The sequence below is a fragment of the Nothoprocta perdicaria genome, unplaced genomic scaffold, assembly GCF_003342845.1.
Source record: "Nothoprocta perdicaria isolate Ctin4 unplaced genomic scaffold, notPer1 scaffold_265, whole genome shotgun sequence".
Classification (NCBI taxonomy): Eukaryota; Metazoa; Chordata; class Aves; order Tinamiformes; family Tinamidae; genus Nothoprocta; species Nothoprocta perdicaria.
The window spans coordinates 1-72,089 of NW_020455494.1; the positions used below are offsets into that span (position 1 = coordinate 1).

Sequence of the window (72,089 nt, forward strand, 5' to 3'; positions counted from 1 at the left end):
GTCTTCCTGGGCATGGTGGAGATGGGCTTTTCTGACCAGTAAAGTCAGTGAGGATTGCTGTGCTTGAAGCACTTCTCAACATTTTCCATCCTCTTGGGTGTTGGAATCCTGTGTCTCTTGGAAAATCTGCATCTAAAGGGTGGTATAGGGAATCTGGACAAGTCAGAGGTGAAATTGTAGCTCCCAAACCTCAGCCTGGCCAAATGTCCACCACTAGCAGTCACTGAGCAAAGGGAAAACTGTGCTCTTGTTGATGACTTATGGGGCACTGGTTCATCACAGCACCCAACAAAGCTAAAGCTCAGGTATCCAGACACAGACAGCTCAGTACTCTCTGGGGCAAACCCAGAGCATGGAGCCTCTACTTGAACTTGGTGCTCACCTCGTGAGGGGACAAAACAGCTGAACAAAAACCTGAGCGGCTGCTTGTTGTAGGGACCTCTCCATCAGATACTGGTTCATTAAGAAGAGATGAATCTCTTTTTAAAGATATATTTTATATGTATAGTGCCTGATGTGTGCTTTGTAATAATAAAGATATATAGACTGATCAACACACACATGCACACACATGCACTTAGCTTTACGTAAAGAGAGAAAGAAAGCTCTTCCAGCACTTTAAATCACGAAGGTTTTGGATCTGAAATGATCTTAAAATTCAGATTAAACACTAAAACACAGGAAGGAAACAGAAAGGAAAATTTTTTAAAATCAGAAAAGAAATGGTAAAAATGGCAGACAGGCATCATCAGGTAGAAACTGGAAGATATCTCTCCAGTTTCCAACTGGAGTCCAGCTCTTAGTTGGACCAGCTCTTATAGGTCAAGAATGAATGATCTGAAATCCCATTTCACTTCTGAGCACTTGCAGTTTCTGTCAGCTCAGAATAAATCTGAAACTACCCTGGGTACAGGCAAGAACTTATCTTTCCAAGCTGGGTCAGACCTCAACCAGCTCACGGTATTTGCAATTGCCAAGCACTGTGTAGTTTGTAATTCTCCCCAGATCCTGGTATTTCTGCTGAAAAACTGTGACTGACCCTGCTCTGTGTCTCTTCTGTCCTTGGCTTCAGCCATCTCCATGGCAGCCAGGAGGTGGAATTATGCTTATGTTTCTGGAGTTGCAATTTTCCCAACTTAATTAAAGCTAAATTTTGACTACAAGTGACTACATCTTTGCAGTGGTGCTTTTTTAAGGCTGCAAATCCAGGAAATTATCCCAGCTGCTTTGCATTAACATGGGTTTCACAAGGCGGATGGCAGCAATAGGGAATCTCTAGGCTAGGAGGGGGAAAAAAAGCAATATTACCCACTCGTGTACAGAACAAGTACTCTATTGTTTTCAAATGCAATCATTACTCTCTCCAGTAGATTTTATGGGTGCAAATTACCCCACAGGAAGAAGTCCTGGAAAGAAGAACCGCAAGAATGGTGAGGTATTTCCTCCTTAGAAAACAAGCAAAATCCCAGCTCTGCTTTGATAAACAGACAAAAATCAAAAGAGGCTATCCTGAGGCCTCTTCTTGATGATGTCAGCAACACAAAACTGAAGCACCGACAAAATTATAACAAGCTTTACCATGGCCATCCTGTGCTACCAGAATATAATGCACAGAAAGAAACAAGTGAAGTTTGCAAAGCTTCCAATGCAGGAAAGGGCAGTGGGAGCCTCATTCAGCTGCCGGGAACAGAAGAGACTCAAATGAAAACCAACTCCTACCATGTCTGGACAGTTCTCAACACGGCTGATACAATAACTATTTTAGTCATTGGCCATGACTAGCTGTAGGTCAGAGAGGTCAAGATATAACCTCCTTGCAATGCTTTCATTTCTTCCTGGTAGTAAGTGTTGTATTGAGTCACATCTGAAGTATTTTCATCTGACCCAGAGCTTTCTTCAGGATGTTTTTTATGAAATAGCCTCAGTCAGATGAGATTGTCAAATGTTGTTGCGCTTTTGCAGCACATTCACGTGTTCCCTTTTGGCCACAAGCCAAAATTTTTGCTGGATGTGAGTTCAGGCAGTCACAGGATTCTGCAGCATTTTGTGCTTTTGCCCTTTCTTTGAAACAACTTCCTTGCAAGGTTATCTTTGCTCGGGAAATCATGCTGCAGGTATCATCTGCACCTGAATATCCCACATACTTCAATCTCATACACAACACTGTGCTTTTTGCTCTGTCAGTTCTGCCTTACTGTACTAGAAGACTGAAGTAGGACAAGGCTGGGAACTGTTTCAAGATGAAAGACCTCAAAGGAGAAGGCTTACCGGCTGCTTCCTTTCTCGGGCAAACACTGTTGTGCTTTCCTTTCTTGGCTATTCCTTTACTAGAGCTTTTTATGCTATTTGGAAGCTAAAATGAGTCAATGCTGGCAGAAAACTGTCATTTCAGCCAGGGGAGGTGAGGACCAACCATGGTCTTTTGTCAGTTTACACTATCTAGCCTTTCAGAAAAGAAAAAAGAAATATACTGCTTTCTGCTTCAAGAGACCTATTTTGCTTTCCACACATGCATTCACTGGGCTTTGGCTCTTTCCTGGCAATTGACTTTTGCTGCACAATGTTGTCCACCAAACACCTGCTTGTTGCAAGCTCAGCATCACCAAACAACATCCTGGGGTGGCCGGTGGGACTGCAGCCTCGTGCTGTGCTGATAACCTCTTCCCTCCACTGGCATTTTCATCCCGTCTCCATATTCCGGAATACCGCATGGCAGGGTGCCCGTTTGCTGAGGCTGGGCTCAGCAGGGCTGGGCAGCGCTGGGCTTTGGCTTCCCCATACCGCCCATACTCCATGTTGCCCATACCCTCTGTCCCAAACGTCATACTCCACACCTCATACCCTATCCCCCGTAGGGCATGGGGGCCCATGACCCCCCAGTCGCACCATGGTGCAGAGAACGGTGGTTTCCTCTGCAGGGGCCTGGTGACAACTCTCGGCCAAGCCTGCCCACAGAGAGCAATGGGAACTGTAATCATGGCCATCATTGCTCCTTGCTTGGAGTCGTGCAAGAGGAGCAGCAATTGATCCTCAAGCCTATCGCTGGCTCGCTATTCCCACACCGCTGGCCAACGTGCACAGCCTGCCCTGCCTTTCCTAAACCCCTGTGCAGCTCCCATCATTCACAGAGGCCTAGTTTATAATTGAAGGGCCAAAGCGACACACCTTAAAGGATGACTGTTTGCCTCGGACTGCTGAAGCCTGCCTCTCACCATTAGGTCACCAACGCTCCGGATCATCACCACCTCGCTGGGAACACCTTCCCCCTCCACGTTATCTGATTTCGTTCTCGCCCAGCCAAGCTCAACTCTTTAACCACCGAGCGCAGGACGGGGTTGCGCTCTTGGCTAAGCAGTGGAAGGGCTGGTGTTGAACACCCAAGCATGGAGCAGCAGCCTGGGCTGCCACCAGGCAGCAAGCCTGACCAGCGGGGACAGACAGGGATGTGGTGAGTTCAAAAGCAAGGTTTTCATGTCCCTTACCCCAGGCGTGAGTGGAGAGCAGCACAAAGTGTGCAGGCCTCTCTATTCACAACGTTTATTTCCAGTGAAAGAAAATTCATCTTCTCCTACAGCAATGACCAGAGGTTACTACATTAGTCATGTCAGTTTTAAAGGTGGAAGATGATACTAGATTTGAAATCAGCAGTATTTGCACTTTCCCCCTTTCTTTCACATGAGGAATCCAGCTCTGGGACGTCTAGATAAATAATGAAGCTCTCCAAGAACAGGACATGCCATCTTTTTCTCCTGCTTTGAACAAGCTCAGGACTGCAATCACAGTTTGCCTTTACTTGTGCAACATCTGGCAACCTTCAGAAAGAATACTGTGTTTGAACAATAGGTCTTTGTGGCAAGTGGGAATGTAAATACCTGCAGTCAGCAGACAGGCAAGCACTCACACTACAAACCATTTCGTTTACTTTTATAGAAATTTTATGTATTTAATAGAAAGTATGTTAGAAGAGATTTATAAAGAGCACACTTTCTGTTTTTTTTTTTTCTTTTTTTCTTATGTATACACACAGGCATGTGCACTTACAAAACACTTAAGAGTTTTCTTGAAGTTGCATAGCAGACATGCTCACTGAAAGCTGGACTAACTCTGCTGCACTGCTGAGCCCACGGCTTGAACTGATCTGGGCTCTGGCTGCTGCTGTCCCCTTCTCCCACCAGTCCTTCACTGAGCTCTTTGCTAGGGCAGCAAAAAATAAAATAAATTAAAATAAAATAAAAGCTCCCAAACTCATCCTAACTACCTGCTTTAAAAACAGGGTTAAGGTTTAGCATGCTGAAATAGTTTTATAAAGGCTTGAATAGTCACCACAGTCAGGTCGAAGGAGGGTATTTGGCAACTGTCTCTTCCTCAAAGACTCAGCACCAATCCTCAGAGCCATCAGGTATTTACGTTTCTACCATTAAGAGCCCATTTCTGCACGGCAGCAGCTCCACGGTCTCCTCAGGCTGGGGAAGTCCTCCCTTGCACCTCAGCCCTGCGAGGTCTTGCAGACAACTTGTTAGTGCAACTAGTTAGTGCTCATGCTGCAGCGTTCAGGGCAAACCTTACACAAAAGAGGGAGGGATTTTTAGCTGCCTCTGCTGCTAAATCACGTTCAGAAAAGAGCTGGAAGTTTTGACTTTTTAAATATAACAGTTCAGTGGCTCAAAAGCTCACTCTTCATGTGGTAGGCCTCATTTTAGGTATCTTGCAGCCCAAGGAGATCAGATCTATTTTATCCCATGTTACCCTGAGGGAAAAAAAATGCATTTCCTCTCATCTGAAACTGCGCCAGGAAAAAAAATTGTAACTTTGACCTAACAGATTTGGAGTCTGGCCTTGAGGCCAAAGAATGGAGGATTTTGTGTGTAAGCTAAACCAAACTAAAACCAAAGAGTTTAACATCTGAGAGACCATGACAGGTGATAGATACACAGAATCACTTTGTAACAGTTTTCAAAACACTGGAATATCAAGGAAAAAGCATGAGAGAGTTGACACCCACACAACAGCTGATCTCTGCCTGCACCTTGCCCTGACCGCTCTGAGGCATTGCCAAAGGCATGTCCAGCAGCATCAGCTGATGGATGCTCTTTAACTTCCCCGGCAAGAACGGCTTTCCCGTTGTGTATTGGTCAGATTTGCAGCAGACTCTGTTGAAGTCAATCTTTCCTGGTAAAACGTCTCCGTGTTTGGGGCTCTAGGAGCAGTGTCATTGTGGGGGAAGGAGGAGGCTGCCTCTCATACACACAGCTGAGTGCTGCTATTCTCCCTGTCCGGGTTACACAGCAAGTTGTATTAAATTGCTAAAACCGAGTAAACAAGCAAATCATCAAGCATGGAGGGCACTCCTTTTAGGTCACCGTTGCATTTTCACGAGCCTACAGGGGCAAAAGGCCACTGCAGGCACATCCACTGCTGTGCTTCAGTGAGCCACGGGCCGTTCCCACATGCGAGTCTTCCAGAAGGTTGGGACAGGAGTGCAAAGATGGGGAGAGCAGTCCCTGCATGAGGTATGTCTAGGAGGACTTGCTGGAGGCCAACGCTCATTGACTCATTCCTGCTGAGCAGGACATAGTCCATGGCTGGGCTTGGCACTGACACAAAGCAGGGCAAGACCTAGGGACACAAGAGAGCAAGACGTAGAGGAGACAGAAAGAGTAACTTCATGACAGCAGGAAAGGGACAAGCAAAAAGACTGGTAGGCAAGGGGAAAGCCAAGAAAAAGGGAGAGTTGATGCATCATATTTTGATTTCCTCTCCCAGGGAAGACTACCACTTTCAAAAACACAATGGCACCAGCAGAGTATGTGCCATGAGGCACACAGGGATATTCAATATCAAGGATATTGAAATACTATTTATTTCACTTTTCTTCCAGTTATTTCAGGAGTCCATGAGTATGCTATAATGAATGAGTATACTGCTCGATAGCAATAGATTGCTCTCAAGGTGGCAATGCACAGACTTCTGAACTAATCATAGGGAAGAGTATTAGAAATGCCAAATTTTACTTCTGATGCTCATTTCAGCTTTGGCATTAAATAGAATGAAACCATCTCTTCAGCCATCACCTACTGCATACAGAAGCAATTTGTTTTACAGTCAAAGGACAAAAACACCATGTGGTTGTGTTTCAGCCACCCACTAAGACTGCCTCTTCTAAAGCACCATTGACTGTCAAACATAGTTCAGTTCTAGCAGTCAGCACACCACTGTCATGAGATCACTGTATCAGTCTATATTGGGGCAAGGTATACTTTATATTTAGGGATCAAAGACCACAATTTACATAACTCTGTTTAGCTATGGTCATAGTTACAGTAGAGATGATGCCTAAAACTGTGAACACATTAGGATTTTGTTTTTCTATCACGCTAAAATAATAAACTTTACATTCCACACAACCAGGGTTAACCAGTGGTACCAAAGGACAATATTGTCTCTAGCATTTGCCTGTTGTCTCTTTTCTGCCTCACATATTGCCTCATACATTGTGCGTCTTGCATAAGAGCCCCCAAGCCACCAAACAGCAAAGGCCCACATCACATGGAAACCAACTAGGAGCAACTCAAAGAGCAAAGGTCATCACCTCACAGAACTCATCTTTTGGCTTCAGATACTCCCAAATTTGGGGAAAGGCCAGATCTACCTTGCAGCTGCAGCCGTCTTCCCACGTTCAGCCCGTGGTGATGAACCTGCCTTATCCTAGAAGGCATTTGCAGAGTTAACATGAAACTGAAAGCTTAAAGAGCTGGGGAGCTAAACTGAGGCTACTGAATGGTCTGTACCAGGAGACAACGGCTGCTAGGCCTCATGTCCTGCTACTCAGCTGCAGGACAAGCAGTTCCCCTGCCAGCTTGTTTGCCTCCTTTAGCAGGTAGGAAACACCAGCCACACACCAGTTCTGAAACTGGTCCTGCTGAAAGCCCTGTGTAATTCAGGAGAAACAGGCTGCTCAGCTATATCCTAAACACTGAAGTACCTTACAGTGGTCTCAGTGTTTCTTTAATCTAGAGGCACTAAAAACACTCCTAAAAGAAGTTTCAGATCACTTATATACTTTATTTTTGCCCAGCAAGCTTCAGCCTAGAGTTGCCTGTGCTGTTTCACTCCAGAAGATTAAAGTCATGGTGGAGAACAACGCTGAATTCTTCAGTTCCCTCTCTCTCATCTCCTCTTTGCCCATCCCTCCATATCTCCGTCTATGGAAATTCCTTTTACAAAGATCTCCAGGGACGAAGTGGTCCCAAGGGGGAACAGTAAACCCCAGGGAAATGGAACAGAAAGGAGCCAAGCGACAAAAGCGTGTGCCTTGCTCTGCTCAGATTTGGGGAAGCTGCCTGTGAAGGAAGCGTAACCTCCATGTTCCCCCTCAGGGAAGGTTACTGACCTTAGCCAAAAGACAGGAAGAACAAATCTGCTTAAGCAAATGAGTGAAGAGGCCTGAGAAACTGTTACACTACCACATTATGTTGAAGTTTCCCTCTGTCAGCTGAGAAATGAAACTGAGTACGACATGAAGTCCACCAGGTTTTAGGTACTATTATGAAAAAAAAAAAAAAAAAAAAAAAAAAAAAAAAAAAAAAAAAAAAMATTTATTACTAGCTTTTTATATTAGAAAATTGCTATTGACCTATCTGGTTCCTGCACAGAAGAAAATAGGTCTGCCATATTCAAACCTTTAGCAGGTTTTTATTTTGTACTTGCATACCTATATATATATTTATATAAATTATTTATATATAAATTATTATTTATCTATATATATTTATATATAGATAAAATACAGAAACTTTTCCTAAAAGTTACACTGACAAAATCCCCAAGGTCTTTATAGATTCCACAGGGTTGAGAGTAACTTTTGAATATGTTTGAATACGTTGAACATGTTACCATAATTTAAATATGTAATGTAAAGGTCTTTTGTTGTTTCTGTTGCTATCAAGACCAACTTATCATTGTGTCCAAATTATCGTATGTAAAAGAAGACCTTTCTGGGCAACAGGCAGGCCTTAAAAGAAAAAACACTCCGCATACTTAAAGGCCAAGAGGATTCAAAGACCAGCAAATCTTAAAATTAAATCTGAGTCACTGCAATCCTGTCAGCAGACCCGAGTTTAATAAAGGCCCAGAGGACGTAAAACTCAAATCGAGAACAGTAACTCATTTCACGTTGAAGTCTAGTGAAAAAAATTCTTTTGACAGCTCCCATTTCATGCTTCCAATGAAATTTACTGACTTCCTGCACAACTGTAAGAACAATCCTGACTTCTGCCATACACCCACAAGTTRGCTGGATATAAAATACCCACAAAATCCTATTAATTCCAGTTGGCACAAGGCTAAGGCTCATCCTTCCTGTCAACAGGGAGAAGTTAGGAGGAGGGGTGGAGAGTAGCAAAACAAAACATAAATCAGAACAATAACCCACAAACCTCAATTTCAAGTTGTTTGACTTGCACCTCTCCTATATTTACCATCTATAATCACACCCATAGTGCAATGAAAAATATGGGCAGTTGATGGAGGTCAAAAGAAGAAACCAAACACTCATGAGAAGCAGCTGTCTACAAATCCATCTGAAACCAAAATCTGCACAACTTGTGGGCAATCACATATAATTAACAGCTGACTCTTGACCGCATGAGAATTTAGGAATTAAAGGATTCAAAAAAAAGTTCGAGAATGTTAATTTTTTTTTTTAACAAGAGTAAACTAAGTAAAACTAATAATTTTGACCTCAGCTAAGTGGTGAGAAAATCATTACAAACATTTGTATTCACTGAAGAGGTTACAATTTGAGATGCTTTTCTATGCCACAACTGTGCAGTCTATATTCAGAACTTATAAAGCTCTCATCTAAAATTACTTTTGAAAATGAAACACTTGAAGTAACCCTGCATGAGTTTATAGCTAGCTGCTGACAAGCCTCAGGATTTGATACAGATTGGCTTGCTTGCAGTTCAAGTTGCACTTGAAGGAAGTACTTGGACGTGTTTTAGAATCAAGCACTTGTAGTAATTTAGCAAACAGCAACTTTCTGCATAGAGGAGGTAGCCAGAGTCTTCACATAAATATGGCAGTGGCTGAAGTACTGCTTTAAGTGCTGCCTTAAGACTTCTGCTTCCTTACCAATGAGGGCTCAAACCTTTGGGACTAGACACATAAGCAGGAATAGTAAAATGTGGGAATTTAAAGAACTATCGTTTCTCCTTGGTTAACCAACTATGGGCTATGGAAGTTTTTGTGGTGTAGCAGATTTTAAAATGCTCGAGATCCACAAAACAAACAACCATGGATTTTTTTTTAATATATCCCAAATTAGTCATCTGAGCTACAGCACAGTTCCAAAACAAGAGTAGAAATCAGACACCTTCAAAATCAATACGAAATTAGCTTTAAGCTGAGAACTTTCCCCATCACCACCTGCCAAGTTCACCTGTCTGCTGTCATGGGGAAGTTTTGTCATGGACTTTTCTTTAAATGTTGAGAAAGCACCTTACTTAAACTTGTATCATCACTCAGACTCATTTGCTGTCCTATGATAACCAGTTTTATTGACCTCAGGCCTTCTCAGAAATAAATGCCAGACTGAGTTTGATACTATGGCCACTCAGTAATTTACCATTTCCTTTCCAAGTGTGTGGTGGGGTTTTTTTTGTGTGGGTTTTTGTTTTCTTTTTTTTTTTTTTTTTTTTTTTTTTTTTTTTACTATAATACTTCAGCTCTATTCAGTCAACAGAAATTAATGAAGATTACCCAGAATTCCATGTGAAACCTTAGTTTCCTTTAACATCAACATCTGGATTTAGTCACAGCTCTTGTGGAGTAAGACTAACTTGAGAATTCCTGGAACTCAGACTACCCTGAAGTTAGATGACTGGAAAGTAATTAGGGGTTAAATCTAAAAGAGGCCTTAAAAATAAATAAAACTACTTTCAAAATGATGTATCAAAGCCCATGGTTAGAAGCACAGACCATTTAAGTTTGCTTACMCATACACAAAAAAAACTAAATGTTTTATGAGGAAGATAAGTACTTCCACAATATTAATATAGACTGATTAATTATAATAGACAGGGAACCACTGAGATTTTGGTACACTGAAGTGTATTTTGTTTTGTTTTTTTAAAGTTTACTTCAAAGTGAGAATTAGGCACATATATGTAATTTCAGGGGGAAAAAAAATCCAAAGTAGATTGTCCAAGTCTGAAGAACCCAAAGGCACATCAATTTATTGCAATTAAGCATTAAAAGTTAATTCTTTCAAAACTGTCATACACACTTAGATCCCAAATCTCTTGTTACACTCATTGCACAACAGGCAGGAAAACAAGAAAAAGGATATATATTCCAAACATTGATTGTATTCAAAGTTTATTTTTAAACAAAAAACAAGACAATGATTTTAAATAAATGTGGTGTATTTGACATATCTGTAGATCATACAATCTTTTAAAAATCAGCCATTTTTAAACTTCTAGGAATTCTGTTGCAGCACCTTCTACAACATTTTACAGTTTGATTTCTACTTCATAATCAACTGAACAGTACCAAAATCAAGCTATTTGCTTATATGATGCTTCAGTTTCTTTGTCAAAGATGACTCTACCAATGCAAAAAGTACTCATTAACACAACAATTATTCTTATCTATGCTTTTTGTAAATGAAGTCTTTTCAGCCTTTTTTGGTTTTGTTTCACTGCCTGCGTAGAAATCAGCATAAAGCTAAATTGCAAGCTAAGCTTCACTTCAGCAGAGCAATGAATGGCATCAAACTTCATGAAACAAATGAAATTACAAACACTGTCAGCAAAAATTCAACTATGTAAAACCAATATTGAAAATAAAGTGTTTTAGTGGGTCACAACTAGACTAGCTTTCAATGTGCAACCTTCCTCAGGACTTTCTTCCTGATTCACATGAAAAGAATGCAGCATGCATCAAAAGCCTTTGTTCACATAGAAATCCCCATTAAAGATAATTTTAATGATATCATAAGGCAAAAAAATTAAGTTGGATGAAGTAATTTGGCCCAGAGTCTTACGACATGTACATACACACTTATGTGTAGCATATGACAKTTAAGGAATTGGCTCAGTAAGTTATAAGTGTCCATGTTTATAAACACACATCATTATTGCTAATATGCTACACATTATGCTTTGACATAGAAGTGCTGTCCACCTTTCAAAGCTGCCCTGTTGACACTGTCAGCCTTGCAGTTAGCAGCTCATGTTCATGGTGACAATATACTATTCCATTATGAAGAAAAGGAAAGCAGCATAAATACAATTATGAAAACAAAAGGCTTATGCAACATCCCTCTCTCACTTTTTTTTTAAATTACAAAAAGTTTAAACAAAACAAGTCCAGTTCACCACAAGTTAAGAGGGCTCACAAACAGGTTGGAAAGCAAACTACAAGGAGCAGAGAGAGGAAGGAAAACACGGCATGCATTATAATCTAGACCTTTTAGTCATACCACTGGAATACAAAGATCCAATTTAAAGGCTAGACTAAACAGTAGAAGGCAAAAAGCCAAGAGTAGACTTAGTTTGATATTTAAATTAAGATTGCAATTTTAATCAGTAACAGCAAACTCATCTGGCCCTTTAATATATTCACAATATCTATCACAATTGAATACTTGTTAGTGACTAGTATAGGTATATATGTTCACTTAAAAAAGTTATTAAATACCTGCATCATGAAATTACATTCTTAAGACATTGTGTAAGAAAATAGCTCATGTGTGAAATGTTTCTGAAATGTATTTCTGCTCCCCTCCCACCCCCTACTGTGCCCCACACAAACACTCTCACACACACCCCCTATCAAAGCACTCGCTCACAGGAAAAACAAAAACACCCCTTAAAAACAAGGATGGGAATAGTGAAGGAGACCAGCTAGACTAATTACAGCACAGTGCTTAACAAGGTTCAGACAGAACCAGATTGGAGTTGGCCAAAAGTTGCCTTCAACAACATATGTCTAACCAATAATTCCTTCCAATTCTTCCTATCAAACTCAGTCCACTTTTGGTTCATTGCAATGACACAAAAATATTTCATATATACATATAAACACAACTCCAGCTTTAGTTTAGCTTTTATTTTTGCAAAGTCTATTTACCTTTCTATTCATTTTGTTCTGCAGCAACAGAACCTGTAAGAGGTAGGCATAAAGCATTCAAAAGCTTCTTTCCCAAAGTCCTGTCATGAGCTCTATCTTGTGGGACATTAAAAAAAATCTTTTTTTTTTTTTTATTTGTTTGAATCTGTGGTTTTACAACGTGCTGCCTTGTACAATCCAGACAGGCAGCTATTTGACCCCTGGATCTCCTAGACTAGCACATCATAGAGTAAGAAGCTGTTCAAATCCAGAAGGATATTGTTTTTGGTTTGCTGCAGAGCATCCATAGAGAAAATGGATGCTAGGACCAGTTCTCTCTGTTTCCTTTTGTACATAGGAGTAAGGTACCATTTGGCCAAGACTACAGATGTATTTTTCACAGATGCAAGTGCCATGCAAAAATAAATTAAAGAACAGATACCAAAACATACAAGTAATAAAACTACTGAAGGTAGATTTTTCTTAAAAGCATTTATATAAACAATTTATAATACTTTTCCTTCCCATCCCCATCTCCTTTTGACATTCACAGTTACAAAGCTGTGGCTATACATCAAGGATTTCTTCTGCAGTGCCTCCACAACGTAATCTGTAGCGGCCGGTCCTCCAGCTAATAGTGGGGTCCCACAAAGCAGATAAGAAGATATAAATCGTCATGGATTCTCTGATGAACCAAGCTACTGCATAATCAAGTTTTGAAAAACATAAAGCACCGCCCTGGGAATATAAAAAATGAGCATTTAAACACTGCTTATTCACTTAAATTTAAAACATTTATATTACGCATAMGTGTTTCCTGAAGTATATCATACAGCGTTTTATAGGGCATTTTTTTTTTCCGTTTAAGCTAAAATCTCACAGAGTAGAAGAAAAGCAGTGCAGCAGAATAACCTGGAAGGTTTGAAACCTCATCAGTAAATTGAGTCTAGCGAGAAGAAAGGTAATGATATAATTTCCCCTTTGGTTGTTTTTGAAAGCTTGGAAAACAAACAAACCCACCAAAACTCTGCCTTCAAAGAGACCAGACTTTTGTCACAGACCTTGAAGTATCAGCATCTAGACAGGAGACTGGACTATTGCACATTTCTAGAGCAGTAAAAATCTAAGTAAACAAGACTTTGGCCTGTCATATAGGAAACAAAAAATAAATAAATAAGAAAAAACCCAAGCTTATAGCCTCTCTGTATTTTCTGCTTGATCGAGAAGTTTATGTCACATGCAGAGATGGAACTGAGGAGGTTTCACAAAAGCAAGCACACAGCTTATTCTAGTATCAGACTACTCTTCTGTGTACATATTGCATGTGGTGAAACACAGCTGTGTAGACTGCTCTTCAATGGCCTTATAGATTTAGGTCAAGAACTCATTGTTCTTTTTTTTTTTTTTTTCCTCCAATGAGTATCAAAGATTATTTTTCAGTCTGAAGTCTGAAAATCCGAAGAACTCCTACAACTTCAGAAGAACAAATTGATTTATGTGGTATTTTTCCATACTCAGTGTTAAGGCCTCACTTCTAGTTATAGGAAAACTCTAGTTTTAAGAGTAAACTAAAACTCTTCAGCAATTTCATTTTTTAACACCAAAATAGCCAAAAGAGGGAAAAAATATGTACTTTTATACAAACCTCAGGCCTCATAAGACACAAAAGATCATATGATAAAAATGAATAAGCTTTCCTCCTGACCCACTCAAAAAGAAAAAAAAAGGGGGGGAACAAGAAAAATAATATCTAAAGACTAAATCCCCCTAGAACTGCTATTCTTGTATTTTAAAAAGTTTTTTTTCCTCTCCTAGAAAGAGGAGAGAAAAGCATGTATCCAAACTTTACGTAGAAACATGTGCATATACAGAGCAAAACTATAACTGAGCACTTCTATCTCCCTTTTGTGTTACTCTCTTCAACTGAAGTCAGAAGGAATGAAGTGACACAAGGACCGAAGTGACACAGTTTGACCTCTTGTATTTTTAATATTGCCTAAAGTAGCATTTCATTACTGTAAGTATCATTACTTTTTGCTGAAGTAGCTAGTGCTGAAACATTAATAAAGCATATGGAACTTCAGAAGAAAGTGGTGCAACATACCTGAACACCTCTTAGTTGAATGTAGTCAAATATAAACCATGCCAAACAGTGACACATGAAAAATACCATTATATCCCATCTGAATACATGATGAGCTGCCCATCCAATAACTAGACTGGCAACAAAGCACTCCGAGATTGGCTCACAAATTATTGTGGCAGGCAACATATTAATTCGCAGCTTGGCCCACCTAAGGAGAAAAAAAGAAAGAAAAATCATCAGTTTTGACCATATTCTACTCTATATCCTGTTCCAAGACTTCATCAAGTGATGAGCCACTAAACTTTCCTTGAGAATATGTTAATATAGTTTCTCATTTAATTATATGTTCAAGTAAATTGTTGTAAAAAATGCTTTTAAACATGATGCACATAAAAGAAAATTAAAAACTAATACTTATTAACGCTAATAGTATACCAACTGTGCATACATCAGTCTTAAAATCCACTGCTTTATCTACCAAATAATAAGAAAGGTACATTCAAACRTTTATTGCAACTTTAGCCTTTCAGACATTAGATAAAAGTTAGCGTTGGACAAGTTTTTTTCTTATAACTATTGGCTTATCCACGTTGGATGTAGGTGATGGGAGGACAGGGGAGAAAGTAAAGATTAAAAATTACCTGATCATTCTAGACTGAAACTGAGAAATGGAATATGAACCAGAGTTCTGCATTGCAACCTGTGTGGCCATTGCAAATTTCCAGCCCCTGAAAAATGAATGTGCAAAGTAAGTATCCTCCACATAAGAGGTGCTTAGATGTCTGTACTGTAAATTATCTCATGATATTATTATACTAAGAAAATTTTTAAATCCTATACGCCATGCTATTACAATGGATTTAAAAAAGAGATTTGAAATATTTTATCAAGTCTTAGTTGGAAAATAGCAAACACTCAAATACCATTATATTTGCTCAGTTCTCAGAAATTTCTAAGGATATTGAAAATGATACAATCCTTGAGAATTAATTAAAGCATATTAGTAGACAGAACGTGACAGAAGTACTTCGCTGAACACCGAAAATATAACTGAATGTTTATGTATAGAATGCAATATATTGCAAACAAATACATTAATTAAAAGCATACTTAAAGAAATAAGCTCACTGCAGAGGCATCTTACCGATCAGCTATAGCTTTGGCCATGAAATAATCTTCAGCAATATACTGTGCAAATGCTATCAGTCCTCCAGCTTGGTCCAAGACATCTTTCCTCATTAAACAAGACATTCCTGTTACACATTTGAAGCCAGTTAAGTTGGCTGAAATATATGACCTTGGATGTGAAGTTCCAAAATAAACCTGTAAGTAAAGACAATAAATTGGTCTTTTGAAAATCTACAGATATTTATGCAAGTACTAACTATTCCACGTGCAGCTTTTTATAAATATTTCATCAAAAAGATTGGGTAAAAGAAAAAATACCCTAGATCTGGCCAAATTTGATGGCATACTTGGAAAATTTTCAAAATCAAACTGCTTTGTACTGGCTGTCCTGCTAATCTTGAATCTTTCCCCCACAGTTCAGCAACTCTTATAAGCACATATTCATTCTGGAAGGCAGCTTTTTAAAGGTTTCCCCTATGCCAACGTGGGAGAAAGTGAGCAATTTAGCTATTGCACTGAATTCAATTCATTTTACCACTAACGATAATATGGCTTCCTAACATTCAAAAGACCCAATAAATTATTTTTAGAAGGGTTCCTCCATTCAGACATTTTTCATGAAACAATTAAATGATCACAGAACACAATGAAGAACAAGAAGCACTCACAATTGCAAGTTTTGTTCTCTTTGAGAACAATGTACTGTTTAACAAAAAAAAAAGATAAAAGAGTCAATTTATTACAAATACATCATCTTACTCAAAATGGCCAGTTCTGTAGGGCATGTCTCACAGCTATTGCTACCCATACTCATAAGAAAAACATACACACTCAGAATTTTGCAGCAAGTGCTCGTATACGAGAATTTACAAGTTTCTGAACAGTTATTCGGTCAGTCTAAACGTTCCAATGACTGTACTTTTGTCAGTTAAGAGAAACAAACAGTCAGGAGACAATATTTTTTGTTATCCTCAGTTCTTCTCCTATAAAAATATATTTTGTAATCCTATGAAGTATCATCTAAAATTTTTTACATTTGTTAAACATGTGTTAAGAAGTCCGACTGAGATTTTATTTAACAAATTCATAAACTGACTGCATGTTGAATATGCAAATGAAATTACCACAGTTAAATTGCTATCTATTAATACTAAAAATATTAAGTCAGTCAGTCACTAGGATTTAATGTTCTTGGATGATAACTAAAATAGAAATGCTGTCTCTTTCCTTTTACATACAGTAGTTCAGTTAAGACTGTTTCGTGCAGCCAAAGATAAACTTTGAACAACGCTGAAGTCCCTTTTACAATATTTAGCAAGTTAATATAAGGCATTATATTTATCCTATAAAGTTTTATTTATAGGATATTACAGGATATTATAGATATAGGATATCCTATTATAGGATATAGGATAGAGCAATATTTATCCTATAAAGTGACAGTTGGGCTTGAGGGCTAGGGCGTTTCACTACCATTATTCTTACATGTGGTCTTTGCACTGCTTTTACTAAACTACTTATTCACTGAAGAAAAGGCATGCTAATCTTGAATCTTGAACTGGATTTTGAAGTAAAAGCTGTCACAGAAATACAGAAGCAGTAATTCTTTTTAACAAGTAACAGTATCAATTACTTTGTTGCATAGCTCCTTGCCTTCTTTTTTTTTTTCTTCATAAATTAATTCAGACTTTCTGCTTCACAAAGATCACACAAGAAGCCCTCTCTCTATGTAATGAAAGAATACTGAATTTCACTGCATTTCTACCTCTTGTATTTCTGCTTTTGACTCACATTAGCCAGCCTTAGGGCAAAAATGCCTTACTCATAGTGGTTTAGAATAAAAGATACTGCAATGAAATTACACTCCTTGARACATGAAAAACAAACACAAAAACTCTGCTCCTCCCTACTACAAAACACAGAATTGAATGACAGAGAAGAGGGAGGAAAAGGAGGACAGAAAAGATGAAGAGTGGCAAGATGTGCTATACAAATCATCTTGTTCTTGTTCAAGTGTTAAGAAATATGAAACAGCTCTACAGGAAAAGGTAATTTCATTAAAAAAAGGAGGTGGTTCATCTCACAACGAGCAGTATGTCTATGGAACTTTTTTTGCCATAAAGGGTTATAAAGGCTCAAATAAAAATACAAAATGGAAAAGTTGATGCAAGAAATCCACTCTAGATTAGTAAACATACACATCTACCTCTCAGATGAAAATGGCACAAAGCTCAGAGGGTGTTATGAGGAAAATAGCACACAAGCAGTGCCTCTGAGAAGAGCAGCATGTAYGCAATATTATAACACATGAAAAACCGCAAGCTAGGCTTTGGAATGTTTTTATGTTTCTACACAAAAGTCTGTTTTGACTTCAAGTAATAGCTTTTAGCTATTTTTCTTTAGCTTTTAATAAATGTTAAGACAAATCAATCATTTATGCCATATTTGTTATTGTTTCTATTATAATCATACATACTGAATCCACACTTAGAATGCTTTGGTACAATTTAGAAACCAGAGTACTTTAGAGTATTTAAAATTATCCTAGGCATTTACTTTCAGGCAACATCCTTGAAACTGAAACGTTTCTTCACAAAAAAGATGGAAAAAGCATCAGACGATTTTTAGTCAGAAACATATTGCAAAGGAAGTCCAGACAACATTACACTTACCTGTTCAAGAGTAGCAGCAAAACCTTGCCTATCTGCAACATATGGTAGCCCATGGACCAAGCCTACTTTTTCAGTCATCTGGTTGGCCATATCTGTCAGTGTGTCTGGTGTTACTATTTGAAAAATTAAAAAAATTAAAAGAGAGAGAGAGAATTCATTAATGTCAAATCGTGTTGTTGTGCCTTCTGTACAAAAGTACCAAGATTCATGTTCTATTCCTACTATCAGGGTGACATTTTATTGTACAATATGTTCAGGCAAAGTTAACTAAAATAATAATGATGATTAACAGGCAATTCACGGAATAATATGTACAATTTAACAATTGGAAACATTTCTTTTTAATTGAGCTTAATACCTTTAATTAAAGGTTAAAAAATTTAACTTGATGAGAATATTTTGCAAGATTTTGGCTCTCATTTTTATTTCAGCTCTTAGCCAAAACAATCAACAAAATTAATTGTCCACAGGCAGTAAGAAGGTAGTGAATTCTTACTTTAGAAGGAAATGTAACAAACAGCATATTACTGCATACACTCACCTCTGATTCCACTATCACAAATCCATATGAGATCGTATTTTGCAACTTCATATCCAGGCATCAGGTTGTTAATCTTGGGATTGATGCCAACCTTCTTACCTCCTAAAAATTAGAAGTATCACACATGCAGTTAATGTCTTTTTTAGAATGCAGACTCCTTATTCCACCTACTTAGTTTTATTAACTGAACAAGAGTTTACTTTTCAATTCTAAAAGTCCATCTACTATTAAGAATAGGATTTAAATACGAAGTATTCATTCACTTTTACATTTCATGTCTCATTACGATGATAAAAAGATTTTTTTAAAAAAAGTGTTTCCTCAAAACAGTGGAGTATCAAGGTTAACATAACTAAAAGAAGAGTGGAGCTATGAAGCTACCACACTCTGCACAGCAAAATTCTCTACATCTTTATGTTAAGACTACTGATAATGCATTTGACTATTGTACATYAGAGTGATTTTAGAATCAAATAGAAAGAAAAGGAGCAAGATAATAAAGATGACACAGTCGGCTGGTCCAGACGTTCATTCAGTTTATTTCAGGGCAGGGGGAGTGTTCCCATCACCTCCCTAAGGAAAATGGAATGTGAAGAAACAGCCCTATAGGCTGTAAATGGAAGAAAAAAGAATTGTTGTAGYAGATAAAGCTCAAATAAATTCAAGTCACTTCCTGCACACTTAGTTCACTGCAAAGACAGAATTCAACTTGCCATGTACCAGATTTAGAAGGAAAAAAAATACACTTTCTTGTGTATTATTGTTCTTCCTATTTTTTTAAACTGATCTCACAGATTCCAAATGCAATCTCATTTTCTTTATGCAACTCTTGYTTATTAATAAATAATTAAACTACAGCTGTGCATCCAAAGAACAAGATAGCTGTTTACTTTAAAATATTGCACATATAACTGAAGGATTCTCCAAGAATATCTTGTAAAAATTCCACCATAGAGTTAAACAACTTACCAATGAACAGTCTAGCATCCACATTTGGGTATTTGCCAAGAAGCTTTTTGCATACATCAATAGCTGGATCATCGTGATCTTGCACACAGAGTAGTACTTCATACTAGTAAGAGAAGGAAAAGAGTGCCATTAGCTTCTAAAAATGCCCCCAATAAATCATAATAAAAATGCTAACCAGTTTTAAGGATTTTCCTTTTCTCTTTTTTTTTCTTTTTCTTCTTTTTTTGCATCTACCTACTGAGAAATGAATTTAAATCACTCAGCCACAATACACAGCAAACTTGACCATACAGCTTCCACATGCCTCTGACCTTTCACGACAGAAGTACAGTGCCAAAAGCAGTTTTGAGATGAATGTGGAGGAGGAATTTCTGTGTCTGGTTTTAAAACCAAGGACTGCTGAAGGAAAAGTTTGAGAGTAGTACTGTGAATTTAAAGCAGGACTGAGTGGTGAGTGATACAGCAAGCATTTTCATATTTTTCCCGTAAGTTACAGGCTGCATGAAATTTGGACTGGATCCGACACACTCATTACTTAGAGTACCAAGTCAAATATTGTTCAAGAACAAGTAAAAGTTTTTATTAACTATTTATTTTCAACACTGACAAGGCTTTCACCAATGACTAGTGAACGACAGCAAATCCGCAGAAAGTTCTTTACTGGAAAAGCAATCAGCAAGAACCATGACTATTAGGCCATCAGTAAAAGTTCTTTTTAGGCAATCTGTCACAAAGAAGTATTAAACTGAAAAAGGGTGCTTGGCCTCATCATAAAATGAGCCTCCAAAATAGAAGTATTTCATAATACTATTAATTAGGGACAATACTGGAGTAATAAAATCCTGGTTAAGCATAAAGTATGTTCTGACCACAAGTGTTTGTCATATCCCTTTACACTCAGCTTCTGGAAAAAAATGAACATTTGGAAAATGTAACTATGTATTGATTACAAAAGGAGAACAAAACAAAACAAGAAAACTTCTGTATTTGATTGAATTTAGTAGTTCAGTAGTTCTAGCCCAGGTCATCAACTTGACTTGGGAGGGGGAGGTACACACAAGGCAGGTAGGAAGTTGTAGATACTTACTTTGGGATAATCCAGTTCAAAGAAAGTTTCTAAATTGTTTATCAGATTAGGATCCACTCCTTTCAATGGCTTTAGAAGTGAAACACCAGGAAGTTTGCTGTATGGCTGTTTATCTGTTGCTTTCTTGTTGAGATGAAGTCGTCTGTAATTAAAAAGAGCATACATCAGGCAATACRAAAAAGAATGCATGCTAGTTTTGAATATGCTATTGAAAAAGACAGTCAAAAGTAACAAAACTCGGAAGTTTAAAAGCCACTGCAGAAGTTAGTTTTGTAGAAAAATAACTGTTCTTTTTTTTATATCAGTTGTATGCTTAAAATCCTAGCACTGGGTATAGCTATGTCAGTTCACTTCCTTCATTCAAGATCAAATAATTGGTTAATAAAAAGAGGACAAGTCACTTCAAAGCTCATAACTGCATGACATTAGCCTGTATTTGCAGGCTATTCATTATTTCATTTCTCCTACTTTCATTGCTTCCATGATTTTGTCATACAGAAGTGGCAAGGGTTACAAGAAACAGTAATTGCACTAAACAGTTGGAAGATTTCTACAAGAGAATCATCATTGGTAAGACATCTCTTGTGGAAAAATTAAATTACATAGTGATATTAGTCTAAATTCCTGGGTCTTAGAGTAATTTACAAATTCGTGTTTTAAGTAGGATGCTTAATATTTTAAAGAATAAAGTTTTCATTTTTTCAAACAAAAAGAGAAACTTTTGTTCTCCAACACTAAACAGCACTAAACAAAGTTTTTACCTTTCTCCACAGAGTGCTGAAAATCGTAACTAATATTATAACAGGATAATCAGAAAGAGCAAATGATTGGGAACAGGATGGAGAAAGGTCAGTTGCAATGTCTGCATTAAACAGTATCAGAGGGGGAAGAACAAAAAGATCAACAGTTAACAACACTGAGGATGAAGAYCAACAAGCTAATTTAAACAGCATGCTGGATCAGCAGCATGGATGAGCAGAGAGCACAATTCCAAACTGCCACTCTCTATCCAGTGGTGAAATACTACAGTAAATAAAAGATTTGTCACAACTGAATAACCAGTCCATATCCTTTTYGGTGGACGTAAAGACAAAATTAAAATCTTAAAATCTGTTTGCCATATATAATGAAATTTTAGTAAATTAAACATAGGTAACTCGAGAAAAAAATTTCCTGAAGTTTAACAACTGTAAATAATTGAGAGTTCTGCTATAATTTTGCTGGATACTGTACTTCACTAAATGCAAGCACTATATTCACATCAAAATAATATTTTTATAGCAGGATGTACCTTTAGAGTATCAATTCTTAAATAAGAAGTTTTGTACTTAAAAAACTCACAAGACACCTAAAAATAAAAGGCAAGAGCAGCTGTCATGTGCTTCATCCTAATTAGATKATATTAACAAAAAATAAATAAATAAAAATAAAAAAGGCTAGACTCCTAAGGTCACATCTCCTGAATAAAGTATCAGATCAAGTATAGCTACTAAAGAAATGTAGTAAGAGATGCACAAGCCCAGGACCTCCCAGGACAGAATTGTTTGCCTGGAAAAGGACACTGACATCACCCTCATCTCTTTTTTCTCCCGCATCTCCTTCAAAGTAAGTTTGCAGCTGGACACCAGGGGCAAAATGTTTTTGCAGAAAACAGATTAAAGATAAAAGGGTGAAGTTATAGGATCATTTCCTCATATTGTCATTGATCCCAACTGTGGGCACTGCAGAGGCAATCTAAAATAGCCCTGCTGAGCAAAAAAACAGCCAGCGTCRTACCAAAATAAGAAAAGTAACAGTTCAGAGAGCCACCATGAAGATTTATTTTAACAATTTTCACAGAAATATAACTGCAAGCATGATCTTTAGGACCACAAAAGTCAGGCTCTTCACAACAAAACTTCAGGAAAACAGGAGGAGTCAAAGAGACTTTAGAAAAAAAAAGGGCTTTCAAATTATAATGGAATAAGCCAGAGCCTGCAGCACAGTTTGATGCACTGGGGTGAAAGACATTAAAAACAGGAAATAAGAAAAATAAATGGCAGAATAAACATTTTTATGGAGAAAAACAAGGACAGAAAAAAGGATACAGAAAGATTTGAGAGGAAACTGTGATAAAAGTGTAAGCAGCCAATTGTGGAGCTGCAGAACATCACATTGCAAACTATGCACACATATAGAATTATGCAACCAATTGAATTATGTAAGGAAAAGCCTACACATATCATAAAGTTAGAGAAACCTTAAAAATCCTTCAAAAGAGGCATCATATCAGGCATTATTAAGGCCTATTCAGCTATTATGCACTATGGATAGAATTTTGACAGAATATAATTCAGTATACATAGGACCAATTCTAACAAGCTGTCCTAAAAACAAGATCAAGTCACATTTATTCACCACACTACACAAAAATGGCAACCTGCCATCCCAAAGGCACCACCATTGTTAAGAGTTAGAACTCTACCATGTCAGTTGTTGCAACACCCTATTAGACTCAATAGACCAAAAGAGAAAAAAACTAACACTAATTAATCATTTTAGCCTTAGGACGCCTCTTCTAAAGTGACATAATACAAGTAAGAATAGAAGGGTTACACGTGACAATCGAACAACACTAAGAAAAAACAGATTAATCATTATGAGGAACAAGTTACAATAGTCAAATAACAGTAATAATTTAAATGGGCCTTAAAATATCAAGCTGMATTCAGACGACATTAGCATTGTTACTCTAGGCATAGTCTAAATCTCATTCTACATGCTACAGAATACTTGAATTTACTTGATCTATTGATTTTGAAATATTATTAAAAACTAAGATGCAATTTGCTTTCCTTCCACAAATACCCACTAGTTTGCTACGTTTCTTTCATTCAGAAATTGAACAAAATCAGGCAAAATGCAAGTTAAGCAGTTAGGGTATCTATGTGTGCTTTCACACTTACATATACATTAAATGGYCAAGCATGAAATTACAGTAGTGAAGATGCAAAATTCCTTCAAGAGAGGTAGCTGCTAGTATAAGCAGGTGGGAAAAGAGAGAAGCTCCAGAACATCATGAAAACATCGTGACAGTTCAAATATCCTACATTATGTAAGAAGCACCTGCAAAGGTTGCTCAGACTTAACTCCACAAAGTAATAATCAACTCATGGAAGCAACTGTTGCACACATTTCTTCTTTTGGCAGATTAAAAAAAAAAAAAAAAGTTTAAAAGGCAAAATTCAGGCTACTGAATAATCACCATCCAGTGTACTACCTGATGAATTCTTACCAAATTTAATTTCACTGTCAGTAGTGATTCAAGACAGTATTCAGCTTGCCAGATACAAAGAGGGAAGGGAAGGGGCCTGCATGAATAATGCACAGCACTATTCTGAACCAAAATGAAGTAAAATATACTTGGGCATAACATCAGCATGGAGGAAGAAACAGACTCTGCAAGCATGTAAGAATTACTTACCAGTGTGCTGTTCAGGTTTCATTATTTCTCACACTGCTCAAATCATCTTGCAAATAAAAATTCTAGGAGTGGATTAAGAGGTCTAGGACACTTTTTTTTTTTTTCTTTTCAAAGACCTCCTAGACTTCAAATGAGTTTGAAAACTACAGAACAAGTTACCAAACAAAAACTGAAGCCACCTGTGGCAACATTTCTCTCAGCAATTAGCCAGAATTCTTTGCAAAGCAAGATCAAGGCTTTTAATTCTTGTTCCCCTACTCTTTTTCCCTCCCCATTGAGCAGTCTTATAATACTGCTGAACCAATTTAACCATAGGTCACTGCAGAGAAGCTATCCCTCTTCTCAYTCATCTTCTGGGATACTGCTGTTCTTATCTTACAGACACCTGTTTGACTGCACAGCTACCTAGATGAGACATGAATGGACATAAAATTATTGCTCTTCTGGCAATGCCAGCGTCCTGTCAGTTTGTCTTGGTAGCTACAGAGGCTGGAAGGCTGAGTGGGGATGACTTGGCAGCTTGACTAATGGTAGTCTCTTGCCTGTCCAGATTCAGTGACCATAAACACATTAAGGCAGTAAGTCAGTCCAACCACTGATCTRACAGTCACAAAATCGTGAGGTCTGACACTAAGGAAGAGCAGGAATGCACTACTGGGAACTACAAGGGGAGGAGGACTTTGTGGGGCAACACTGATGTCACTTTTAGTAGGACAGTAATTATAAATGAAAACAGAAAGTGTCATTTGGCCTTGATGCAAAGCTCAGAGGCAGGGGTAAGTAGACAAGTAAGAAAGCAAGAAGCACTGGATAAGAGCTTGGGGGTCCACTTCATAGTACAATGTTGCCATGGCTGTCTGCCATAAGTGAAATGATCATAAGTTTTGTTTCAGTGTGACARCAAAAAAAATTAAAAAAAAAAATCCAACAGAGGAAAAAAAACAAACAGCAGCAGCAAAAACCAACWCTTGATAGCCCTACAACACGTTGGCCTGCCTTATTTTAAATTATCTCAGATTAGAAGTTTGTCCTGAAATATATGCTAAAATTAGTGCACGTTTCATCATGTACTTATTAAAAAAAGACAAATCACATACATTTAATTCACTTTCAAGGCAAATGCTCTCCTGTATTAAGTGTGCCCTACAGACATATAGAAAGGGAAAGGAACAACAGAATTCAATGCACTGAAAAGGAACAATAGAATTCAATGCACTGAAACAGTGAAAGTAAGTAATAGAGGAAGAAGAAAGAAAAGGATATAAATGTCAGTAGTCAAGATTTTCCCATACTAAGAAAAATGCAGAATTACATATTTAGGAAGGACTGGAATAACAAAGAATTTAAACAGGTAACTACAAAAGTAAGCAACAAATTTCAGCATATAAATATTCTCAAAAAATATATATCTAGCTTATTCCATGGCTGGTAATAAAAACATAAAGAGAATTGTCTTACAATCTAGCATGATTCAACATTGCTGATTTTAGAAGTCTTCACATATAGTTGAAATTCTTTAAGGGTTATCAYAGAATTACAGAATCATAGAATGCTTAAGGTTGGAAGGGACCTCTAGAGGTCATCTCTTCCAACCCCTCCCTGCACACGCAGGGTCACCTACAGCACRGGACACAGGGCTGCATCCAGGTAGGTTTTGAAGATCTCCACAGAAGGAGACTCCACAACCTCTCTGGGCAGTCTGTTGCAGGGCTCTGTCACCCTCACTGTCAAGAAATGTTTCCTTAAGTTCCTGTGGAACTTTTGGTGCCTCAGCTTGTGGCCRTTTCCTCTAGTCCTATTGCTGGTCACCACTGAAWAGAGGCCGCCCCCTCCTCCTCACTGCCTCCCTTGAGGTGTTTATAGRCACTGATCAGGTCCCCCCTCAGCCTCCTCYTCTCCAGGCTGAACAGRCCCAGCTCCCTCAGCCTTTGCTCACAGGGCAGATGTTCCAGGCCYCTGATCATCCTCGTAGCCCTGCGCTGGACTCTCTCCAGCAGCTCCACATCCCTCTTGTACTTRGGAGCCCAGAACTGGACACACTCTCCAGAGTTTCTATCATCCAAACACCTGATGACATTACTGCAATAATATCAAGTTCAACATATGCAATCCATAAGTTGACATAAGATTATATCAAAGGATTTTTAACTACATTTCACCATTGAAATAAATATAAGTACAAAAAAGATTTTTTGGGGGAATGCAGAAAAGGTCATGACTGACTTCAACTTGGTTCAAACACTCTCTTTCTTAATCTAGAAACCCCTTTCTTCCTCCTCTATCTCCACATCTAACACTGCCTATTGTACGGGGCCCTGTTTAAAGCTACATTAATGGGTCCCTTTGTACTCACCAAAGGTTAGATTCCTTTATATTTGAGTGGGCTGAAATGAGCTTAACACAAACATGGAAGGTGTCTACATCACAGCCATCACTACATCAGATTAAAAAATAAAATCAAGGCACAATTTTTCCTTATAATTGATCTGCATGCTCCCATGAAAGCATTCATTTTTCCCCACCCCGATTTCTGCTTTCACACATGCTCAACCTAGTAGCTGTTTTAAAAGTTAAGGACACAAGATGAATTCAATCAGCCTGCTGATCCAGAGGAAAACTACCCCACAAAAAGCTCTTGCTGGTATGAATCACCATGCTCACCAAAGGCAGAAACGTTCAGCAAGGTGTAGGAGTGGCAGTGGGGGAATTAGATGATCTATTTGAAGAGCAAGTTAACAGCAAATGAAGCATATAAATAGATAYACTTTTTTTGGTATAGTTTTCCTCCTTTCAGCAATTCAGTTAGATAACTTCAGAGAACCACATCAACACAGTTTGGTCTATTTATGAAAGCATTTCCAGGGGACAGGAGTAACTCACGAGCTTTTGGCATGGAATCAACCTCCCACAACCTCCCAATCTTTTAAACATAAAGATTTAGAAAACCTAGAGTGTAAGCCAGTTCAATATTTTTAATTTTATTATTTTTTCAGATCTGTATTTAATTAGGCACAACTTTACTTCACAACATAATGCAATGTTTATGTAAACAAATGCTACCTACTGCTCTACCCACAGTTCCAAGTTACTCCATCCTGCCCCCTTTGTGCCAGAACCTCTCTCACCCAAAAATACTTCCCAGCTCCTCCTCCCTAAAAACTTCCCAATTAGCTGTCATTAATAAAGCATTGTTTTAGAATTAAGAGTCAGATCTGGAGAATAGATCAACTGATCTGGAGGAAAAGAGAAAAAAAAATCATACCAATTTTTTCCCTTATGTTCCAGTGGGCCACAGCCCATTCAGCTAACATGCAAATGTTAACAGATTGAAAACAGTATTTCAATGAAGTAGAAGTCTTACTCAAGCAGGAATTTACACAAGTTATTTTTTGTTTTAGCATCAGCTAGGGTAATAGAAAGGAAAAGCTACAAACCTTGCCTTTAGTATAGAATTGTCAGTGCATTTGCTCTCACTCTACAGATGTCTTAAGGAAAAACTGCATATATTTTCTATAAAGGACATTACAAATGGAAGAAAATTATTATAAAAATCTTTGAAACAGAAAGACAAGACAAAGTATAGTTATTTGGTCATTGGCATCATATGGAATGAAAAAAAAAACAAAAAAAACATTTCTGATACTTTATGTCTCCAACAGATAAAATACAGAAAAAAAAATGTAAGCTTCATCTGCAACATTTTCCTAAAAAACTCAGAGCTTTCACTTCTATATGTATGATATCTAATTTTAAAATGTATTAAAAAGTGTAGAGTATCTTTGTTTGACACACTTTGTAAGTCTTTCAGAAAGTTAAGGGGAGTATGGCAACCTTTCACAGTACCACCCCCTTCTATGAAATGAAATGAAACGAAAATGGAAGCAGGGGAAAGAAATCTCCTCCGGTCTGAAAACTATCTTCTTTACTCTCCCTCCCCAATCACAGAGATGGGTGAGAGGAAATGGAAGAATTGCCACTCTAATTGCTGCTGTTGTTCTTAGGAACACTTAACAGTTACCAAAATCTCTTACAGAGGAGATGGGCCCGGAAGCTCATCTATCTCTTTTTAAACCAGAATCTCGCCATTTATCAAAGCTTACAGGAAAAAGTCATGTTGTTTTGAGGCTAAAAAGATGTAAAAATATCTTATTTTCCCTAGTATAAAGTGTTGTACAGCATGTCCTCCAAGGACAGCTCAGGGAATTTACTAGAAGCCCATTTTCTGTAGCTTGATCACTTGCTGTCTAAAAAAGGTGTAGACATTGGTAGAAAATTGTGGGTTTTTTTCCAGTTTTAAAATTAATTGCAGCATTAATAAAGCAAAGCTGGGAATTCACTACTATACAGACATATTGCACCAATTCTTCAAAAACTCTTTAAAAACAGGACACTTATAAATAATACAAAGTGAATGCTTATCTTTGCTTACATTGTTTTCCTCTCCATTTAGAGTACTACTAACACAGAACACTTATGTCCTAGCGTGTTGGGGGTAGTGGGAAGGTACAGACAATGGTTAGGGTTGGAAGGGACCTCTAGAGATCATCTAGTCCAACCATCTAGTTAACTAACAAAGAAATTTGGGGCTGACTGTTTATATTAGTAATATAGATAAGCAGGCAGATCCAAGTCTGGTGTGACAAAGACATCTAACAAGTATTTATCAAAAATTGATTCAAGGGAAAAAGCAATACCAAAGCAGTGAGCTGCAGGAGCACTGCTCAGAAACTCTTCTTAATCTTTTATTTAGTATAATGGTTTAATTTGTCTTTGCATTTGTAAGCATGTTTTAACYTTACATGCCCCAAAGGAAATAAGACTTTTTTGTAAATGCTAGCTTCCAGAGTTTAACTCAATCTCTGAGTCTGGATTTTTTCAGTCCGGACCCCCAAAAAAAATATAAAGGTATATTTCTAAATTTCTAGATCATCACTGATGATAAGAAAGGCATTTAAGAAAAATCAAAACTATTCACCTTGCAATAAGCAAGACGAAAGGCTTTTTTAAGCTATAGCAAAATATTTCTCACAATAAAGCATCTTTATGACTTCTTTTAAATCACAAACAGACTTCAGTCTAAATGCAACATCAATATTAAGTGCATAAAATCATGAACATCATTTCAAATAAAATAAAAGGTAAAAAAGAGTCCTATGATTACTTTAAGGTTAGTAACTGGCCCYGAGCAATTTTGTTAAAAATAAGTAACAAAAGTCTTCAGGGTCTCCAGTAAACCAGTAAAACTAGCTGCATATTGATATGCCACACAATTCTTCTTAAAAATTTCACAGGTTCATTCTCACACAGTCTGGCTTCATCTTTTAACAACTCTACCCACCTGGCTTAATCAAAATTATGCCTTTACGACAACTGTAAAACCTCAGCTTCTTTTAACTTATTCATATCCTGATGAAAGCTGATAAACACGTCCTCCTCAAGTCACTCTTTAGTTTCACCTGACATGCAAGCCTGGATGCTTTCTCCCCTCCAAGGCATTTACTTGCTCTAGCAACCCAGTCTATTGTACTTCCAAATCAGCTTCCCACCATCCTTTCATTTGGTATTCTCTACATCTTGCCATCTTCTATCTTCTTTGTTCACACAAGCCATTCACTAAGCAGACACGGCTTGCTTTAAAAAACCCACTTTTCAACAACATCTACTGTGCCACTTCCCCATTCTCCCTCAATAAATGAGCATACTATCCTGTTAGTTGTAATTCCTCTCCTTTAAGGCTGCTCAGACAGTTTGAGACTTCAGTTCCTTGCATTCTATAAAATCATTCCTGCTAAGGGCCTATAATACCACATTTCTCCCTCAAAATTTAATTAGTATTCCATCTTCTTCATCCTCTAGATTTTTTTAGAGACATTATGCTGTTAAGAATATTGTCTTTCCCTAATCGCTTTAAACATCACAGTTGCTCTCCTGCCCTGTTATCTCTCTCTTGTTTCTGGCTCTACACAGCCCTTCTTAACTCTAAATCACAATTCTGAATGACTCACAAACTCACTCAACCACAAACATGGAATAAGTACTCAGAAGTACTCCTGTTTTTCCCAGACCTGTCTTCTCCCAAATACTGCCCAAAATAAACTCTGACTGCAGACTCAGTTAATTTCAACAAGGTTAAACATACACAGCTTACATTTTCCACACTACTTCCTTCTCACTGCGCCTATGCAATCACTAACTAATAACACCAGAAGTAACCAGCATATCTACACCCACAGAACAGATGAAGCTGGAAGGGATCAGTAGGCCATTTAGGCCAAGACACCTGAGTAGGATCAACTACTCAACTACTGCTCATGACTGTATCCACCCAGTCCCCAAGGGTCTCCAAAGATGGAGGCTCTCCAGCCTGTCACAGTGTCTCTCATGGGCAGAAGACTCATCTAAGGTATCGACCACTCCTCTCTGTTCTGTATCATCCACAAATTTGTTGAGAGCACACACTGTTCTATAACCAGACCGCTAATTACTATAAAGAGTATCTGCCCTCCTGTCAACATCAGGGGGGCACCACTAGTGATCGGCCTTCAGCTGGTCTTCGTGACACTGATAACAACCCTTTGAGACTGGACATTCAGCCACTTTTCAGTCCCCCTCACATTCTACTTACCTTTAGAGAACATCAGTTTCTAAACCATGATACAATGGAAACCAGTGTGGAAGCCTTAAAAACTTGAGATTATCAACAGACTTCATCCATTCAGCCAGTCACCTCACCACAGAAGACCACCAGCTTTGTCAAAGATACGTTGCCCCTTCACAGAGGCATACTGACCATCACCTTTAGGATGGTCACCTACCTCCTTAAATGCCTGATGCAAATTTTGCAAATTCTCTTTAAAAACAGAGCCTTTACTTTCACTTGTAAAGCTTACAACTTACTCTTCTTTAGTCTGTTTCATATCTGATTACAATAGAAAGGGAGACTAGGGATTTGGGGGTGGGGAGGGCTGTGTGTGCAAGCATGAAGAAACAATGTTCTGTCATACTGCCAATCCTTCATAATGCTGTTCAAAAGATTTTTTTTTGCCTTGTGATTTCTGTTCACTACTCAAACTCTTTGAATCCCTTCAGTGGCTTCTTTGTTCTGCCACAAACTATCATTTCCTTATCCATACCCTGACCATAGAGCAAAATGTTTCAAGTTCAAACATGCYTTGAGAATATGGTAAAAACTGACCATCTTCAGGAGCAAAAAGATGACATTTCCACCTAAAATATTCTATGACTTCCCACTCAGTCCTGGAAAATTGACTCTCACCCTGCCTCTGACTTACTGAAGTTTCAACTACTATTAATTTTAACTGTGAGGAAGAACACATGAAAAGCAATAGGACGGGGAACAAAACTCATAACTTTCCTATGCTATCCTTCGGAATCCCCTCTACTATAGTGCTGTCATGCAGCTCTTGTGTTAAAGCAATCCAGCACCTCATACAGATGCAGTATTTGCAACTAACATCTTACAAGGTTGCCACAGAAATTAGGGCCCACCCTCCACGCTCAGATAAAGGGAGAGAGGGATTCAAGGAGAAAAAGCTGGGGATTAACAATGCCAGCCTAGAACAAAAAAGCCTCGTAACTTTCCAGCTTTTTAAGCTTCTCTAATGCTCTAGCCTGCGCTCAAAGAYCCAAGTTCTTTTTTTGGCTTCATTTGCCTAAAAGTCCTGCAAAAAAAAGATTCCTAACACTCATTATGAGCTTGACTTTTTTCCCTGTTTTCACCCATACAAGATTACACTTGGCAACCCATTGTGAAGGTTACCAATACTATCTATACATCAAGTTTGTCATCAGCTATGTAACAGGAAAAACTATTCACCCCAAGGCAGACAACCAACATGCAAAATATCAGCTGAAATGATTGAAATTCAATGAAGGTTCAACTAAGACAATGAATAAAACCAAAATCAGACCCAGAATTCTGCATGCACCAAGTCTTCTAACCTTTTTTTTTTTGAGAAGTTCCAGTATAATCACACTTCTGAGTTCTGAGTTGGAACATAACTGTCAGCAAGAGGGCAGGATATCTTTAATTTCACAAATGGCTATTAGCATGAAAATCTATTCAAGTTTTAGTTCACTTATACCTCACAATACTTGCAAAAATCCTGACAGTAACAGGTGAATTCTCTCAAGAGTATCTGTTAGATTACAACTCTACTCAATCCCCTTATGGTTTCTACCTGTGACAAAGCTACCGCTGAATCACTTCCATAAACTAAAAAGTGCAATTCAGTGATGGAAATAAGCATAGATGCACAGACTTTACTTGTCTTAATCTGCACCTTACCAAAACTGTTGACAGATGTTGACAGCTATCAACCAAAACKGACACTTTCTTAAGAATCAAAGCTCACAGTACAGTAACATATATTAACCAAGAGATTAAAGAGTCTTCATATATCATATTTGACCCCATCAYATATTTTGGTTAGATTTGGACGATATGCCTCAGAATGCTTTTAAAAAGTTAGCCAGGCACTAGAAGAAACTTGGGAGTTCCTTTATTAGTGCAGTCTGTGTCTGCAATCTGACGTTGCTTCCTGTATGCAGACTCATGATAAAGCCATTAGTTAATTATGCTTTTAATTACATTTAGTTATTTTGTTACATTTTTGCTCTTGACAGAGTCCTGTGCTACACTCAATAAGCAAGAAGCAGTCTGACCAGATGCATCGAAATTCAGTTGGAACACCAGAAACAAGAAATTCATGGGAGCATTCATAATCTCTTCACTGATTGCTGTTAAATCAGAAACTTTTGTTTCTTTAAACAAAAGATTAAAGCATGGATTTTTCTTATCAATTAAATGACATGGGTTGATCCTTCCCAACTGGGAAACCAAAGCAATGAACAATTTCAATACCAACTTACTAGAAGTACCTTTAAAAAAGAAATTAATTTACCTTATTGAAGTACTATAAGTAAAATTCCTGCTGACATACAAGAATGACAAACACTCAATACCAGAATAGGATTCCAGTTGTCTGCTTTTGTAAACCCAGAAAATAACAGAGCAGGCTATGAATAGCTTCAGTGATTTATCAAACACTACTGAAGTTGAAGGCAAGTTACCAAAGTTGAAACTCAACTTCCCTGGCTTAAAAGCCATTCCTTCCTTCTCTTTGATACAAGAATAAACATCTAATATGCATCTTAGGTATGAGGTCAAAAGTTGAAAGAGTCATCAACAAGTAGCAAGACTCAGGAAAAAAAAAAGTGATAAAATACAGACTTTCATTTATTTTCAGTCTGAAGCCTGACAATGCAGTAGGAAAACTGAGATCATAGAGATTAAGCTTAAATAAAGCACTTTCTAGTTTCTACATGCCTTGTTTGCCAGCTTTATTAAAAGAAGACATGTATCATTCAAAAAAAAATCCTATTATTAAACACGAAGTATTCAATTTTGAAACATTATTAAAACAGCAAATCCACTGTCATGGACGGTGCCTGCTATTGATTCAGAAATATTTTATGTCTCAGACTGCAAAAACCTGAAAAAAACAGCTGTCTTTTTATTTTTTTTCCCTAATTTAAGAAGCCTTCTGTTTTGTTCTTTGTATGTCATTTTAAGTGAGTAGAAACCATTACTTTATTGAAATAACTACTTTATAGATCACCAAAATATCAATGTTTACTCCTCTTTTTCCCCTAATACTCTGGCCACTATTGCAAGTCTTTTTCCTTATTAGTCCCTCATTCACGCTGACTTCCATTTCAGACAGAGCTATATGCTCATTTTGAGTTCTGAATGTCTACTTTAGCTGGTTTCAGAAGTAGTATATTAGGTAATTTCCAACACTAAACTCCCTTCTATAGGATCAGTAGGTGGTTTTGTTTCACTTTAGAGGAACCATACGAAGAGAAGGGTCTTACCCAAAACCCTGAGTCAGGCAAAGAGGACAGTGATTCAGTAGATACAGCTCAAACAACACAACCTAAACTACACAGCGTAAATATCGGCAAACTGCATGTTGTCTAATTATTAGCAATAGGCTGATATTAGACCCACGTTACCTCTATTTACTTCACTGACTCAGGATTATGCTGAAAGTGCAATACTGCCAAACCAAAACCCATTCCCCAGTCACACGCACTAGACAATTTATAAAAATTGCCACTTGACTTAACAGCACAGCTATTTAGATTTCATTGTTTCAGCCTGTTTCTTTTAAAGGCATATGAGACCAACTGAACCTCGTGTACTTATACCAAAACCATTCCAAGAGGGGGACGGCAGAAGGGAAAACCAGGTGGCTCACCAAGGCCAGATCTGTATTTTTGCAAATGCTGCCAGGCAAGAACACCCCCTCAGACACTGCTCCCCCTCTCCCTATGCACAGCACAGGGACCACAGCACAGCCTAGAGCTGAGGCCCCTCCAAGGTGTCTTGCTCACCACCGGCCATGCCTGGTCCTACTGCTGCTGCTGTCGTGACCTCTATTTGGGGAACGCTGTTAATTGGCAGTAGATTAAGCAGAAAAGGYTAATTACTGATTTGGATGTTGATAAACAGAAGGCAGTAAAGGTTTTGGGACACCGGGAGAGCTTCAGACCTCTTTGCTTCGGGACAGCAAAGGCTTCTTCTCCCTTCCCCAGGTCCGGYCTCAGTCCGACCCCCCTCCTCCCTACTTCCTCCTCTGTTTCCCTTGTTTTTGTGCAAGTTGCACTCAGGTCCTCCTAATCCCTTCYGCAAGCAGACAGGCAGCACAGGGGCTTGGAGTCGGCACGTAACTGTCTGTCACATAGCAGTCTGCCTTCTCACTCCCTCACTTCCACTGTTGTGCCTTTCGTGTACTGCCTCTGCTCCAGCACAGATCCTCAGGAGTCTCTTTGGAGGATCCCTCCACAGGCTGCAATCTCTTGTGGGGGTGTCCCTGTTCCAGTGTGGATCCTTCATGGACTGCCACTTGGAGTGTTCCAGTGCAGCTCAGGCACAGGCGACTGCCCCGTGTGCATATCTTGCCTCGCACCTACCACGGATGAGCTCCTCCCAACAGCTCCCTGCCCTAGAGCGTCCCCCAGCTGCTTATCATCCTCCGTGTGCCCTCCGGAGTGTCTCCTCCTTCTCTGTCTCCAGCCCCCGGAGGTTGCCGCTTGAGTGAGCGGCAGCACCACATGCGGCCCTTGGAGAGGTGGAAGTGTTGGCTGTTTCCATTGGTTTGGGAGCTATCCAGAGGCAGCCGTGACCAGCAGAGGGCTGCTCGTGGTCTGCTCCACACGGGGCCCTGGTGCCGCCCGTCACCAGCAAGCCCGGCCCGTGGGGCCCACACTCGAAAAAGAAGGTGCTGAGGCCCAAGTGAATATAAACACCTAAAAGTAACTACAACACAACGGTGATCAGAGCTCCTGCGAGGGACTTTTCCATGAAAAAAAGAGGGCTACCATAACCAACGGCAGGAGACACTGAACTCCCGTTCCCGTCCACTCGTGAGGGCTTTACCCTTGACTTCAACAGGGGTCTATCACAGATGCTGGTCACATGCATGGGCAGCAGAAAGGAAGGAAAAAAGACACTCACAGACAGAACAGAAAATCACGTATTTTCTAAAAGCTGTGGTGATGCAAGGTTGGACTTTTATTTAAAAGAAAGTCAACCCCAACAACAACAGCAGAAGGGATCTACCAGACAAAAGGTGTGTTCCTAAACCTCTCCAGCACTCCCACAGGCAGCTCCCGCGGCGAGCCTGAGCACAAATCTGCCTTCTGCCGAGCACAGAAACGCTCTCCTCAAACTCCTGAGGTATTCCTTCCCCTCASACGTACCCAATAAGGGTCCAAACACAACCTTTGTGATACACACACAAATATATATAATATATACATATATATATTCGCACACATTAAGATGCACACGTATATACACTCTTGTCCTCCTCACCCCTACTGTTACTTCCCCCTGGTGCACAGCACCAACCCAGTATTTTATGCCCGCGATTTCACGACCCCCTGCGCCGAAGCCCCCCAAGGGGCCCAGGCCGCAGCAGCGCGCGGGCCGCAGCGACCCCCGCCCTGCCCCCGCTCCGCGCGCCCGCGCTTACGTGTAGATGATGGACATGAAGTGCATGAGCCAGAGCACGACGAAGAGGACGAGGCCGAAGATGGCGAGTCCCTCGAGGGCCAGCGCCAGCACCGCCATGCCCGGGGCGCGGCGCGGCCCGCTCCGGCGACGCGGGGATCGGGGCGGCGGCTGCTCGCGCTGCTGCTCCGCGCGCGCCGAGGCCTCCGCGCCGCTGCCGCACTGAGGGAGCGGGCGGCGCGGCCCCGGCCCGCCGCCTTTCTGTCACCGCAAGCGCCGCCCTCGCCCCCGCCGCCGCGTCGCGGCCCGGCCCGGCCGCGCTCCCGCCCGCCGCCGGGGGGCGGGGCGCCGTGACGTCACCGCCCCGCGCGGCGGCCGTTAAAACCGTTGAGCCGCCCCTCCTCCCGCCGTGGCCGCCGCCTGGCGGGGGAGAGGGGCTGGTAGTGGCGCCCGTGGGGCTGCGGGCTCGCTGCTTGTCCCCGCTCTGCTCCTGGAGCCCGGTGGTGACCGGGACGGGGCCCTCGTGCCTGCAGGGACCTTCCCTCCCCTTCCCCCTGCAGCCGGGGAGGCCGAAGTCCTCTGGCGGGCGGGCAGAGATAAGCCCCGGCCGCCCGTTGTTGCTGATTCATGTGGCTGCTGGCCGGGTGTGGCCATTTATTTCATTTTTTTTTCCTTCCTAATCTGAAAATGCAGCTTTTCCCCGTGCCAGATGGAGTGACACAAGAATCTTGCCCATCCTGGCAGCTGCCACCATCATCTGTGCCCTAGACAGTAGTAAACCATGGTTGCCATCAGCCTCCACTGATCTGCACTCTCATGCAATTAATAGGAGTAAGTTCCTCATTAACAGACATCTAGTCTTGCTTTTATTTTGTCAGAGTGTGTGTTAGTAATTCCTCTGACTAATGGTTTCCTTCTGGGGYGGAATTAAAGTGAAGAATCTTCCTACCCCTCATGACAACCTTTTTACATTTATTGAACATTTTTAWTTTTTTTAGCTGGGGTCAAAAATGTCAGTTTATCCCATCCACTGCGTGGTGACTTCGTCAGGTGCAAGTTTGTGCTCCTTGGAAGCAGCTTATTGAGAGCAATGGATCTGGATAACACCCCAGAGACGACATCCCCTTCCTCAAGGCAAGCACAAGACCACAAGCGCAAACTGAACGTTAGAAAATCCTCTAACCTCTAAAGGGTTTTTCTGTTCACCATTCAAGTCCACCTATCGCAAGTTGCCCCCATCTGATTTGTAGCTGAATGAGGAAATTAACTTTTTGCTTTKGTATCCAATCCTGTTGTTCGGTTATAGGGTCAAACAATTAAACTTACATCTATTTATCATCTCTTAACTCTTAATCGGTTATATTAGCACCTGCAAGGCATGATTTGAACTGTAATATAGAGTATTATTAGCCAACTGCAATATTTAATAAACTCTTATTTGGTTGAACTACATTTACCTTTCAAGACAGATACAGCTTATGCAATAATATTTCAAATTAAGATAGGACAGGACAGTGAGCTTAGGAAGGCCTGTCTTCAGCAGAAAACTGAGCAAAATACAGTGCATTAAACCTTTTCTAGCATTGAGGATGTGGTGAGGTAAAGCAGTGAAATCTGTTCTTTGTCCTAGAGGTGTTTGCCTGGGAGGTCATGCTGACTGGCTACTTGTTTTGCAATAGCTGCAGATTGAYGTCTCCGGGTAAACCGTCTGAGGCATCTTCTGTGAGCTCTGAAGTGTGTTTAAGCATTGTTTGTGTATAATCACAACGCATACTTACTCTGCTGCTGATTCCTGTAATGCAGCGTATTACACTGATGAAAGAGAAGTCCTTAAGCAAATGTGTGCTGAAAAGCATCAGGGTGGCCTAAGCTTGGAGAATCACAGACTCACAGAGTGGTTGAGGTTGGAAGGGAYCTCTAGGGATCATCTAGTCCAGCCTCGCTGCTCCAGCAGGGACACCCAGAGCACGGGGCACAGGGCGGCATCCTGGCAGGTTTGGAAGATCTCCRAAGGAGACTCCATCACCTCTCTGGGCAGCCTGTTCCAATTTTATGATTCTGACTTTTCACTACTCTAAAATGAAAATTTTGTTTCATTTTCTTATTCATGTTCTAACCAAAAGCAACAAAGACTTTCAGATAAAAGTATAATTTGACATATCCCCTTAATATTTGCACTCAAAATGGTATGAAAACAGATAACCTGTAACTTATGCACAAACAAAGCAAGGGTCCTTCAGCCTCTTCCTCCTAGCAGACCTACTCCCAGAAAGAGTAGGAACACCAATTACCAAGCATCTCTAATAGATAAAAGAAGTCAGTAAACATACATCGTCGGTAAACCACAACTTGATTTTGAGAATGCATCAAGCAGCACATCTCCAAGATGTCCTCCATCACTGCCCAATTTGAAGAGCTAAATCAGATCACAACAGTTTCAGAAGTGCCAAAGGAAATTAATCCCCCTCACCTGAMGAGGAGAATGGAAACTGAGCTCTTTCCTTTTATAGGGGTTACCTCGTTATCGTAGAATTACGCTGWTGTTTAAGTAGAACTCCATTTCTACAATGTCTGTCAAATAGAGCTGCTTTGACAGGAGAGATATATTTCATGAAAAATGAAAACCATAATATAAGCGAGGTACATGCAATGCTACCTCTGCAGCATCMAAATAACATTTATATATTAAAACTTAGAAGGCCTCATCTCCCTGCCAGGCCCTCTGGGACAGTGTTGTGTCCTGCTTGCTCAGCTACGTGGGCATCAGGGGCTTCCTCCTCCAGAGAGACTGGAGCTAAAAAGTGCAATGGGAGGCTCCCGAAAGCCTCTGGAACTTAGCACTGGCTCCAAATACTCCCAGTAGGTTCTTTGAGAGCCTGGTGGAGAAAAATTAGATGGGGAAGGCAAATCTGCCACCTCCTCAAAGATGTCTCATCATGTTGCCTCCAAGGCATGATGCTCCCTGCAGATCTAATCAAATGCTTTGGAGCAGTGGGATCCTGTGGCTAAAACAAACAAAAAACCCACAACCTGTCATACTCTATTCCCATGTTCTGCTCTCAGGTCATTCTTCATTTTGGCAAAATGTTTATGAATTTAATTAACAATGTTTGATTACAGCTTTGTTGCAGACTCAGGAAGATTAATGCAATAGGAATTTACTTCTCAAGTGTTATAAAAAGCCGCAGGGTATTTAGGTATGAGACTTTCTGCTAGGACCACACATTGTGAAATTTAAAAGAAATGTATTTATTTTTAAATTGATAAAAATATCTATATAGCTAATAGTTAGATCATTGCTTAAAAATATGTTAATTTGCAGTGATACTGATATCCTGAGATTGCCCCAATGCACCAAAATTTCCTTTACTAATGTTTCAACATTAGCAGCATTTAACTAGATAGATTTCTTTATTTGAAAAAGCATTTAAACATGAAGACTTTTCAGATTCTTCCTAAACTATGAAAGTTTATGTTAAGAAATATAATTTACATAAATTTTGGAGATAGGAAATAGTAAATTTTCTGCATCTTCAGAAGGCAAAATAGATTGTCTACTTAACTCCAGTGAAAACCCCGTCTAAAATCTGCTGCAATATCATTCCACARCTTCTGTGTGGTTAATAAGTGGTGTTACTTATCTTTTCCCACTATATATTTACCGATTCACTGTTCTGTTACTATTTCTGGTCAGAATGATACGAATGAGGTTCTAGGCATATGAATATGAGAACAAATTAGTTTCCTTTTGATTATGTGCATTTTCCTTTTGGAAAATATGGAAATAAAGGAGAGAAGGAAATAAAGAAGTTTGACCTGTGCATAATGATTTCATCTATTCATGCATTTGCACTCTGAAACTGCTTTGTAAAATACCTTATTATAAAGCTAATATGCTTCAATAGGAATTGCATATATTTGAAATGAAGTTTTCATCTTTATTAATAACTTAAGTGCTGAACAGCCTGCCTCAAAGGCCAGTCAGGATGTTGTATTTGTCTAAGTAACCCTTTGTTAAAATTCTTTTTTGTTCATTTTCTTTGAATAAAAGCAAATAAATACGGATATTACTGGATATTGCTGTCAAGTGTTTTTATTGTTATAGAAATACTCTGTTTTCTCCTTGCAGTTTCCTCCTCTTTGAAAGCTCTGAAGTTTATGCAGTTGCTCTCTGCCCTCATTCCTCCTGCCCAAGTGAGTTCTGAATTTTACTCAAGTTTCGGAGCATATTGCAATTTTTGAGGCCAACTCTGGCTGGTATAAGGCAGAGAGAAGCCTAGCTCATGAACTTCATTCTCCATTATCCATCAACGAGATATCTGATCAGCTCGATTTGTATCTTCCCTGTCAAAGATCTGGGAATGTGCTCCAGTCTGGAGTGCTGAAATCTACATGTAGATAACTGAATATTTGCATGCAGTCCTTCAAAATTTTAATGGAAATGTGGACTAAAGAGAGAAAAAAAAAAAGTTATAAACAACTAACCAGAAGTCTCTTTAAGGCATATATTCCACCTATATGCACAATTACCATTTGTGCATACAGAGTTTTTCTACATGAAGACACATATCCCAAAAGACCTTTATTTCAGTTGTCTCCCTATATTGCTAAGCATCTGTTTTAAGCTTTAAGAAAATTCAGCAAGTGACTTTAAGCATTGCACGCATCCAAAAATCCAAATACAAAATGCACAAGGAGTTACAAGGAGCTTTCTTCTGAAGTGTATTTTTAGCTGCCTATGGTTCCACACATCGTTACAAGAGATTCCTCACAGTAGAGTGGTATTAGGCTTCAGCTTCTGCTGAGGTTATTCTAGACAATCTATCTCATTCATTTTTGCGTAATAATGCAAATTTACTACATTAATAGTCTTAAATGTTTGCTTTTTTTTGCGCTCAGTATGAAGATAATACATAGTGTAGCCTGGAGATAAAAAAGTACGCTGCTAATACAAGAGCACAACTCTTTTGCAGGGTCACCTCTTACTAACTGTATGAAAGGCGGGCACACATCCCAGGAAAACAGTRTTTACATCTATTGAGTAAGTTGCGAGTAGCAGGACTCTGTGCTTTAAAAAGAGCTATTGCCCCAAACATGTTAGTCTCAAAGGACAGTCCTGACCAAGCCAAGCTCATCAGTGTTGCAATGACTTCTATTGACACTCTGAGCGGGCAGGTGCACATTGTGCCATGAGCCAAGGCTGAAATAACTGGGAATCCTTCAAACAGAAAGTCCCAGGTCACCAACTCATGTGTTCCCAGAACACATTTGTAATCTGTGATAACTTATGTCAAATTTCACGTGTTTCTGGCCATTGTGCAGGCATGAACATCCAGTTAGAACCAACAGTGGCATGTAGCTAATGTGGTGATCTGTTGTCCCAGCTGCTACATTTTCCTGTAATGTCCTTGTGATCTTTCATATTTCTAGTGTGTTTTTCCTTACTGCTTTTACAATCAAGCTACTATTTCTATTTCTAAAAATAGTCAGTATTTTCATAGCATTTGTTGTTTTCAGATGAATGGTCATATTTGGTCACCTATAATTTTGTTGTTACATTTTGGCTGACTTGAGCTGCTCCCAAAGAAAGTAGGGCATGTTGATGGGGAAATGAAAGGCATATATACTCATTTTATCATTTTTTATCATTTTATCATTATTTATTATTTAAGCCCATTGCCAAACCCCCATAGTTYAGTGTCTCTTTAAATTTCTTTGCAATAGGATATTCCTACAATTAAGCACAAGATAATGAGAGGAAAGGCTGAGCTTTTACCTAAATGAAGGAGACAGCTCTATGAAAAATATGGAAACCAAGACCTTTCACATCATGAGTTTATAAAATTCCATGTACATTTCCCTTTCCATAGATTTTTATTGTTTTCCTGCAAATGCCAAGCCTTTAAGTGCATAAGTGCAGTATATACTTGGGACATAGAGAAGATGCAGAGTTATTACAGCTCTAAACTCTTGCTGTAGTAACCTGTTTTTTCACTCAGGGGTTTTTCTTCAGTTCTTGATGTGTAGTGTGCCATAATGTGCCATTATGTGTAGATTTTGTCCATGTACAGACAGGAGTGAATAAATTTGGCATGAAAGAATGGCACAGTGGAGCCCCAGCTTTTGCCTCTTAAATGGAATATATACTTGTCTGCTTCTGAAATAAACTGCCCTTAACAGCAATTGATTTGTTATCCTCAGTGCTTACATTTGAAAGTGAGTCTTCCCAGAAGGGGACACAGCTGGCTGCTGTTGTCTTAACTTTGGTGAAATTAATCACTGTGGGAGAACTAATGGAATCCATCAGAATTTGACCTTTTCAGGAGTGTGATCTGTTCCATGTATGGGAAAAAAAAAAAAAGGTAACTGAGAAATTTCTGACATTTTCTCTCAAGTTTGAGAACTTAGCCCATAGTATGAAAGTGAAAACCACAGGACTAGCGCATGGTTATGTCCTGGTGGGTGGTTTGGGAAGTCCCATAGCTGGGACAAAACTGCACTTGGGATTGAATCTGTTCTTGAGGGAGCTCTGAGGAGCCAGGGACGTGTTGCCCAGCACCTAGGACACACAGTTGCCCTCCCCTTGACCTATGAACAAGAACATCAATCACTCAGTAGTGAATTACAACAGAGTTATTAGATGAAATACAGGAGGCAGGTTCATTAATCATCCTGCTACTCACCGTGAGTCATTATTGCCGTGTCTCAGGTATTCCAACCCTGTGGAGTCACTGTAAGGTGTGAGGGTTAATTCTGGTAAGTAGGAAGCAAATTACAATTTGCTGTGATTGTACAAATTACTGTGTCCTCCGAAAGGGGCCATTACAAGATTATATCTTCTAATCCATTTCTTGATGACTTGCACTGATAGTTATTAGAGCTAAAGGTTATTTTCAGGTATGTAATCATGGAGTATGGAAACTGAAATGAATGATGTATTCTGTTTCTCATGTCACGCCCTTAAGGGCTAGCACTTGTGTAGATATTATGCATTTTGTCTTCAGCTGAATTTGTTGCTGTTGAATAAAAAAAACATAATGTGCTGGAAAATGCCTTTTGTTCCTTTTTCTGTTAATCACAAGGAAACATTGCTCAGGCAAATAATATTTATTTAATTTTTTTCTTTTTGTATAAGTGGTTCAAACATTAGATGTGGCCATATGGATAAGGTTACTCAGTGATCTTAAGCCATTAGTTTTCTTGCATCCGTGTCTGTGTCTGTGTGTTCAATATGTCTTTACCTTGCTTTCCAGCGGGGTGTGATATATACTGGTGTCTCAATGCCATGAAAAAGTAGGAAGCTCACGTTAAGGGGCTTAAAGATGACACGTACAGGTGTTTCTTCGCAAGAAACTGCAGAATATTTCCAACAGGAACTTACTAACTCATGAGTTATCTACTCATGAGAGTGGAGACGGTAAACACATTTTCCTTGGACAACAAAGGTATCAATGGAATGAAGTAATTCGTTTTCCCGATTAAAGTTCCCTGCCTGGTTCAATATCTGAGCCACATCTTACATGTCATTTTGGGGGCTGTGTGGCCAAAGGAGCTGGCCTGTACTGACCAYGTGCTTCTCACCATCCCTTGTGAGCAGCAAGTGCTCACTGGGGAGCAGGCAGGCCAAGCAAGGCTGAGCCCCATTTCCCTGGGGATCTGCAGTGAAACCTGCTCACAAAGTGAAAGAGCCCTGGCGTCCTGCAGGAAGGGTCATTCCCATCTACCTTTCAGCACCCCAGGAGATTGCAACTGCGTTTGAAACAATTTTCCCACGAAAACTGAACTCCAAGCTGTGCTTCTAGATCCGCTGCCTACAGGTGTTCTACCTTATATGAATACAGTTAAACCCATAAAGCAGCATGATGAAATGTGTGAAAAATAAAAGTAATTTGGTTTTGAAGTGTAAAAGCACAGCTGCAACATTTACCTAATCCAGAGTAGATCACTTTGTYATATTGTAGCATAGCTGTTAATATATTCTGATTTAAATCGGTATCAGCACAGTTAGCCAGATCCTGAATTCAGAAGCGGATAGGATGCTATTAAGCGTTCATATGTGCTGCTACACATTAAACATAGCGTAGTCAGTGTCTACACATCACGGAAGTCAATAGAGAAGGCAGCTGTTATTCTAAGCGTCCAATAAAAGAGGATTCCCAGATGAATCAGTGCTCCGTCAGTCATACTGAGCCTTGGCTGCAGTGGAGCTAACTCTGTCAGCCTAGAACTCATCCCAGTATTCCAGRAAAAAAAACAAGTATTAGTAAAAGTTCATGCCGCATGTCCAAAGTATCCTAGACATTTTATGAAATTTTGAAGGAACCACAGTGTACATTCTCATGTAAAAAACATAAACATGATAAAAGTATATTCTGCTCTCATGAATCCCACTGCAGTGTCTGAATTATAGTTTGCATCATACCTGATCATTCTCTCTGTCATCCTTTCCCAGTTTAGGTATCCATTTGTAACTGAGGGAAGACCCTTTGCTCATCAGATTAATGAACACCAGCAAGCTTCTTTGTATGTACTGTTGCTATTTATTAATAATATTTGTGAAGATCAAGGAAAATCACTCCCAAGKCCTTRAAGTAAATTCAATTTATAGATTTGYARATGATCTAATAATGTTAGATTTCTTGTAGCTACTGACATGTGAAATCTTCTACTTCCTYATTACACATTTTTTTTCAATTTGCATTGGGTACATTACTAGGTTCTTCTATTTTTTCTCTATTGAAAAACAAAGACACTTTCAGTACATGCATGCCACGAGGCATGTGAATGATCATCAATGAAATGATTTTCAGCAAGTTCACAGAGCTCTCCAATTGGCAAAGCAACTATCAAGACATGGGGTTGTTAAATATTTCCTACAACAGACTCGAGCTGGCTTACTGGTCCTGAAGCTAAATGTTTTGCAAAATCTTTTCATTAAAAGAGATTCTCTTTCTCGGACATTCTGAGAAAGTCATTGACATTGCCAGGTTAGCACATGCAGACTTCAGTGAACAGAATCTTGTTTTCATGTAACAATTATGAGGAGTATTTTTTCTAGTATGTTGAGATCTGCTACACAGCCTAATATATCCATGCTGGGTTTATTTTTTGATGTTGATTGAGCCTTTCCCTTAAGCCTTTTCCTTTTCTATTGCTCTTTGGTTTATCTTTTTAATTATGTTATTTTTCTGAACCGGAATCCATCTAGCAGCCAGCTTTCCCACTTGCTTGAAGCAAGTACAAATCAAATGTACAGAGATACAGATCAAAATGCATGGTTTATCTCTGGCATTGTTAATCTTCTTTGGAACTCCCTAGTTAGATACTGGAGCCTTTTGTGAACGTTGTTGTTAATCTTGCTTGTATCTTGCTGTAAAGAAGTCAAATTCTGATCTCACCTAGCTAAGAGCCAAACAGGGATCCAATACCAAAAAAAAAAAAAAAAAAAAAAAAAAAAAACCAGAAGCATGGTAAATTGCAAATACAACNCAGAAGCATGGTAAATTGCAAATACAACAAACAGAGGTCAGAATTAAAAACCAAAAGTGAAAGCAAAAAGCTTTGTTGTTACAGAGCCAGCTTGAGCAGGCAATTGGAAAAGTGGAGCTAGCCAAGGAGSTATGAGCCTGCACAAACCTTGACAGTCCCCATAAGCAACTAAGTTTTAAGAATGATTTTCAGAAAAATATAAGTTAAGGTTTTTTGGAAATGTAGTCATTTGCTGTGTAGGTTTGAACCACGCTGCCATTTTTAACAAGTCTTCACATCTGTGTGTGCTGTGCTCGTGATAAGCTCTGCAACTGCACCTTGCCAAACGCAGCAGATGATCAGTGTCCTTCAGGGAGGATTTCTCACGGGAATGAGTGAGTGGCGCTGCCAGCACAGCAATATGCAGGAACGCTTGGCCCTCAGAATGATGTATTTCTGTTGATGTGCAACAAAGCACTGCACTGGCAGTCATCATTGCACTAAGTGGTTACTGGGAATATCTGCAGAGCACACTTGTATACCTGTAATAGCTGTGATTATAATGCATTCAGTGCCAAGGGAATGCATTCAGTGSCATCAGCAGTGTAAAAGATGGAACACAAACCTCTCCTCCTTTCCCAAGGCCACCCAAGGCCAAACATGTTTTTCCTACCTTCTCCTCCAAGTCACATCAATTTGCTTTTCAGTATCCTGTGGTGTTTGTAAATAGGGCAGACCTAGGAAAACCTCATCTTTTTTCGTGGAGACCATTGAAATGTTGTAATGATTTGCAGTCATTTCAAAACAGAGTAGGGTTTGTTTCCAGTCTTCTTGCCTTGGCAGAACTTCGTTTTTTTGGCAATTTCTGTCACCTCACAGGAACTTTCACCATTATCCCCATTGTATGACATGCAGTCTTTGTATCTTTAGAGACATCCCTTTGAAAGTTTTTAATACAGCTCTCCAAAACCATGTCCAGACTTTTCATTTTGGGTCCACCCTTCCTATATGGTAGATGACATATTAGTGCTAACACTCTATTGCTTTCCTTTAAATCTATACAGCAATTTTGTGGCAAGCCTTTATAAAGATAAAATCATATTTATACAACATATTTTACAATCATAGCTCTTAGAGAACAAACAAAAAAAATCTTATTTGTAGTATTGTCACACAATCACAAGATCACGGTATAGTTGAAATTGGAAGGAACCCCTAGAGATCATCCAGTCCAACYCCCTGCTCCAGCAGGGACACCCAGAGCACGGGGCACAGGGCGGCATCCAGGCGGGTTGGGAAGATCTCCAGAGAAGGAGACTCCACAGCCTCCCTGGGCRGCCTGTGCCAGGGCTCGGGCACCCTCWCAGGRAAGAAGTTCCTCCTCACCTGGAGATGGAACTGCCTTGTTCCCATTCCCTTCAACTTGTACCCATTGCCTTACTCAGTCCTGTGACTGGCCACCACTCTGAAGAGCTTGGCCCCTTCCTCCCTACATTCCCCCTTCAGGTGCTTCTACATATTGATCACATCTCCTCTCTTCCTTCTCTTCTCCAGGCTAAACAGGCCCGGCTTGCTTARTCTCTCCTCACACGAGAGATGCTCCAGTCCMTTAATCATCTTTGTCTCTCYCCACTGGGCCCTCTCTGGGAGCTCCACGTCCCTCTTGTGCTGGGGAGCCCAGAGCTGCCCACAATGCTCCAGGTATAAGAAGAATAGGCATACTGTCAGAGTTCCAGGTGTATTGTCAGGAAAAAGAAAAAAAAAAAAAAAAGAATTCAACTATATGAAATTCACTTTTTCTTCAGCAACCCTTGACCAAACAGATCTCAAGCTTGTGGCTGGGAAGACAATCTAATTTCAGGCAGATTAATTTCCTGGGCTCCAGCAGAAAAAGCAGAAGGAATGCCAGTTGCAATCGTTTGATGACATGAGCAAAACATTGTCAGAAAATGTCCTGACTTGAATTTTGAGTTYTGTCTACTATCCTACAAACATTTTGTATTGCTGGAGCACTAACCTTTCAGTAYGGGCTCAGTATTCTCAGAGGTTTTCAGTTTGAATATCAGACATAAATTTTAAGTAGTGATAATCCTTTTTTGTTAGGATTCAAAAAGCAGCCTCAACTTGAGAACAATTTGTGTTGTCATCTAAATAAATCAAATAATCACCTCTTACTGATACCATCTCTACCTGTGGCTACCACTGTCTACTGTCGGTGCTATGAGAATTTACATTGCAGTTCTGGCATCAGAGAATTTGACTGTGAGAAGGTAGTTCCTTATAAAGATCCTCTAATTTTATATTAATTTTATCTTGCCTAGCATTCTGTACTTTGATATCACAATAGCATCTTCTGAGCAATTTTTCTTACCTAAGGATGTGGGAACATGCAGAAGCTTACTTCATGAGTCACACAGGTGAATCAGTCACGTCTTATTTCCTGGTGTATCGCTAGTGAAAGAACTCAGCAGTCCAAACCACTGCTCAGATGGGCTGCCTTTTTTTCCTCCTCGTATTGTTTGGTTGTTGTCTGTGCTCTTGTGCACATCTTCCGTAGTGATCCCGACTGTTCCTCACCAGCCAAGAGATTTAGCAGTGATGGCCTCTAAACCAGAAACTCTGCTAGGAGTATTTTAGCATCGTTCTCATGTGCCTGGTTTAATTTTTTCCTGCCATGATTACTGTTTAGGGCTAGGAACCTGTTGGAAGCACACATGGGAAAAGAAGTTGTAACTGAGGACGTTTCCTCCTTCCAATCCTTTCTTTGAGAATGTTAACATTAAAATAGGTGTCCTTCATTGCATTCATAGTCCAAGAAATAACAGTACATTGTAAGAGAAGACCTGAGCTTTGTGCACTTCATCCACTAAAATAAATTTTGCCCTTGATATGGCAGTTTGATGAATTATGGAGTCTTAAGCATGCTGTGTACTTTGAGCTGAGTTTTTGCTCTGCATGGACTAATGTGACTGACGTGCTAGAAACACGTGAGTCTTCCAATATACACATTTTAACAGCAAAAAGTTACAATTTCCTCCGTTCTGTCTCCTATGAAAACTTCTTTTGTGCCGTCTTCTTTAGGGAGCAACTTGCAGCTGCTATTTTAAACTGGCTTAGTTGAACTTTCTGAGTATTTTCTTTCTTCTCAGTCACTAGCAGCAGAATCAGATGATCTCACAGGACACTGAGCAAAACAACAGAAAATCCTGTAGAGCTGTATCAGCCCTGGTCTCAAGTGGAGCTCCATGATTGTAGTGTGCTTGATGCTTGGAATGCTCCTTCTGTACTGCTATAGAACACGGAAATGACAACAAACTGACTACTGAGGTAAGTGTGTTGTACACATTTTCATCTGATCCATCTGCTTAAGGCCAGCTGCTTTCCTCCATTATCCTGTGTGCCCTTGTGATTCTGGGAACTAGCGTATTTTGCACATTTCCATAGCAACATCCATTAGTGAGATGGAGCTGTTCGGCTCGGTCTTCGTTGGTGATTTCAAACATAAAGCTTCATTTGAGGGAGTATCCGGCCTCCATTCCACATTTCTGTCTTCCTTTGGTGATGAGCATTATGGCAAGGAGACCACTTACTTCCAAGCATTGCATTAGTTAACTATTAGTTGTGAGAACATCAGAAAGAAAAAAAAAGCCTATGCAATTATATTTTTCAGTGTAAATAATCTCAGCAGTGGCAACCTTTCCCTTGTTAAGTATAATTCTAAGGACTCAGGGAGAGTCTAAATCAATTCTAAGTCCCAACCTGACAAACACAGATTCCCAGTTTATCTTTCATTGCCTGTGGTAGGGTCTGATGACCCTGAAGGTCTTTTCTGATCATAATGATTCTGTGGTTCAATGATTCTAATGTCTAATATGGCAATTTCAGTTCATGAAGATTAAGTTTCCATTTCACAGTAAGGACATCATTGAAACCTGAGGGTTTAACACCTGACAGAGAGRCTTGTGAGGCCTGTGGATACAGGATTGGTGCTGTCTTGTTACATGTATCTTAGAGTGGGTTTATCCAAGAGATAAACCCTCATCAGGGTTCAAATACCATCTCTGCCACAGTAGCATCAGCAGACAATGCAGTACATGGCATCTTTCGTCCACCTGAGCAAGCTTTGTATCTTGCAGAGTTTTATCTATAAGTTTAATCTTTGGCAAGAATGGTTGCTTTTGTTTGCAATAAGAATTGAAAAACTTTCAAGCAGAGGACAAAATTCTGAAAAGTATATGACTTGAGATTTATGCAGCGCTATTTCAGAAGAGTGAAGATGATACGTTGCTTTATGAACATGTAGAGATGTTAGCCTCTGGGAATGATCTGAGAACACAAACAGGAAAGATACGGACCTGTCCATGGGCTGAGGTTCTCTGGGTCTGCGGAGTGCTGAGGAGGGGCCCTCAAAACCTGTCAGTCTCAAATGTGYAAGTATCATGACTGAATTCATACCCTTGGCTTGTCTAAGGGACAAGTGGTAGCTTGGCTTGCTAATATAACCTGTGTTGTATTCGTATCCAGTGTCAGCAAGGAGTGCAGAACATCCTTTCCTGATAGCTGGTGCACAGATATCCGAGACACAGAGCTGTGGAAACACCTACTTAAAGCATCTCCAGTTCTGACACCTGGCCTTTCACTTGCCCAAGTTGCAGGGGAGGCGAGAGGGTTTACCCGTGGTGTTTCCCATGCCAGAATATATTGTATGTTGTTATAAATGCTTCACGCAAAGCTCCTGTTGAAGCTGTATGATCAGTGGCAGCGTTTTGGATTATGCTGCTAAGCAATCTCCCCACTTCCAGATCAGAAAAAAATATGGAGGGATACTGTGAAGAGATGCCAATTGCACTGCATCTCTTTCCATGGAGCAGCTTTCCATGSAGTGCAAAATCCGGAAAGGGCAACCCGACTGGCAGAAAATGTTAATTCCTACAAATTCTTACTAGGCAGAGGAGTCTTTCACCCTGCTCTTTGGTAATGCTTTCAACRACTTCACTGATCCTAGAGGGACTTTCTAGGAATAACGGGAAGCGTGATCTCCTGCTGGGCTCTTCCTAACAGGATATCACAGTGAATCTAGCACTGCTGCTCTGCAGATAACACACAGCAGCTACAGTCCTGGGCTGAGCCTCACTGACAGGATGTCTGTTATTTGTCATTGTTCCTGAATTCCTCACATGTTTTTTATTCCTGATTTCATGGAGGTTTTACACCAATGAGAGCCTCTGCTAAAACACTGCCCRTTTGTAAATACTTTCTTTGCTTGCCTCCCATAAATATTCTGACTACAGCAAGTCTTTTGCACTTAACAGTAGGTATTTACTGCTTCCTTGCAYAATTTCTTTCTCCTAAAAGACCTTAGATATCCTGTAACTTCTTGGGGACTTTTCTGGTGTGTGAAAGTCACAACSGCACATCTGTGCAGGATCTGTCATCTCTTTGCACTCTGCTTTCTGCAGTTACAACACTCCCTTAAGTCATGGCCTCATGTGAAGATATAAACAGGCTCCTAAATACCGTATTTCTTTTTCCTCTGGGTATTGCTGGTGCCTGACTGGTCAGCCTCTCCTGATCACAGTTATAGCTGTTTTCGAAACTAGCATTTCTGCAGGTACAGGCACATACGTTAGCAAATTCATCATGCATAAAAATTTCAGAAGTGGCTTTTCTACAGAAACCATGTAACATAGTCTGGGTAAACAATTTAAACAAAAGGGTCGAGTTCCCTGAAACTACTTCCCTGAATGTTGTTTGCTTTTCTCTTGGCAAYATTTACTCTGTGGCCGACACCGTGAAGTTATTCATGCTGCTGCTTCGGCATCCCATGGGAAACACAACTACAGGGAAGACCATGCAAACAACTTTTACACAGGATCATGCCGAGCAGAATTTTTTCCTTATTGATTTAACTCTGTAAACAGATATGACTCAATGCCTCTCTGATCTTGATCACATCAGAATTCRCATTTAGCACTAGTAGTTTCCTTCCAGGTCACCCTCCTACCAGTACTAGTTTTCCATGTCTGTTGGCATATTAGGATTTGATAGATCATTAATAAATTTATTTGTCAAAAGAAACAAAGTCCATGTCTCCTTCCCGTCTACCTCCTGTATTAATTCTGGCCAAASAAAGCGCGCATTTTTTTAAATGAAACGATTGCTGTGATTCTGGTAGATCCCATCATGTAATTCCAGCCCTGGAAGTATYTCAGCTATCCAACAGGCTATCCAGGCTATTCCAGGATCTCCACAACAGTGGGATTTGTTTATTTAAAGATTGTCAGGTTGATCTAGCACGAAAGGTTTGCATGAGAAGGCTCAGAAGCATCCATAATAGAATGAGAGGCTCCAAAATGAGCAAAGAAAGGCAGGAAGTGGGAGCTGCAGTGACCTACAGGACAAGTGAAAAGGGAACTGGGGGAAACTCAAGAGTGGAAGAAAGAAAATGAGAAAGACGGAAAGTGAAAGTAGGAAGTGTAATGTGAAAATGTTTTGGTAGTGGAGATACCCATCTAAAACTTATTCTAAGAAAATTTTGCAATACGGTGATCACTTATAGTTGCAACAACCACTCTGCCAGCTGGGGCCTGATTCTGTACTCTGAGCTTGCTTGGGAAAAAGATTATAGAGATTATGCTAAATCTCATCAGTGCTATTACTGAACAGAAATGGAGAAAGCAATGTGGAATAGCAAATATACTCTAATTTCACACAGTAATTTATTTAGCAGTAGTTTGATTGCATTTCTTATGTAAATGGTAATAAATATAATAGTTAGATGGGCATTTCATGTTTCTCACCTGTCTTCTCAGAATATATAAGGCTAGTGTGTTCAGACAGGTAACAGAACTGCGCTCCTTTCAGACACCCTTATGATTCCATGTGTTGTGCTGCTATTAAAATCACTGGTATGTTTTTACAGGAGACCACACAAAGCAGAAAATCCATACATGGAAGAGCAATTTCTAAGMTGGAGCTGGCTCAAATGAAGTATGTTACAAATAACCTGAATTTTCCTTTCAAAAGATAAAGACATTCAGCATTCATCTGTGTTTACATTGCCTCATTTTACCATTAAAATCTTGAGTTAAGGTAATGAAACCATGATCTGGCTTAAAAATTATGATATTGGCTCTTTTTTTAAAAAGCAACAACAGAATTGCATTTTAGACTTTAATCTTCTCATTTTGAACTCTTGATCACTCCTCGCTGTAGGTCACATGCTCAAACTTCTCTTTGTTTTGTAGAATATTTTTATACATTTTGGAAAAGTCTCTGGAAAAAAAAAAAAAAACACCAGGATGGAAAAAGAAAGGTGTTGCAGTGGGAAAGCAGTGGGAAGCAAATGTGAGAAGAAATCACAGAAGCTCATCGTTCATTGACAATTATTGTTCACTCTTTGCAGTGTGCTTTTTTGGCAATCTCATGGTTAGGATCCAGTTGTAGCTTTCTGCGTCATTTGCACGATGATACTGAAAGCCAACTGCAACAGAAAGCCCTTCTGCTGGTGAAATCTATGCATATGGGCTTCYCTTCAGAGAAAACATTGTCTAAGACAGTCCTCCTGACAATGAGAAAACTACCTTTATGCTGAGAGGTACCTGTGTAACTAAATGAAGTCTATGTCTTTCTTGTTCTTCTTCTTTTGAAATACCCAAAGAGATAAGAAAGAAGAAAATCTTTTCATTATACTAGAGGTTGTACTTGTTAATGGCCCATCCTCTCAATCTCTCTGCACAAACTAGAGAACCAAATACATTGTGCCTAAAATACGCAGCAATGATTGGCAGGCACAGTCGTAATTCTAGTCTTAGTATGGGGGTTTTTAAAACACTGCACTAGGTTAAATACTTAGATCTTACAGACATCAGGGAGGGTTCAACAAGGAGTACCTGTGAACATCTTTACATCTCTCGTTATCCAGATAGCTTTGAAAATCCACTCTGCTCCGTAGCTTGCTGTTGCTTGTCTATTTCAATCTGCAGAGATAGCAACCATGTAAAGTAATAGTTGGTACAACTTTAACTTAAAATTAACAGGAAGATGCTAGAAAGATCTGATCTTCCCAGTGGCTGGAGAGTTACACTGTGGCTGGAGCACCCTCCTTGGCATTAGGGATGTGCTATGACTCCACTCACCACTAGCCATGAGTCTTAAAGCATCAGGAGGGAGATTTGCTCTAAAAGCATCAAACAGGCTTGTTTGTAAATAAAGACCATACAGTGTAAATATGCTTTGGATTCTACCTTTGCCTTACGGTTTCCAGGCCTAAGCTATACTTAGGACACTTTTCCGTCTGCGCACTGGAGAGCTAGAAGTGCTGTGTGAATACGAATTGTGATTCTAAAATAAACACATAAGATTCGAGCAGAGGCCTTAGGAAACAAAAACAATTTTTCCGAGAATCATGAGATCAAAAATTCTACTTTTAGCATTTTTTTCCCACTTCCTTGAAAACCAGATCTTTTTCTGAAATTCCCCATATCCCTCTCCCTGCTGCATTTCATTGCTTCTGCATTTGTTTTGTTACAACAGCCTGCTGGGCTCAGGTTATAAATTAATGCACAGACATGGCAGGTGTTAAAAATAAGTTTTTTTTCTATGGTGTTATTTTTAATGCAGATATATTTGACATGACGGAGGCCTTTGAGGCAGCTCCTGCTTTCTCCATTAGTCAGTTTAAACTGGATCATCTTCAGCACTGACTTTTGTGCAAAAAAAAGGATAAGATCTAGTGCTTGTCTTCTGGTGCAGAAAAGAGAATCCCTGGAAGGAAGGAGAGAAAGAAGCAACACAACAGAAAAAACAGATGGTATTTACTTTAAAAAATTTAATTATCTCAGACAAAGGAGTGATTAACATACTGCTACAGTATTTACCATCTCCAGACATTAAAATGCCAGAATGCAAGCAGACAGTGATCAAGTTCTCACATTTATTATGTACCAGCACCCAATAACACTAGGTCTTAAAAAAAGTGGGGTTTTTTTTGTTTTGTTTTTGTTTTTTTGTTTTGTTTTTGGGTTTTTTTGGTACATATAAATCAAATGAACCTGTATACATTTCTTCATGCCACAGGAGCATATATAGCTAGTTGGGTGCAGATTAATCTACATGAAATTGGAGACCAAGGAAGAATATGAATGGATACCCATTATCAGAAGAACAACTCTCCAGGATGCCTCTGGAACTCACTCATGTAACTAAAACTATGATGTCTTCTAAGTCCAAATTTAATTTTCTTCTTTACAGACAAAAGTAAATTAAATACATTTCTATCTGAGGGAAAATATTGGGCTAAAAGTGCTAGTCACTGAATTTTTTCCTCTTTTTACAGAACGAGCAATTGAGGTTGTAATATTCACAGTCAAACTTTCCCCTTTTGCCTTTTGAATTTACCTCAGCCTTACCTCATCACAGATCACAGAAGGGCACAAGATATTTTTCAAAACAAGGAGTCCAGAAGAAAAACAGTATTTTAGACACAGTAGAAATATAAATTATTTTTCCTGCTTGCTATCTGCTAATCATTGAGGAAAAAGACACATTCTGTAATTCATATCCAAAATTGCAGAAGGAATATTTTAAGGTTTTTTTCCGAGTTCCACAAATTGTGCTCTCCTGTAGAGCTGTGAGCAAATCTCATCTATCAAGTGACAGTGGGGAGCGGAGAGGGATCTCCGACTTTTCTCCAGTACAGAAGTTATGACAACACACTTCCCTCGCAAGGATAATTAAGACAATTACATTGTTTTTCCTATAGCTATTCCTATAGCTGCTTTATTTCAAATTAATTCCATTTTAAAGAGGCTTCAGGCTTGACCTGTGAGGTCYGCCTGTGTCACGGTGGCAGCAGTGACTTCACTCCCACCTAGGGAGCTCCCATCAGCTGTCTCGGGTCCCTGCACCTGCAAGGTCTCGTACGAGCTGAAACTCCTCGTGTTGAAACACATCACTCTCTTGAACAGGTGACAGCACATCCTACACATCCTTGATATCCCAAACAGGTGAAGGAAAGAGCCTTCTTTAAAAGGTTCTGTACCACTTAACACATTGTCAAGTGTTTTGGGTGTTTATCTGAAATGGATGCTTAATCACAAGTCTTAATTTCACTCTGAAACAAGACACATTAGGAAAACAAGTGAGAACACCTCAGCTGCCAGGTGCCTGGATGGTGGACCTCCACTTCCACAGCTGGACACCCACACAGCCCACTTTGCACATCTCCCACATCTCTGTTCAACCACAAAATCTCAGGAACTTGTTTGAAGGGAAGATATTTACTAATATCTTTGTGATATTTACTAATATCTTTTGCTGGTGGGTAAGATATTTACTAATCTTTCMCCAGCCTCACTCTCACGATCACACTGATGTGATCTCCCACATAAGCACAGTTCTCTCTGCTGCTTGTAATAAACAGTTTCCTAAGTAAAATATTTCCAGAAGTTTTTGTAAAGTTCWGATTGTAATTCCTCATATAATGGGATTTCCAGTTCTTCCTCTGTGTACTGACACCCCACTCTAAACAATATCATTATGAAAAAATGTGTTTCCTGACAGCCCACCTACCTTTGCTTCTACTGGACAGACTTTAGTGCCCCATTGAAATAATGTGTTTCCTGATCTTGCAGCCCAAGGCAAAGGCTGGCTAATAACATGAATACTAGAATCACATGACTGAATCCAAATTGCAAGTTTTTTTTATTGAAGATTTTGAAAAATAGTTTTTCTCCAGCTTGTTCCACAGCATTCCACATATTAGCAAATCAGTCTTCATACAAAACACATAACGAAAGATTTAAGAATCTTGTTTTTATTTCTTGTTTACATAGTTCACATTCTTTTAGCTTACTTACCCTTTTTCAGCCAACTAACTTACCTTTCTCAGACATGTTTTTCTTTAGATAAGAGATTATTTTTAACAGGAACTACTGTATTCCATTCAAAACTTTAGAGGACTGAAGGGTGTAAATCCAGAAAAAAGAATCAGTTTAAGCTGGTTTAAAGAGTATCATAGAGTCACAGAACCACAGAATGGGTTGAAACTGGAAGGGCCTTCTGGAGATCATCGAGACCAGCTTCCCTGCTTGTGCAGCGTCACCTGCAGCAGGTTGCACCTGCAGCAGGGTGGTGTCCAGCTGGCGTTTGAAGATCTTCGGGGAAGGAGACTCCYCAGCCTCCCTGGACAGCCTGTCTCTGGACACCCTCAGAGCAAAGAAGTTCTGCCTCATATTCCAACAGAACATCCTGTGCTTCAGTTTGTCTTTTGCTTCTCATCCTACCACTGAGTGAAGGACAGAGTAACTTCCATTACATGTTTATAGTGAGATCCTAATCTCCGCCACAGCTCTGCACATGCTCCTTAATAAAAATTGTAGAACTAATAAAGCATACTTGCAACTGATACAGGTTAGGAAAACAGCTTTTACACACAAAAAAGTTATCTTATGTGCATTTAGGTAGCCTATGCCAGTTTTCACATAGGACAATGAACTGTTACATAAATCATGAGAATATAAATAAAAAATGAAATCAGGAAATCAAAGACATTAATCATCCATGGCAAATGGTTCTTATGGATGTATTACTGCCTTCAAACTTACCTGTGTGGCCATTTGACCAATTGAGTAGAGTGCCGGGATTTACAACTAATGACACAAGAATTTGTTTGTTCTCTAGAGATCAAGCATAAGCTATGGATGCTGTAGGAGTCATGCTTCTTTGTACCTGATTGCAAGGTTACTCTCTCTCTTTTTCTTTTATCTAATTAATATTTCCCTTACAGTAACTAGTGACCAATGCCACTTGCCTTCCCTCTATTCATCTYTGGTTGTACCTTCTCTGTGGCTCAACTTCTGGTGCTTGACTACAACAATTAGATCCCTGTTTAGCTCCTTACTCTACAAGCTGACTAAACTGAGCTTTCTTACCCTTTTTGTGTCTGTCATGAGCATTAATCAGGTATTATCTGGATTGTACCTGGAGAACCCCCATAACTGGCAAAACACTATATGAACAGAGGTGAAAGAATGATGATTGCAGTTTGCAGTTCTGTGATTTTGCAGTCTCCAAAATAGATCAAATGACCTGGCCACCTMAGTCACACTATGGAGCATTAGCAGAAAGGATTAGGATAGCAGAACATTGCTTCTTACTTATCATGAATATCCATTTAGGAAGTTACCTAGAAAGAGTTCACCTACCTTTAAAAAATACTGCATGTATATTATGTTTTTATCTCAGCAAGACCATAGATGAGCAGGAACCATCACCTTCCTTTGGATTTAATTGGTAAGTAATAAATGTGTTTCTTTGTTTTTGTCTGAAGACACTGGTATTTTCCATGGTGCATCCTGACCCTATCTGCCTCCATTTTTTGCGTGTAAAAAGAAACAAATTTCAGGAGAAGGTCAATGCAAGCTCCTCAGTCATATCTGCCAGCTTACTTCAGCAGAGCCTGAGGCCTTTTAACTCTGGCCAGTATTTACATCAAGAAAAGCTGATACACAGAGATATTTCTACAGTGCTCTTTTCTGAGCCTTCCTCTATCAGTGCCTGCTTTTCCAGGCACTTAGGAATCAGCTTTCAAGGGCCAAAGAGAGACTAACGGAGAAGCGCGTTTCTCCTAAGCTACACAGAAGTCAAAATGATGAGGAGCAGATTGTCTTGAGCTATGTGTAACTTCTTAGGCATCCTGACACAGAGAACAATCAATGAACGTTTTTGCAGATACTGGTGAGCTGCTCAGAAAAGCTTTGAGTAGGATCTAATCTTGCCTAGACAGAATAAAAGATCTTATCTGGAGATAAATTAAAATTAGTTTACAAAGTGCTAAAGTAGTACTGTCTCTTTTAATTTGTCCACCTATACATGGTCTGTTTTCAACACACATATGTTTTTCCATCGACTCCCCTGCCCTGAGACCACCTAGGAAATACATATTTACTTCATATTTCCTCTGAGATGACTGTGAAAACCTTCATTTTATAACGTGTTTCAGGGGATATTAAGGATACTTACATTATTTCTGCCATATCAGATACTCTTTCCTAACTAGCTGTTCAGTAATCACTTCCCTTCTTTTATTCAAGCTGCATTGCCATTACCGTAACATTGTTCTTGGAAAATAAYACAGTCTTATCTCTTCCAAGTTTGGCATTTTTTCTTAGATTTTCTGCCTAATGAAATACCAGATAAAATCTGCAAAGTGCTTTACATTCTACTATGCATATTTAATAAAAACAATGAATACTCTTTCAGAATATGAATTCCTCCCTGTCTTCATATGTACACATTCATGAAATCCTGCAGGATCCAATATTTCTTTTATCAGAAAAGTTATAACAACTTCCTTTCCAAAACAGTTGTTAACACTGTCTTGCCGTGTAACCCAGTCTGCCCACATAGCACAGAAAASAGAGGCGAACAAAGGCGCAAGCAGACTCTTGGCATGTCTGCTTTGCTCTGTGTGCAAAGCAGAGCTTTCCTTCAAGGCAGAACGAGCACAGTCTAGCAGTGGATGTGACAGATAGTGCTCAATTTCCCCCAACATGTCAGGCTATCACGTGCTTAACCACCAAGGGCTGTGCACGCAGTTTTACAGATGGTTTAAAACCTTGTGGAAGAAGTGGGCACGTGTGCACACRCACACACACAAACACCCGTGCTCACATTCCTGCCTCCCCTTGGACGGGCATGCTGCTTTAACCATTCTCACTGATGGGAGAAGCCAGTCTTGGGTCTGGAGGGTATTTCTGCTTCTGAAAGGAATTCAGCAGAAAGGAATTCTGCTTCTGAGAGGAATTTCAGCTGCATTACAGCAGGAAACGCAGAGCTGTGTGGAGGCAGGAGAGCACGACTCCCCGTGTGGCAGCAGCTCAGCGAGCAAGAGGCTGCATCAGCAGGAGAGCTGATTGCTGCTGTCACGGCGCTGTCCCTTCCCTTGCTGCAGTTTCCTCCCTCGGCAAAAGGCCCAGCAAATACCAGAAGTGGCACAAGGGAAAGGCTGGGAATTTGTGCTTAGGGCAAGCAGGACCGTGGCAGCCACACCATGAGCTGGCCTGGGGCTCTGACTCTGACTCATTGAAGTAGCTGGGTGCAGGTTACTTAAAATAAAATGGAAAAACAGAGTTACTGCCTTAGAGGGGTGCTTTGTCAGAGGGCTCAGCAGTCTTACAGATTAGCTCCATAGGAAGAAGCAAACTTAGAAAGAAGTAAGGCTTGGAGCTCAGGTCTATATAAGCTAATTTTGCTACCAAAGTCAGTGTCTGCTAAAGACACATTTCAATTTTCTTTGCAACCAAAAATCAACTTTACCATCATCCTACAGGCCTGTACAACACTGTTCTGTGGCGCCTAATGTCAACTAAAATGTCCACAGCTCAAGATACTACTCTTTAGCATGCATAAAGAAAACACATGCAGGATGTTTGGTAGTTTACACTATGGACTTCCACATGTGCAAATCCGCCTAAAACTAGACATGTTATTCAAATAGAGAAGTGGTTCCTCTATTGTAGGAACCACGACAGAGCTGATTGTAGATGTAGTACGTATCAGATTGTAGAGCTGATACGTACTGAGAGCAGAAAGGCAGCTGTGGGAAATATGTCAAAACAGAGATACTGAAATGGAAGAGGCAGTCCCCAACTCCGAACTGAGAAGTAAAATAGCTGAGATGGGCAGTTTATTAAATACTCRGGGCAAGATAATTTTTCCGTAAGTTAATGAGAAAGTAAAACTGGTAGGATAATGGAAGGGTATGAGAACTAGATGGTGTACTAACTGGCAGGCTGCACACTGGGAACGCACACAGCCATCAAGACTGTCATTGTGTAGCTACAGTATTTTAAGTATTGTATTAATTTGTGGCACACTACTATAATTACAGTCCTTTACCCAGMGGTAATACTTGGATAGCCTGTCCTGCAATTAAGTATCTTCTCATATTTTCTCACCACGATGCAAGGGGATGATTCAGCGATGTGTTTTCTCGAAGGATGAAGCTGGCCCRAGATGCTCCTGCTTCCCATTCTTCCCACCCTGCTGATGGTCCATGGAGGCCCTCCCGTGCTCCAGGCTGCACTGTGCAATGGCCTGCAGGGCTGTGCCAGGCTTCCCAMGTCCCACGGTTAAAAATTAACCACTTTTTGCATTTGCAAGGGTTGGTTTGAGAGGSGGACGATTTCAGAAGTGCAGCCGACGATTGCATGAGGAACGGTGACGCAGCAGGCAGCAGCGAGCCGCCGGGGATGGAGGGCGGCCTCCCCTTTGCTGTTGGAGGAGAGGCACTGTCAGCTCGCACTCTTGTTTGGTTAACAAGGTAATGTTTGACCAGAGACATATCTAGAGAGCATGGTAAGTGTTGCTGTTTGGGACCATAGAAACTGAATGATCTCCCTACCTGTTTATGAGCCTACGCGTTGCCTCGTCACCGCGGCGTCCCAGTGCCATGCTGCCCGACACGCTGCACCTGAAGAAGTTGTGCMTGCCCAGAATTAAAGGGTGGGACTCAAGAGCCATTATGTCCTTCGGAAGCCACCCCAGCTTAGCCTAGCAGATATAAAACTGATCACATCAGCTGCTAGGAGGCTAGGAGTGTCTTCTGTGGGGTAGTTCCCTGGGTGAGGTGTGGCCACCCACACACCGTGCCTGGTGAGGCACATATACAATACAGAAAATAAATAATAACAAAACAACATCAGCTCTTCCTCATCCTTGTCTCAAGAGAGGAGGAAACATAATCGTATGGCTGAAGGGAAACCAGCTCACAGCATGAGGCCGTGGTACTTTTGAACTGCGCCGATTTTTGGCCGCTGCTGCAGACGCGTTGCTCAGTTGCGTTGCTCCCCTCTCTGCCTCCTCCGTGCACGCTGCTGCTCTTTCACTAGTATTKCTGCTTGTCTAACCAGCTTGATCACACACACATAAGCTGGCAGAAAACAGGCCCCACCAAAATTAAGGGAACAATTTTATCCCGGATTGTTTTCCTATACTGACTCACCTCACTCACTTGAAACCTGGATTGCGTGCCAAATATTATGAAGTCCTGGCAGCAGTCCTCTATCTCACATATAAAAAATTGTCACCATTAGTTTGGATGTATGCAACCCAGCAAGTATTAATTTGATTTATCTGATTTTAAGTAGAAGACCCAGGCTTGCCAGCATTTGATTTGATCATAAGATCTTTAAAAATAACTATGCGACACTGAGCAAATGCTTTGCTAAATGGCACTAGCACAAAACATGAGAGGATAGAAAGGCCTGAAGCTGACATCCCATACACAGCTCAGAGAAACTTTCTCAGCAAATTCTGCACCAAGCCTTCACCTTCTCTTTAAGCACTTTCGTACTTCTTCTAAGCAAGCCTGTAGTCCTGGGGAAAACAAATAGTATCAGTATAAGCGAGATTTCCAGTCATTAATTGACTTTATTGTTAAAAATTCATGCCTTACTTCTAAGCAGTGTATCTTGTTGTACTACTGGTCCCTTGACACTGATTCCYGTTCCAAGTAGTTATGGGAAACACAGCACTAAAAAAAAACATTTTGCAATAGTGTTATTTTCCCATCACTCCCATATATTACTTGTAAGATGTAAAAAAAAAAAAAAGGTTAAAAGTACATTCTGAGGAATTCTCAAACGCACTTTGGTGGTAGTGAAAGTCATGGGGCAAGCCATTTTGAGGAACTGGGCATATAAAGTCAGTAATGGGAGAAGGGAGCATAGGTTGGCAAGGGGTATGTCATGCTGGACCAAGCTGTTTGCCTTCTATGATAAAGCAGCTATGGTGAGGAAGGACATCATTAACTTGAACAAGGCCTTCAACTCTCTTGTATCCAAGCTGGGATGCTATGGCCTGGGCAGGTGGACAAGCAGTAAATAGTTTGTCAAGCTGGGTGATCTGGCTCAGAGAATGACGGATTGTGTCTTCCATGGTGGCTGGCGACAGCCGGGGTCCTGCAAGGTCCATCCAAGGACTTGTCCTGTTCAACTTTTCACCAGCAGCTTACAGGAGGTGACAAGCACGCTGTGATTAAGTTTGCAGATGCCACCAAGTCATGGGGACCGGTCGATGTGGGTGAAGGCTGGGCTGCTGTCCCAAGGGCCCTGGGTAGGTGGGAGGAAGGAGACGACAGGACCCCCAAGACATCCAGCCTGGGCAGGCACCCCCCTGCCCTGGGACAGTGTGAGCAGAGGCATGGACCAGAGCTAGGGCACAAGCACCTCRGCTCACCCTAGTCACACCAGCCTGCCAGTGTTCCCATGCTAAAGACACGTTAAGAGGAGACTTTTAACTATTTTTTGCTCCTGCGTATTGGTTGATGCAGATTCAGCCCTGGTGCAATGTTAGACCTCTCTACAGCCACCTCATCACAGTTCTCGTTACTGATTCCTATGATACCCCACAACACATAGTAATTTTATAATTGTTTCTTGTGGTGACAGTTCTTCCAGAGACGTACCATACATGATTTAATATGATAACTGGGATTTCAGATTAAATTACGTAATTACTTTTCTTTCTACCACTTTGACTATTATATTGGCTAGAAGTTGTTTTTCCTCGCTAAAGACAATGATCCCCCACCAAAATTAAAACATGTCCTTGCTGGGAAAGTTTCCCAAGGCTAGTCAAGGTCCTGCCAGCTCCTGATCAAAGATTTTCAATGGGACTGCTCATAAACTGTAGTGACATTTAGCATATGTAGGGAGACAAAATCAGTGTCTAAACAAACACTATTCTATTAAAAATAGTAATAGGCTTAATACACACATTCTAGTGAATAAGGAATCCATTACCTTTCACTATTAATGCTCCCTCCTATTTCAATATTTTTGTGTAGTGTCACCTTCCTGTATTACATCCAACTTAAACTGTGAACTGTTGAGGATAGGATCTTTATTTTTATAGGTTCATTTAGATGACAGATAAAATAATAGAGAATTAGTCACAAAAACAGAGGTGGAGCTTATTGTCGCCAAGTTTCATACACCTAAGCACTGAGTAGGAGTGGATTTTGGCAGACCAARGCAAAAAAACAAGCTGGCTCATCTTTGTCCTGTGTTGTGATAAATCTTCCTGTAAAAATGCCATCTGAAGACATGGGATCAAGGCTGCTTTGCAGATACAAATGYTAGGTGAATCCACAGCACAAATCACCAGAAGCTGAGTCTGTAGCACAAAGCGTGTTGCAATCTCAAAAATACTTTTCTCTCCCAAACATATTCAACTCTGTGAACATTTTGCAGAGAGTCTCTCTGAGAAAGACATGCTTTGATTAGAAGCACRCTTGGATCCAAGACTTGCTGTGTTATCAGGTGCACGTGCACAACCCAGCACAATGGTGTCCCTGTTTGCACCAGATTTCTGAACTACTGCAATCAGTAGGAATAGTACTGAGAATGTTTATCTGAAAAAAAGGGAGGTCGAGTTGCTTACTATAAAACTAGACTAGGAGGGAAGTGTTATTAGGTTTGTTTCTCCGTATGGCAATTGACTGTTTGCATCTTTGTTATTCAGGAATTCTCCGTATGGCAATTGACTGTTTGCATCTTTGTTATTCAGGAATTCTCCTGCACAGTAATTCTCTGTTTGTGTCACTCTGCTCAGCCAATGGAAGGGGAGTTGACTGGATTGCAACCTCAGCTGGATTTCCCAGGCCACCGAGAGGCATTGTAAAAGGTTTACCTTAATTTTACACAACCACGGAAATGCCTCATTACATAACAAAAGGCATTGCACTGGCTTCACGAAAATTCTGGCAATCTCAAAACTTCTGGCTGATGTGTTAAGATGAGACATCCACACCGTGACGTGACATATTGAGGTTGCTGCAGACAGACGTGTCAGAGTCTTACGCATCTTTACTTGTCCTCCCTGCAGTACTAATCAAACGTGCAATTACGCTGTCAAGATGTACGTCTGTGTGATGCAAAGCACTTCTGCATGGCTTTATCATTCTTGTMCCGTCACTGTGTATTGCAAAACATGCACTGCACCTCACTCAAATAATTTGCTAATTTTATAATTTACAGGGACAGTAATACAAGGACGGTCAACATGACACGTGAAAATGCCAGGAAGGTGATGACAGAATGGGATTAGTTGGCATGCTATGACTGAGGAGTCCTGGTAGTTCTGTAACCACAAGTCAAAAAGACAGTGTTTGAATTTTAAACTTAGYCTTTTATAAGGTTGACTTTTCAAGCCTTCTTTAAGAAGTAGAGTGAGTCTTTGCGGACCAAGCAGGCCCAGGAAGGCTATATGGGGTATCAGTTGCAGGTAGAAAAGAACTAAGTCTGCTCTCTCTTGGTTTTGGTCAACTGAAAACTGATTCAGCTAATCAGCTGACAGGGCAGAGGAGATGGGCATGTTACTCACRGAGACCTGGAGAAGAGGAATCAAGAGGACATCAAGAAGTCACTTGAAAGGCAGGTGCCTAGAGCTCCATCTCGGTTTGGTGGCAGTCCCCACAATCAGGTGAGGAGCCTTTGCTAAACTGACACAAGAAGCTGGGACTGAATCGTGTTGCTGGTCCATCCTGGTGAAGCAGAAGCTGGTTTTGCTTTTCACTGCAAATGCAATGCAGCAGTATTGGGGACAGATTTTGCAAGATATCATAACCTTCTGCTGGGTGTTCTGATGGGTGCTGATGCAACCAGGAATAACATGAGTTCACCGCAGGAGAATATCCTGGTGATATCAAATGCATGATCTGGGTTCCCACAGAACTCTTCCCACCTCTGTTACCACATGGTAAATACCCTTGGAGGTGTCAGTGTACCAAGACATTTGCTTAAATCCAGTCATAAGCAGAAACCTGACTTAACAACACTTCGCAATAATTATGACATTTCTCATCTGTGAGCCTGAAAGTTTAAGTGATGAAATAGCTTACTCAAGGTCAGGCTCCAAGCCAGTCATAAGGACTGGCATCAGAGGAGAGAAAACACTTAGCAGATAAGCTAAACACCTTATATGTTTTTAACTTTATCTCTGTTTCTTGAACAAACAACGTCCTCAGAACTGCCGCTCCTCCAGAGCACGTTAGGCACTGTGTGCTCTATAAGCCTGTGTGTGCTAATAGTAACATATCTGTCAGGAGAATCCATCCCACCTTTTCCTCAAAGCAATCTACCAATCTCTGTTTGCTGTGAGGTACATATAGAGTCCATTTCCTATGTTTTCTTTCCCTCCTTTTTTTTTTAATTTAACAATTCAAACCTTTGTCGTTAGATTTTACAGACCAACATAAACTGAAGTCACTAGTGATCACAGCAGTTTTGCTCAAGATCATGATGTGGACCACGTTCTGCTTACAGCATGTACAGTTTCAGTGATACTGGCTTCAGCAAACAGAGGAGAGTAGACTTTCAGTGGTTATCACCTCTCGTGGTGCTTCAATGCCAGTCCAAACAAAGCCTCCCTCTGAGCTCCTTCAGGTGTGGAAATTGAAACCAAACAGATGACTAAGTGAAGTCTGAAGAAAGGTAGCGTGAAAATGCCTGGATACTCACAGATATTTTGAAATATGAGACGCAGACTCTTAGAATAAAGCACAGTACATGCCAGCTAGTCTCATGGCTCCTCCATGAGCTCCTCCCYGTGGCTTCTGAGGAAGACAATGACCAGCTAATGTCCTGGCCGGTTTGGGAACAGCTAACAAGAGGTGAAGAGCAAAGGGAAGGGGAACAGTCTGTTGTTACTCCTCTGTATGGGGCTTTGTGAACACAACGCTGCCTTTCACCCCCTAGATGTTGTTGGAGCTGAGAGGTGCAGCAGGAACAGCCCTGGCACGGTCCTAAAGCTTGACGTGGACCTCTCCTGAGCTTAGGCAAGCTCTCATCCATGTGCCAATGTTACGTCTAATGGTGAGAACAGAACTCACCGCAGGGCCGCCGCCGATACTGTAGGGCTTAGAGAAGCTTAATTGCAGAGCTCTACTTATTGCAGCAAACAGCTCCATAAAAGTCACATCTCACAAGGGTTTATTCCTTGATGGCCCTTCCCTACACCAGACATCATGGTTCCTGAGTGCACTCCAAATAGCCATTAGGATGCTATCATCAGGTGTATTACATCACAGGCATTGCAAAAGGCTGCAATTATGTTGGATTACGATGTCCAGGAGAGGCTATGAAAAGCTCATTACTCTGGAAGCAGTTCAGCAGCCCAGGAGGAGGCTCTCACCCCTGTTGTTGCTTTATCCTCAGATTCAAAACCCCGCCACTGACCTTGAGTGTCCCTGGCACTGTTTGATGAGTCAAATATTGCTGCAGTTGTCTCTGACAGGCAAATTAAAAGTGTGTCCTGAGTTTCTTCTTTATTTTTCTTCATCTATACAGCTATGACAGAAAAATGTCATATTTTTTTCTCTCAAAAGAATGCTACACACTTAGTCACCAAATACCATTTAATGTGAATAAAAATTTCTTATCAACTAATTTATATTGAAGCAAGGAGGATAACATAGAAAAGAGCCCCAAGGATTACACTGCATCTTTTAAAGTTTCTGTAAATTCGAAAGGTGTTGCTTCAGACACTAAAATGCAAGATATAATTTGACTATCCCTCAACATGCTGGAAATATTTGTCTGTGACAAGCAAAGTGACAAATCAATGGAAAAAAAATGTCACTGCAATTGGAAGGACTAGCTGGAAGCCTAACTGACTTTTCTATCAGACCTCCAAATGGACACAATTAAAGATCAGGAAATAACAGCCTGCTGTGTGAGTCACRGCATCTCCTAATACACAAGCAATTTCGAATGGTGGTGTTCAATTTTAAAGACAGCTTTATGGCAACTCATATTTTYGCTAGGACATGGTTTAAGATGTACAGATTTAAAAAAATGCTCACTTAAAAAGACAGTATTACACTAAGTCCTCGTCAACCRCTGTTTTGTTTTGTTTTCTCCTTACGTGGCCCTTCACTTAGAAAAGGATGATCAGAACAGGAGTGCTATGGGAAATCCTTTTTCAACCCTAAAGGTTAAGAACATACCTCAAACTGATCAAAACAAAGTTGTCAGTGTGAATACCATCTGTTTGAGATGCTAAGTCTTTTACAGCATGAAATGCTGTAAATTAAGGCTAACCTCCTTTCCAAGACCGCCTGTATCTTACCAGTTAATAACTTCCTTTTCCAAGCTTTGCAGCACCCTTGCAAGCTCTGAGATAGAGAGCTGTACCCGTACCAGCTCCACGGACTTCAAGGGGCACCGTTACCCCACGGGCCACCACGAGAAAGCTATAAAGCAATCACAATGGTACCTGTGCCAAACATTTTCACACTCTTTATTGCAACAACCTACTCTTAAGAACCGCCTTTTTTCTCTAAGGCTGGCACTGATAATAGCACTTTCAGTGGGCACTGAACAGGCAGAACAAAATTAAATGGAGGCAACCAAGACAGAGCATAAGGCAGAGCATAAAAGTATGTATCACCTATAACGATTAATTAAAAAATGGGATGCATTAAAAGGCTACGAATTAGCAACCAGACTGAAAAAAMCATAAATTTATAGGGTGATCTCTGAACGTAGGGAGAAGTATCTCTCATGTTATTGACGTTTTGTTTAGTGCTTCACAGCTAGATTAAACAACAAACTTAAATTTTTAATCAACAGCCATCATTATCTGCAAATTTTGAAAGTTTAATCTGCATCTCCCTTGCCCTTGAGAACTTGACTAGCTGTTCTGCCTGTAGTTTTTCACTGAAAGCATGCTTATGTCTCAGTTAGCCAAAACACAAATATTCTCTGAGTTAGTGCCTTATGTCTTCGCCAGGTTTCTATAACTATCATAATTGTGGCATGTTATAATATCTTATTATTCTACCACAGAACATTTTAGTTCAATTTGTAAAAAGAATCATAATAAAGCTGCAGTCTTAAGGAAATAATTAGAAAAATAAATCTTTTTTTTTTCTTTAACTCTATGTGATTGCAGAAAGTTTGAGGTTTGCTAGCACATCTTCAGAGGATTAGTTACATTAAATGGGTCTCCTCATCATACAAATGGGTCTCCTCATCATACAAATGTCTCAGGATTAGAGACATCTTCTGCTGTTACCCTGATTCCTGTTTTATTTGGTATAAAATGAAGTTTGCAAATGTACTTCCACAAGCATTCTCAGCATTAGGTTGGCAATACTCAGTTCCTGTGRCAATAAAATAATACAGCTTTCATTAACCTTGGTTTCTTTTTACTTTGAAAGCAAATAAATCAAACTGCAAAGAAAACACATCAAACCTTCACGAAAGCACTGCACTCTTATTGCAGGGAACATTACCCAAACCAATCCTTTTGGTTTGGGTAATGTTGGCTTTTGAGCCTCCTCTCTCCTGACCAAGGGGCTGTTTTCTCAGGCCCATAGGAAGATCCCTCCCTTGGGCAGACACCTGGAGAGCTGAAACTCTTCGTCTTTCAGGCCCTGTGAGACTTTTCCAGCTCCACACCGCTCTGGAAGGTGGAGGCTGTAGGTCGGGATGTGTGACAATGACAGYCCCTAGCAGATCACAACTGCGCACACAGCAGTGTTGCACAAAGCCCCTCTGCACTGCAGGATTCCTGGCACTGGGATAAATATTCTCATATAAATTCTGGTGGCGAATGAAGGTCCCTCGTGCTTCTTGTGCGCTAAGTAGATACTACCTGTGTGCCCCGGTTCATCGAGTTGCTTATGTTTTTAAAAAATAGTTTGTAACTTTTTATTAGCTGACCTTTCTGTATTATTTCTAGACTTAACGAGTACATTTTACCCTTTTCAGGGCAGAGAAATTGAAAYGTCTGCTTTGGTTTATTGTTTTATCATTAGTCTGATTCATAAGTAAAATATTTTGATTTGGCATTTTTCCCATTTCAGGTGGCATAGTGTTATACCAGACTTTACTCTCTTTGCTTTGCTGTTCAGTCTTCACATGCTTTGTTTTAAAATGGAACTTTTGTTTGTTTTTCATTCTTTTATGAAGCACTAGCAATTTGCCCGTACCACAAGCCTCTCTGATGTCAAGCAGGAATTTTACCTTAATGCAAAGCTTATTATTATCCTTGTCATTGTTATTAAGGAACTTGGCAATTCTGGGTTTAGATGTTCTGACAAAACGCAGTCTTTTAATGACTAAATGATCAAATGCATGATAATATCACTCTTGATAAAATCTAATCCAAACTACCTRTTAAAAACACTGAAATATTATTATAGGTGAGGACAGCGTTGCAAAACAAAGGCCCATTTACCAAACCATAACAAATTTTAAAATGGAGAACATGATTACTTCTGGGATAAGCTTAATCTGATCWACCCATATTTCTTCATACTGAGGCATCAATTTAAGAGGTGCATTGCATAGCTGTAGCAACTAGAGCAACTGGGGAATGGTTTGATTTTCAAAATCACTGTTCTGTTTTCCAGCTCTGTAAAATAATGAAGTTGGCTTCTCAAAACCAAGCACTTACTCAGTAGGAAAATGACAATATCTTGTCATCTACAAACTGCATCACCAACATCAGTATTTTATTTCAGTCATAATTAATTGGTTTTTATGCTTTTATATCAAATGAGATAATCCTCACTGGCTAAATTATGAATGGTCCAGAACTAATTTGTTAAGATCAGCCCTCTGCACTGCTGCCTCAACAACCTGTACTTGAAATGAGAATGTCATAAGCATCAAGGATAATATATAATGTAACAAACTGTCTTAGAATGAATGAAATAACCTGGTGCAGACTGAGCAGCATGCCTTCAGTAAAGAACAGACCGACCGCTACTTGTTTTCTCTCTGCCTTTTAATCTAAATGCAAATAAACACCGAGTAAAAAGAAAAGCAGGGAATGTGTGTGGAAATGCAGCTGCCTTTCTGTGATTTCTTCTTTGTCATTACACTGTGTCTGATTAGACGCTTCTGTCTCTTCTGCTTCTTTAAGTCAGAAAGGAAATTAGGGAAAATTCAGCTACTTCCAAAGCTTTTACTACCTGCAGGAATTTCTCCACAACGGCACCTTTTCAGCTATTCATTTCTCTGTAAATGAGAATCAGGACAACTTTTAGATTTGCCTCAAAAGAAATAAAATGAATTTATTATTAAAAATAAACAAAAATAAATTTAAATAATTTAAACAAAACACATCTGCCTCAGATTATATTCTTCAAAGCCTCCAGAGGCTGCCTGTGATACCAGACTTCTCACTTCAACAGTACAGCTTCTACCATGGCATATTCACTGGCTGGCAAATATCTGCAGAGTGCCGCTGTTTGAAAACATTATTATAAGGGCTAAATATATCTTCACAGGGAAAAAAAAAAAARAAAAAAAAAAAAGAAAAAAATGGTAGTTTTGTAGTGGTAAAAATAGCGTGAAGTACAAAAACTCATGGAACTTTTGAATAGGAACAAAAAGTATCACTTTATTTTCCCCAAGGGTATCTGTCCTCATATGGGTTCTAACATCTAGTTTGAACTTTAGCAACCTAAAAAAAGAGCTTTTGGAGGAATCAAGTTTTCCAGAATCCTGGAATATCACACCAATAAGCTGAACGCATGTGCTGCAGTATCACCATCAACCTTTGCACCTGCTTGTTCAATATTGTGGCTTGTGGTGATAAACAGGGCTAGAGGGAGCCGTCCCAGACTGCAAAAACCTCCGTTCGGAGCCAAAATGCAGCTGCAACTTGTGTAAGGGCAGCTGGGGCTGGGAGAAGAGGAATTCTTGCACCTAGCTGCCATCTTTCAGATCTGTCCAAGGATTAGTCAGTGCCCAAACATAGGCTGAAAGTTCTTGCTAAACTGTTTAGCAGACACCAGTCTGCACACTGCTGGGCACAGCTTGGGCGGCCAAAAACAAAACTGTACCAAGAAGTGCAGAATTTGTTGTATAAACTGGCATTTCATGTTTGCTGAGCATGTGAAAAGATAGCAGTTTTGGACAATAAATTCTGCTTCTCTTTACTGTTTTTTGTTCACCAGAACAGACAGCAAGGTCGGGAAAAGTGCGAGTTTTAGGTACCCTTGTAACCAGGAAACCCTTAAAATGGAAGCAATCTCAGAGGTGCCCACRAAGCTCAGGAACAAGGCAGGGTGACTCATTAACCGCAGCTCTCACGCACAGCGTGATTTTATCTCAACACAAAGGGGACTGTGGGGTGACCTTTGTTTCAGATGTTGCCACCCCTTGAGTGGATCAACCAGTGTAAATGTTTCTTTGACCCACTGTGTAAATGTTGTAAATGTGTGAATTTTTCTCCCACAGACGGTTAGACCAGCACAGCCTGAGTGTAAAATCTGAATATAACCTAAATGAAATAAAAAATAAAAAATAATAAAAAAATAAAAATAAAAATAAAAATAAAAATAAAAATAAAAATAAAAATAAAAATAAAAATAAAAATAAAAATAAAAATAAAAATAAAAATAGCAACGGCCTTGTGCTGGCTTCAGATCACACATTCCTGACCTGCAATGGAGATACTGTAGGGTCTGCTAACACAGACCAGCCGGTATTGCAACTGA

General features: G+C 39.9%; 1 protein-coding gene across 1 annotated transcript; it reads right to left on the reverse strand.

Annotated features, from left to right (window-relative positions):
• Nucleotides 1–12,138: 12,138 nt before the first annotated feature.
• UGCG (UDP-glucose ceramide glucosyltransferase) lies at nt 12,139–36,259 on the reverse strand. Its single transcript, XM_026040753.1, has 9 exons — nt 36,123–36,259; nt 20,598–20,739; nt 19,511–19,613; nt 18,542–18,643; nt 18,001–18,113; nt 15,345–15,523; nt 14,842–14,928; nt 14,219–14,408; nt 12,139–12,852 (listed from the first exon to the last, which is right to left on the reverse strand). The coding sequence occupies exons 1-9, from the start codon at nt 36,218–36,220 to the stop codon at nt 12,682–12,684; spliced, it is 1,185 nt and encodes a 394-aa protein (XP_025896538.1). The 5' UTR covers nt 36,221–36,259; the 3' UTR covers nt 12,139–12,681.
• Between the last annotated feature and the right edge of the window lie 35,830 nt (nt 36,260–72,089).

Bases quoted from the DNA above. Each gene is read 5' to 3' on its own strand.
- UGCG (XM_026040753.1), bottom strand. From the start codon at position 36,220: ATGGCGGTGCTGGCGCTGGCCCTCGAGGGACTCGCCATCTTCGGCCTC. The intron at 14,929-15,344 runs GTAAGATGCCTC...TTCATTTTTCAG, and splicing joins GCCAAAGCTATAGCTGATCG to GGGCTGGAAATTTGCAATGG. The intron at 14,409-14,841 runs GTAATTTTTAAT...TTTTCTCCTTAG, and splicing joins TTTCAGTCTAGAATGATCAG to GTGGGCCAAGCTGCGAATTA.